This window comes from Conger conger, chromosome 2, assembly GCF_963514075.1.
Source record: "Conger conger chromosome 2, fConCon1.1, whole genome shotgun sequence".
Classification (NCBI taxonomy): domain Eukaryota; kingdom Metazoa; phylum Chordata; class Actinopteri; order Anguilliformes; family Congridae; genus Conger; species Conger conger.
Window position 1 is genome coordinate 24085390 of NC_083761.1, and position 51276 is coordinate 24136665.

Genomic DNA, 51276 nt, shown 5'->3' on the forward strand with positions numbered 1-51276 from the left:
CCCCAGACTTTTAATTGAAAATCTGTGGAGAGATTTCAAACGTGCCATACATGCAAGGAGGCTGAATAATATTTCTGGGCGAGAGGTGTTCTGCCAGGAAAAATCCAAAAGCGAGAATTGAAGACTCTTGGCTGACTGCAGGAAGTGTTTGCAAGCTGTTATAGTTGCCCGAGGAGGAGTTACAAAGTAACTTATACCTTTTTCCTTTTTTTAATTATTTTGAAACTGTAAGAAATATTTATTTTTTAATTTAAAAAAAATTAAGAAATGTGTTATGTTTAATTTTGTACCATTGAGGTCAGGTTCACTTCTGTGGCTTTTTGACCAGGGCAACCAAAATATACGTATACGACTGTACAATGTGTACACATCATATACATTTGAAGTAGTTGCCGAAGTCTTCACGACACCAATGTGCAGAAATAAAACAACAGAACTTTCAATACAAAAACACAAATTTTATTTTCCATTGTGTAGTGGAAATATTTGAACAGCACAACAGAAAAGATAGGAAAAAAAGAAAAGACTGTTCTAAAACGGAACAAAGATCTACAAATGTATTGTAGAATACCTACAATTCACCTGCCCCAGACTGGACTGAACCGGATAGGCCCGGGTTTGGACTGGACTGACATGTTTGTTGGGACTAGGAGGTGCAGATAAGCATTTTGAGTGTTTTGGAGATTAGGTTCTTGCTTTAAATGCTGCTTGTGGACCGGGACACAAGCTCGCTCACAAAGCTGTTGTTCCGGGCCAGAACCTCTGCCTTCAGTTTTCTGAGCTCCTCCTGGATGGCCTGGTCAGACATGTCTGCAGCAGGCAGGGCCTTCACCTTGGCCAGGAAACCTTCAATTATCTTTTCCCCCTCCTGGATAACCAAAAAAAAGAAGAATATCAACCGAGGTTAAGACAAAACTGTACACCTGTACTTGCATCGAAGGCAGAGCTGGGCAATTGCAGTCCTGGAGGGCCGATGCATATGCAGGGCTGTGTCTCAAATTGCAGTCTTGTGGACTAGTTAGTGTGTAAATCAAGTGTGAAAGTTAACGGTCATGTGATCAAGTGCATCCCAAACTTAAGTACAAAACTGGCAAGCACACATCGAATTCAGTGGAAGTTCTCTTGTTGTATTGGGAGGACCCAAATTTCAAGTCGGCTTTGGAGCACACTTTGTTCCCAGAAGAGCCGACAGCAAAGAAGAAATACAATTTTAAATATGTAACCAAATATGAAGGAATGTGAGCCGTCTAGCTAAAAATACAATGCAGCAGCTAATGAGCTAATCAGCCTGTGATTTTGCAGTTGTGTAAATATTGCACTGCGTGTTCTATTGCATATTAAATCAGATCCTATAGCCTAAAGTAACTCTGTAATGGAGTACTTGTTTTCAGTAAACTTTCTCACTCAGGTAGTTTTTTGGATGACTACTCTTACTCAAATAATTATTATTACTTTAAAGTAACAGTACGCTTACTTTAGAACAGTTTTTGGCTACTCTACCCACCTCTGGTAATTACTGTTATAAATGATTTCAGTTGCTTGACAGATGCCCTTACTATGAGAAACTTGGAACTACTGGACATTTCAGTGCAGAAAATCAAGGGTACAATGACCATCTCACATCCCAACCTGCAACTTCCACGGAGAGGGTCTGCCCCTGAACCAGGGCTGCATTCGATCAATGATAACCATCGAACGCAAGAATGGTCATCACCTGCATGTGGAGTACTGCCTTTGTTTCGGTCCTTTTTTCTTTAATTATACCGGACGCGGTAGTAAACATCCAAACTTCAGAGGGCGTGGGAAATGCATCCGGTTACAAAAATGTCACGGCTGTTATCTGTTGGGCGTTCACCAGACAGCCAATCAGCCGGAGGTCTTGCAGCTTCCATGTGCTTGGCTAAAACACATCGTATGATCGGCATGGAAGCTGTGTTACCTCACCGCCGCACGTCTTTCTCACCACGTCCAATAGTTAACAGCTGTGACGTTTTTCTCTGGAGCCATTTCATTCGGCTTCCAGGGTTTGGATGTTTACCACCGCATCAGGTATAAAGAAAAAAAAAACGATGAAAAGGAAGGCAATACACATGATGGTGACGATGATTACTGCATTTCATATTTATTGTACTGGTATATTTCCCAGCCCGGCACTGAACGTTATACTACTAACACACAACATTGATAACAGTATGTAACTGCATTGTACAATGCTAACGGGTACAAAGACAGGGTACAATGCTAACGGGTACAAAGACAGGGTACAATGCTAACGGGTACAAAGACAGACCTTGCCGCTACAAGCCCACCTTTTCACCGCTGCGCCCGCGCTACCTCCTACCTGTTTGTCTAAACGGCGCCTCTTGGCCTCGGGCCCTTCCTCTCCTTCCTCGCCCGCCCGGGTCACTTCCTGGAACTCCTCCAGCTCCAGGGCTTTCTCCCGTGCGCTGGCTATCACGTGCTTCGGGAAGCTTGCCAGTTCCGCCACGTGAATCCCGAAACTCTGGTCGCACACACCTGAGAGGAAAGGGGGGAGAGAGAGGCAGAGAATTGCAAAACATTACCTTCCTGAAATGTGGAATTTTTCAAATAGAAACTATTCCTCACACCTAAAAGTAATGACTGTGCTGCTCTGAAGCATGTGTGGTTGTCTATCCTTCAAGTGGTTGTCCTTAATTTTTCAAGTTTGGTGGATGTGGCAACCTCTGGTGGTGAATGGGGGCCACAAAAGTTTGTTTTCGCACTCAAATACCTTCCATTCGAAACAAGGAGCACGTCGTGTTCCACTAGTATGCGTATTTTGGAGAAAGATGACTGCCTAGAGACCACCAAAAATGTTGTCTGACAGTAATATTCAGCAACATTTAAGCCTAATCTTAAATATTTTCACTATTCAAGCTCCCAGGTCATGTCAACAGAACATCAGTTTAAATTGCATTCAAAGCAGCTGCAAAGCAGTCAAATCTGCTCTTTTGGAGCAGTAGAATCCATCAGTGGCATGACAGCATAAAACAACATTCCCATAGTTTATGTCTGTTTAGAACAAATATCAGATGGCCACTATGTCAGTCAGTATGATCATATCACTCTGCTCCGCTCTCTTCTCCAGCGGTTCCCCAAGCTGTGGGCCCCAGAATTGTCACCCCCTTTCTCTACTTTCTCTGCCCCGCCTCCTGGCCTTTTGCAGTTGTCTGTTGCCCCTTGTTTCTTGTTTCCCTTCATGTGGCCAGCAGGGGGAGCAGTGGAGACGATCAGTTGGCACACTGGACACACCTGTGTTTTAATATAAAATATCGACCGAGGCTGTGCCGGGGAGTCTGCTACCTCCGGACGACCACTTGGAGGAGGGCCAAGGCGCTTTTTCTGTCCATTCACATGTATACATATATACAGATACACACACACACGTTTATTTTTTTGTGGGTGTTCGTATTGAAGAACATATGAGATTTCCAAATATTCATTTTCTAAAAGATTACATGTTACAGAGACATTTGTATATTTAATTTAAAAAAAGTAACATATTACTGTCTGCAAGTGACTACTTATTACACTGCCTGTGTGTGTGTGCTATGCTACAGGCTGCCTGTGTGTGTGTGTGTGTGCGCTATGCTACAGGCTGCCTGGGTGTGTGTATGCGCTATGCTACAGGCTGCCTGGGTGTGTGTCTGCGCTATGCTACAGACTGCCTGTGTGTGTGTGCGCTATGCTACAGGCTGCCTGTGTGTGTGCTATGCTACAAGTGACATGGGGGCGACATGGCTCAGGCAGTAAGAGCAGTCGTCATATGAGATTTCCAAATATTCATTTTCTAAAAGATTACATGTTACAGAGACATTTGTATATTTAATTAAAAAAAAGTAACATATTACTGTCTGCTAGTGACTACTTATTACACTGCCTGTGTGTGTGCGCTATGCTACTGGCTGCCTGTGTGTGTGTGTGCGCTATGCTACAGGCTGCCTGTGTGTGCGTGCGCTATGCTACAGGCTGCCTGTGTGTGTACGCGCTATGCTACAGGCTGCCTGGGTGTGTGTGTGCGCGCTATGCTACAGACTGCCTGTGTGTGTGTGTGTGTGCGCTATGCTACAGGCTGCCTGGGTGTGTGCGCTATGCTACAGGCTGCCTGTGTGTGTGTATGCGCTATGCTACAGGCTGCCTGGGTGTGTGCGCTATGCTACAGGCTGCCTGTGTGTGTATGCGCTATGCTACAGGCTGCCTGGGTGTGTGTGTGCGCTATGCTACAGACTGCCTGTGTGTGTGTGTGTGTGCGCTATGCTACAGGCTGCCTGGGTGTGTGCGCTATGCTACAGGCTGCCTGTGTGTGTGTATGCGCTATGCTACAGGCTGCCTGGGTGTGTGTATGCGCTATGCTACAGGCTGCCTGGGTGTGTGTATGCGCTATGCTACAGGCTGCCTGGGTGTGTGTGTGCGCTATGCTACAGACTGCCTGTATGTGTGTGCGCTATGCTACAGGCTGCCTGTGTGTGTGCGCGCTATGCTACAGGCTGCCTGTGTGTGTGCGTGCTATGCTACAGGCTACCTGTGTGTGTGCGCTATGCTACAGGCTACCTGTGTGTGTGCGCTATGCTACAGGCTGCCTGTGTGTGTGTGTGTGTGTGTGCGCGCTATGCTACAGGCTGCCTGTGTGTGTGTGTGTGCGCTATGCTACAGGCTGCCTGTGTGTGTGTGTGTGTGTGTGCGCGCTATGCTACAGGCTGCCTGTGTGTGTGTGTGTGTGTGTGTGTGTGCGCGCTATGCTACAGGCTGCCTGTGTGTGTGTGCGCTATGCTACAGGCTGCCTGTGTGTGTGTATGCGCTATGCTACAGGCTGCCTGTGTGTGCGCTCTATGCTACAGGCTGCCTGGGTGTGTGCGCTATGCTACAGGCTGCCTGTGTGTGCGTGCGCTATGCTACAGGCTGCCTGTGTGTGTACGCGCTATGCTACAGGCTGCCTGGGTGTGTGTGTGCGCTATGCTACAGGCTGCCTGGGTGTGTGCGTGCGCTATGCTACAGGCTGCCTGGGTGTGTGCGCTATGCTACAGGCTGCCTGTGTGTGTGTATGCGCTATGCTACAGGCTGCCTGGGTGTGTTTATGTGCTATGCTACAGGCTGCCTGGGTGTGTGTGTGCGCTATGCTACAGGCTGCCTGGGTGTGTGTATGCGCTATGCTACAGGCTGCCTGTGTGTGTACGCGCTATGCTACAGGCTGCCTGGGTGTGTGTGTGCGCTATGCTACAGGCTGCCTGGGTGTGTGCGCTATGCTACAGGCTGCCTGTGTGTGTGTATGCGCTATGCTACAGGCTGCCTGGGTGTGTGTATGCGCTATGCTACAGGCTGCCTGGGTGTGTGTATGCGCTATGCTACAGGCTGCCTGGGTGTGTGTATGCGCTATGCTACAGGCTGCCTGGGTGTGTGTGTGCGCTATGCTACAGACTGCCTGTGTGTGTGTGTGTGCGCTATGCTACAGGCTGCCTGGGTGTGTGTATGCGCTATGCTACAGGCTGCCTGGGTGTGTGTGTGCGCTATGCTACAGACTGCCTGGGTGTGTGTATGCGCTATGCTACAGGCTGCCTGGGTGTGTGTATGCGCTATGCTACAGGCTGCCTGGGTGTGTGTATGCGCTATGCTACAGGCTGCCTGTGTGTGTGTATGCGCTATGCTACAGGCTGCCTGTGTGTGCGCTCTATGCTACAGGCTGCCTGGGTGTGTGCGCTATGCTACAGGCTGCCTGTGTGTGCGTGCGCTATGCTACAGGCTGCCTGTGTGTGTACGCGCTATGCTACAGGCTGCCTGGGTGTGTGTGTGCGCTATGCTACAGGCTGCCTGGGTGTGTGCGCTATGCTACAGGCTGCCTGTGTGTGTGTATGCGCTATGCTACAGGCTGCCTGGGTGTGTTTATGTGCTATGCTACAGGCTGCCTGGGTGTGTGTGTGCGCTATGCTACAGGCTGCCTGGGTGTGTGTATGCGCTATGCTACAGGCTGCCTGTGTGTGTACGCGCTATGCTACAGGCTGCCTGGGTGTGTGTGTGCGCTATGCTACAGGCTGCCTGGGTGTGTGCGCTATGCTACAGGCTGCCTGTGTGTGTGTATGCGCTATGCTACAGGCTGCCTGTGTGTGTGTATGCGCTATGCTACAGGCTGCCTGGGTGTGTGTATGCGCTATGCTACAGGCTGCCTGGGTGTGTGTATGCGCTATGCTACAGGCTGCCTGGGTGTGTGTATGCGCTATGCTACAGGCTGCCTGGGTGTGTGTATGCGCTATGCTACAGGCTGCCTGGGTGTGTGTGCGCTATGCTACAGACTGCCTGTGTGTGTGTGTGTGCGCTATGCTACAGGCTGCCTGGGTGTGTGCGCTATGCTACAGGCTGCCTGTGTGTGTGTATGCGCTATGCTACAGGCTGCCTGGGTGTGTGTATGCGCTATGCTACAGGCTGCCTGGGTGTGTGTATGCGCTATGCTACAGGCTGCCTGGGTGTGTGTGTGCGCTATGCTACAGACTGCCTGTATGTGTGTGCGCTATGCTACAGGCTGCCTGTGTGTGTGCGCGCTATGCTACAGGCTACCTGTGTGTGCGCTACGCTACAGGCTGCCTGTGTGTGTGTGTGTGTGCTATGCTACAGGCTGCCTGTGTGTGTGTGTGTGCGCGCTATGCTACAGGCTGCCTGTGTGTGTGTGTGCGCGCTATGCTACAGGCTGCCTGTGTGTGTGTGTGTGTGTGCGCGCTACGCTACAGGCTGCCTGTGTGTGTGTGTGTGTGCTATGCTACAGGCTGCCTGTGTGTGTGTGTGTGCGCGCTATGCTACAGGCTGCCTGTGTGTGTGTGTGTGCGCTATGCTACAGGCTGCCTGTGTGTGTGTGTGTGTGTGTGTGCGCGCTATGCTACAGGCTGCCTGTGTGTGTGTGTGTGTGTGTGTGCGCGCTATGCTACAGGCTGCCTGTGTGTGTGTACGCTATGCTACAGGCTGCCTGTGTGTGTGTATGCGCTATGCTACAGGCTGCCTGTGTGTGCGCTCTATGCTACAGGCTGCCTGGGTGTGTGCGCTATGCTACAGGCTGCCTGTGTGTGTGTGCGCTATGCTACAGGCTGCCTGTGTGTGTGTATGCGCTATGCTACAGGCTGCCTGTGTGTGCGCTCTATGCTACAGGCTGCCTGGGTGTGTGCGCTATGCTACAGGCTGCCTGTGTGTGTGCGCGCTATGCTACAGGCTGCCTGTGTGTGTGTGCGCTATGCTACAGGCTGCCTGTGTGTGTGTGCGCGCTATGCTACAGGCTGCCTGTGTGGGTGTGCGCTATGCTACAGGCTGCATGTGTGTGTGTGTGTGCGCTATGCTACAGGCTGCCTGTGTGTGTGCGCTATGCTACAGGCTGCCTGTGTGGGTGTGCGCTATGCTACAGGCTGCATGTGTGTGTGTGTGTGCGCTATGCTACAGGCTGCCTGTGTGTGTGCGCTATGCTACAGGCTGCCTGTGTGTGTGCGCTATGCTACAGGCTGCCTGTGTGTGTGTGTGTGTGTGCTATGCTACAGGTGACATGGGGGCGACATGGCTCAGGCAGTAAGAGCAGTCGTCTGGCAGCTGGAGGGGTTGCTGGTTCGATCCCCCGCCCGGGCTGTGTCAAAGTGTCCCTGAGCAAGACACCAAACCCCTAAATGCTCCTGATGAGCTCGTCGGCGCCTTGCATGGTAGCCAATCACCATTGGTGTGTGAGTGTGTGTGTATGAATGGGTGAATAAGAAGCATCAATTGTACAGCGCTTTGGATAAAAGCGCTATATAAATGCCAACCATTTACCATTTACAGGCTGCCTGTGTGTGTGCGCTATGCTACAGGCTGCCTCTGTGTGCGTGCCTGCGGTGAGTGAGAGCTTCAGTGTGCGTGTGCTTGCATAAGACAGAAAGTGTGTATATGCGTGAATAGGTAAGCGTCTCTCACCTTTCTTAACCCTGTAGAGCATGGTCAAAGTGCTGTCGGTGGTCAGCGCGGTGACGTGGAGGTTGCTGACGGTGGGGTTATGCTGTGCCAGGGCGGTCAGCTCGTGGAAGTGGGTGGCGAACAGACAGAAGCACTTGATGCGAGTGGCGATGAACTCGGAGATCGCCCACGCCAGGCCGAACCCGTCGTACGTGGAGGTGCCGCGCCCCAACTCGTCGATGATGATGAGGGAGTCTTCGGTGGCCGAGCTGGAAGCACAGAGGGCCAGACAGAGAGGGAGAGAAGGAAGGATGGATGGATCTTTTTTTGTGATAAAATGTTTGTTTTTATAGAATAGAAAACATAGATACGGACGGAAGGGCGACAAAAACACCACCGCGGCTGTGCTGGCCCGGTGCCGCTTCGCCCTTTGCCCCCTGACCCTTACCGGAGGATGGCGGCAGTCTCCAGCATCTCCGCCATGAACGTGGACACGCCCTTCATCTGGCTGTCGCCGGCGCCCACGCGAGCCAGCACCGAGTCGGCCACGCTGATCTCGGCCTCCTCGCAGGGCACGAAGCAGCCCATCTGGGCCATCAGCACGATCACCCCCACCTGCCGGATGTAGGTGGACTTACCGCCCATGTTGGGGCCTGCCCGGGGGGGGGGGGGGTGTCAAAGGTCACACCAGAGCATTGAGGCACAATAAAAATTATGTTGAAATGATAGTTATCAAATGGTAATAATAAAAATGTCTTGTGTGTCTCTGTGTGTGGGTGTGTGTGTGTGTGTGTGTGTGTGTGTGTGTGTGTGTGTGTGTGTGTGTGTGAGAGAGTGCGTGCGTGCGTGCATAGTTCTTGTTTAGTGTGTTTGTTGGGTTGTGTGAAAGTTTCCGTGTGTTTCTGGGTACATCTGTGGACGTATGCTATATAATGTAGATGTATGTCTGTTGGTTTTCATTTAATGTACTTTAATACTCATTGGAGTATTCTTGTTTTGGCTGAATCAGGGTAACAGCGTATTAACAGGGTAATTGGGAAGTTGTCAATCGAATCTGCACTTTTTATACTTGCTGACTCTCTTGGGAATATACCTCACCCTCTAGGGAATAACTGCAATTCGATCCCTGATCTTTGTACTTCTGCTTACATACAAGCTTGCTAAATGCTAATAAAGTAAAGCAACTATGCGTGGCAGTCAGACCTGGGTCAAATACATAATTCCATCCATCCATTATCTGAACCCGCTTATCCTGAACAGGGTCGCAAGGGACCCTGGACAGCCTATCCCAGCACCCTGGGGACCCTGGGGAGCCTATCCCAGCATACATCGGGCGAAAGGCAGGAATACACCCTGGACAGGTCGCCAGTCCATCGCAGGGCACACATACCATTCACTCACACACTCATACCTATGGGCAATTTAGACTCTTCAATCAGCCTAACCTGCATGTCTTTGGACTGTGGGAGGAAACCGGAGTACCCGGAGGAAACCCACACCGACACGGGGAGAACATGCAAACTCCACACAGAGAGGCCCCGGCCGACGGGGATTCGAACCCAGGACCTCCTTGCTGTGAGGTGGTAGTGCTACCCACTGCACCATCCGTGCCGCCCAAATACATAATTGTTTTATTGCATTTATTCAAATACTTTTCTGTGCTTGATTGATCTTGCCTGGAGCAATTGAGCCAACCAAGAAGATGTGAAGTCAGGGTTAGCATTTTCTGTGAGTATTTCACAGGTCCCAACACACCAGACAAGCACAGTAAAGTGTCGAAAAGCAATCGCATCCAAGACGATTTGGTATTTGACCCAGGTCTGGTCGCGGTGTCCCTCTCACCGGTGATGATGTGGAACATTTCCTCTCCTCGGGTGAAGGACACGTCGTTGGGGATGAAGGCCACGTCGTCCTGGGCCTCGATGCAGGGGTGCCTGGCTCCTTTCAGCCGCAGTCTCCCGGACCCCTTCTCTAGGACCCTGGGACGCACGTACGGCACGGGGGCAGAGTGGGACACCAGGGCCAGGCTCACCACCACATCCAGCTGGGCGATCACATCGTTCAGAGTCTGCAAGGGCTCCACGTAGCCTTGGAGGGTCAGAGGGGCATAGGAGGAGGGTATGGGGCGAGTCCGAAAGGGTGGATGTGACTTACTCATACAGTACGCCAGCACGCAAGTGTGCCGCGCGCTCAGGGCCGCGCTCAGGGCCGCGCTCAGGGCCGCGCTCAGGGCCGCGCTCAGGGCCGCGCTCAGGGCCGCGCTCAGGGCCGCGCTCAGGGCCGCGCTCAGGGCCGCGCACGCACACACAGGGCCGCGCACAGGGCCGCGCACAGGGCCGCGCACACACACACAGGGCCGCGCACACACACACACAGGGCCGCGCACACACACACACAGGGCCGCGCACACACACACAGGGCCGCGCACACACACACAGGGCCGCGCACACACACACACAGGGCCGCGCACACACAGGGCCGCGCACACACACACACAGGGCCGCGCACACACACACACAGGGCCGCGCACACACACACAGGGCCGCGCACACACACACACACACAGGGCCGCGCACACACACACACACACAGGGCCGCGCACACACACACACACACACAGGGCCGCGCACACACACACACACACAGGGCCGCGCACACACACACACACACACAGGGCCGCGCACACACACACACACAGGGCCGCGCACACGCGCACACACAGGGCCGCGCACACACAGGGCCGCGCACACACAGGGCCGCGCACACACAGGGCCGCGCACACACAGGGCCGCGCACACACAGGGCCGCGCACACACGGCCGCGCACACACAGGGCCGCGCACACACAGGGCCGCGCACACACAGGGCCGCGCACACACAGGGCCGCGCACACACACACACACACAGGGCCGCGCACACACACACACACACACAGGGCCGCGCACACACACACACACACAGGGCCGCGCACACACACACACACACACAGGGCCGCGCACACACACACACACAGGGCCGCGCACACAGGGCCGCGCACACACAGGGCCGCGCACACACAGGGCCGCGCACACACAGGGCCGCGCACACACAGGGCCGCGCACACACAGGGTCGCGCACACACAGGGCCGCGCACACAGCCTTTGGCATCAAATCGCGTCTTTGCAATCGTTTTATCAGGGTCCCCCCTTGTGGGACAAACGGTGAATAAAAAGAAAAATCACTGGGTCTTCCAATTGGCCAAGCATGACCACTCCCCTCACCGGAAGCGATGCTGAGGATCTCCTTGACGATGGCGTTCTGGGCCTCCTCGTACTCTTCCCTGCTCTTGGTGTACTCCTCATTCAGTGAGCTCAGCTTGCTGCCGGTCAGAAACACACACACACACACAGCTTCAGTTGATCCGACACCTCTGTATGCAAATAAGCTTGTCCGTGTGTGTGTGTGTGTGTGTATGTGTGTGTGTGTGTGTGTCTGTATGTGACCATGTGCTTGTGTTATAACATCACTATGCATCTCACAAAACAATTTCTAAAGCAATGGCACAGCTAGCTACAACAGTTTGCTAGCTTATAGCTATGTAGTAAAACATTGTAATAATAAAATGGTATGGACTAGTCGTCTTGCAGCTGGGTGCAGTTTTGATGCAGCGCCATAATATGAGAATGGATTGTTCTCAAACCTTATCTGTCAAATGATACATGTAAACTTTCTCCTCTCACTCACTGAACAGCTTGTCTGCCCGCCTGTGTCTGTGTGTCTGTGTGTCTGTGTGTCTGTGTGTCTGTGTGTCTGTGTGTCTGTGTGTCTGTGTGTCTGGCTGGCTGGCTGGCTGGCTGGCTGGCTGGCTGGCTGGCTGGCTGGCGGCACCTGTTGGTGAAGCGGACTCCGTTCTTCTGCACGTCCAGCGTGGTGAACTTCTTGTTGTTGCGCAGGCTCTTCTCCTCCTTGCAGGTGACTCTGAGGAAGTACCCCAGCTGGGCGTTTGACTCCAGCTTCACAGTCTTCCCCGCCTCCAGGCCTATACTCACAGACACAGGCACACACGTACATACAGAGGGCGAGGCGTACAGTAAGAGATGGAGACAGGCGGACAGACAGACGCAGAAGTAGGCAGAAACAGAAAGAGGCAGACAGAGTTGACGAGTTCAGTGAAAATGTTTATCATTGACTCCGTTTTAGGTTGCTCACAAAATATGAATTAAATATCAGCGAGTGCTGTAAACCAACCAGCTGTCCTAAAAGATAAAAAAATATATTGTACTGAGTACATTATCTATGCTTGTGTTAACACATTTTAGCACATTATCATTTACACACGTGGATATTTTCTGGAGCATCAGAGTTAGCGGAAAGCACAGGCAAAGAAAACGGCTGCAGTAACACAGTGGTTGGAGCCATCCCTGGCTTCACTAGATGCTTGTGTGCAATCTGAATAGAGAAAACCTGCCGGTGGATTACACTCACTACACAAATCAGACCATGGGATCTACAGCACTGAGGTCATAAGGCAGGCTTCTTAACAAGCATACCCACAGTGCCATTCAACCACATCTATTTCAACACATGAATTAAGAGCTGCGGCCAATTACGGGCAGGGTTGGGAACCCCAAGTTCCAACATCAAGGTTTTCCCACACTACTTGCCCAAAATTATAGTATAACTTATCTACATAGCTATGTTATGTTTTCCTCAAAGTTGGACATTTTTTTTTATTATCTACTGAGATTATTTTAATCTGTAGTCCCTGGGAAGGAGAAAACTGAAACTATAAATAAAGTTTATATATATAAACTATAAATAATGTCCCACCTAGCTAGTATAACATTATTGCATAGCCAAGTAGCCTATTAACATTATAAAAACATTAGCTCAGTTATTGGTGTGAGGCAATAAAGACAGTGACAAATGTGAATTGACTTTTGTGAAAGAGAAGGGACACGGAATGAGCAACACTGGCTGTGCTGTATGTCTGTTTATAGCTCTTTATTAGCTTTGTTTATCCTTAACAGCGAAGAGATGCTATAAGAACTAATGTGAGCTGCGGTCAAGGGTCTGTATGTACCAACTTTTGATTTGATGATCGGCCAGTGGTCTCGGTAACCAACGTGACCCAGCCTTGTAACCTTTTCTTCTCCTCATACACATCTCGGCTTCTGAGCGATGGTATACGGAATGGAGATTTGAAAAAAGTGTATTTATGAATTAGCCCGTCAATTGCTGCTTGCTGACTGGGCAAGAAGCAAATAGCAGATTTGTCTGTCCAACACCTGGTTTTATTTTTCAAGCCTTATTGTTGAGCCCTGGAAGACCTTCTCTACAGTACGTTAAGAAAAGATGCAGTGACTAGTGGAGTGACAGGGGCTTGGGCCAGAGGCCTACCCAGCTCTCTGGCAGCAGCGCTCAGGGCCCCCTGCATGCTCTTTTCCAGGTGGTCCATGGTCTCACGCAGTTCGCTCAGGGTGGGGTCGAACGATGGCTTCACCAGGAACTCGTGGTGCTCGATCTGCACTCAAGAGGGCGCCAGAGTCAAAGCTGAACACAAAGTGCACTACCAACCTATTAGATGTGGTGTATTGGTTAGCAGGTCAACAAAACTAACAAGTCGCAACATGACAATGCTCCAACAACCACACAACAAATACTATACCACAATACGGGACACAGAACATACTAATCAACTTCTATGTCATATGGTGTATCACAACATAACACTGAAAGGTCACAGAACAAAATGGAAGCACCCACACACTGCCAGGACACACCATAGCAGTGTGGCCTGGCCCAGCACAAATACCTGATTCATATCCAGTGTGGTCTCAATCATCTCCTGGTACTTGGCAAAGTCGGTGCCAAGGTCTTTGAGAGGGGAGCTGAACACTGCATTCAGCAGGACCAGGTGGTTTCCTGCAAAAGGACTACCGTTAATTATGGGTATTATGAAGGGTGGTGTGTATTTGATGTGATGTGTGTGAGACTTACATTACATTACATTACATTACATTAATGGCATTTGGCAGACGCTCTTATCCAGAGTGACGTACAACAAAGTGCATACCCATAACCAGGGATAAGTGCGCTGAAAGACCCTAGAGGGAAGTACAATTTCAACTGCTACCTGCACAACAAAGATAAGGACCAGGGGCCATTTGATATTTGATTTTTTTTTCTTTTTTTTTCTTCTTCTTCAAACCTCAACACGCAAATGTATGAACAAAAGATGTATGCCGATGTGGTGTATACATTTTGACTTTATGCATGTTCTTGTGTGTGTGAGGTGGGGGCATATGCTGTGTACGTCCACACAAGTCCTTATGTCCTCACGAGAGCGTGTGCATGTCCTCACGAGAGCGTGTGCATGTCCTCACGAGAGCGTGTGCATGTCCTCACGAGAGCGTGTGTATGTCCTCATGAGTGCGTGTGCATGTCCTCACGAGAGCGTGTGCATGTCCTCACGAGAGCGTGTGTATGTCCTTCTGAGTGCGTGTGCATGTCCTCACGAGAGCGTGTGCATGTCCTCACGAGAGCGTGTGTATGTCCTCACGAGAGCGCGTGTATGTCCACCTGAGAGCGTGTGCATGTCCTCACGAGAGCGTGTGCATGTCCTCACGAGAGCGTGTGCATGTCCTCATGAGAGCGTGTGCATGTCCTCACGAGAGCGTGTGCATGTCCTCATGAGTGCGTGTGCATGTCCTCACGAGAGCGTGTGCATGTCCTCACGAGAGCGTGTGTATGTCCTTCTGAGTGCGTGTGCATGTCCTCACGAGAGCGTGTGTATGTCCTTCTGAGTGCGTGTGCATGTCCTCACGAGAGCGCGTGTATGTCCACCTGAGAGCGTGTGCATGTCCTCACGAGAGCGTGTGCATGTCCTCATGAGAGCGTGTGCATGTCCTCATGAGAGCGTGTGCATGTCCTCATGAGAGCGTGTGCATGTCCTCATGAGAGCGTGTGCATGTCCTCACGAGAGCGTGTGCATGTCCTCACGAGAGCGTGTGTATGTCCTCATGAGAGCGTGTGCATGTCCTCACGAGAGCGTGTGCATGTCCTCACGAGAGCGTGTGCATGTCCTCATGAGAGCGTGTGCATGTCCTCGCGAGAGCGTGTGTATGTCCTCATGAGAGCGTGTGCATGTCCTCACGAGAGCGTGTGCATGTCCTCACGAGAGCGTGTGTATGTCCTCGCGAGAGCGTGTGTATGTCCTCACGAGAGCGTGTGTATGTCCTCACGAGAGCGTGTGCATGTCCTCGCGAGAGCGTGTGTATGTCCTTCTGAGTGCGTGTGCATGTCCTCACGAGAGTGTGTGCATGTCCTCATGAGAGTGTGTGCATGTCCTCACGAGAGCGTGTGTATGTCCTCATGAGAGCGTGTGCATGTCCTCGCGAGAGCGTGTGTATGTCCTTCTGAGTGCGTGTGCATGTCCTCACGAGAGCGTGTGTATGTCCTCGCGAGAGCGTGTGTATGTCCTCGCGAGAGCGTGTGCATGTCCTCGCGAGAGCGCGTGTCCCCACGAGTGCGCGTGTCCCCACAAGTGCGTGTGTCCCCACAAGTGCGTGTGTCCCCACAAGTGCGTGTGTCCCCACGAGTGTGTATGTCCTCACCGCTGTGTCTTTCCAGAGCCTGCACCAGGCCGGGCAGCTGGCCCACGGCCTGGTAGACCCGGTAGCAGTCCTGCAGAGTGGAGTTCTGTCGCTGGAACTTCTTGGCCAGGCGGTTGAGGTCCGGAAAACGCCGGAGCAGGTCTTCATGGCAGCTCTGCCTCAGCTCCGCGTCATCCACAAAGCTCTCCACCAGGTCCAACCTTAATAGCCAACATCATCATCGATTATTACTATTATTATTACCATCATGTCATTTGTATTTGTCGTAATGTTATGATTGTGATATTAATCATAACGTTAATAATCATAATTATTATTCATAATATCACTCTTATTTCCTGTTTGGTGGAAATATTTTATGAAACAACACCAGGCAGAAGCTCAGCAAAACCCAAATGATGATTGCGTTGAGGCCACACACAGCAGGCGACCCGATTTCAGGAGTGCAGGGTGAAACTGCTGAGGGCGGTGATACCGCATACCCTGATGAGGATCGCTGAGGGCGCTTTGTTTACCAATGCGGTCGGGCTCACGTGACCTAACCCTCCGGGAGCAGGCAGCCTACAAACTGGTTTTGCCGCCTTGGAATTACCATGGCTACTGTTGCTACGGGAACAGGTTACAGTTTAAGTCAAAACAACAGAGGCTCCGGGTTGATGACAATTGAGAGATCCTGAAAGCAGAGGCCGTAGATATGCGGTTACTGGTCTGGTCCGTCGACTGCACACGGAGCTGCTTCTAGAAAATGTCTCTATCCCTCTCATCACCGTGAAAATTAAGCAGGGTTGTGCTTTAAATACAGAAATACACAGGCTACCTTCAACCTAAGGAATACAGACTCACCTGTGAGGGATTCCTAGGGCTATCTGGGAAGGGGCCTAGTTCTGATGTCTACCTGCCCGAGCCTGCCGTGACCTCTATATTTAGACGAGACACATTCTTACGACTCACCCGTTCTGCGGTTAAAATTATATTTGGCTCTGTGGAACATTTATGCCATAAATTCACATATGCTTACAACTGAGGCACTGCTCTTGTACCATCAAGCTTTGGTATAAATATCCAGTGCTCTCTGACAAGTAAATTGAGTCTTACTGAATGAGGGAATCAACCTCAATAATACATAATTCATGATGGAGTCTAACAGGCCCTGGCAACAGGGGATTAAAGAGCCTGAGTGTGAGTGTGTGAGTGTGTGTGTGTGTGTGTGTGTGTGTGTGTGTGTGTGAGTGAGTGAGTGAGTGAGTGAGTGAGTGAGTGAGTGAGTGAGTGAGTGAGTGAGTGAGTGAGTGAGTGAGTGAGTGAGTGAGTGAGTGAGTGAGTGAGTGTGCGTGTGTATGTGTGTAATGCCTGTGTGTGGTGTCTGTCTGTGTGTTTGCGTGCGGTGCGTTGTAAGGAGACTGATTATCTAAGCTTTGCTTAAATCCTGCTACAATCGGTCACAACTGCACACAGCAGCCCCACCTATAATAAATATCCCACAATGCACCGGAGGAGAGCCCTGCTCATGAGACGCAACTGACAATGCACTGCATGCTGGGAAGGAAATCTGACCCAGGACTGACAATGCAAATAAACATTTCGAAACACATGCGGTTTAAACTGCAATACATCAATCCCTTTCTTCCCTTTTTCTTTCATTCATTCTCTCTCTTTCCGTCACTTTCTTTGCTGGCGGCATTTCTCACAAGTTCCATTTAGACTTTAATGTTTGACTTTAGGCGTTTAAGCCCCAAAAAGTCCCAACCATCTCTACACTAACATTTACACTGCAAGCAGCTCAGAGCTGAATTAGTGCTTGCGCTTAATCATTAATTGCACACCTCTAAAGGAATGAGAAACACGATAACCAGCAAGGGCTCGTGTCAAAATACGAGTCTAACAAATAAATGGTGTAATACAAATTATCAGTCGGGAATCGATGCCAATGCCTGAGGACTAAGAAAAGCTGGGGCAGAGATGATGCAACTCGGGTGAGATTAACAGCCGATTTAATTGTCCTTTCGTCACAGTTTGTGGCCCCTCCTCCAGACTACACATTCTTTAGTCAAGTCACACTGCCCAGAGGACGCTGGTGAGGCTTAAGGACAGGTTTAGTCACCTCTACAAGAACTCCAACAAGCTGAAACTAGTTTCTTCTACTGCCCTCACCCATGATTTGGACCCAGTGCAATCAAATTTAGATAATTCAGGATATAGTTATGACACGTGACGTCTCTCAGAATAAGTTCCCTACGTCAAGCCAGTAGTCATCAGTGCTCATCAATAGTCAAGAGGAAAATAATAATTAAAAAAACCCAAGCATCAGAGTATCCTTTGAAGACCTTTCCATTTTAGCTTAAACCAACACTGGCATGCATTCCCACACCAATGTCCTACCCCATTAACTAGGATTAAAGAAATGGAATGACTTCTCTTTCAAACCCATTCAAGTCCAGGTGCACATTAATTATGATATACGGAATAAGGAACACGCTGAAGGACAAAATATAAGTATATACTGTTTAAGTAAACATGATCTACAACAGTGGATTTCAAACTCAATTTTTTTACAGCTAATCCTTAAACCTATTTATACAATGCCAGTTGGGCTTGTTATCACAAAAAAGAATTTTAGTTTAAACAGTTAAAATACCTCAATTTAATCATTTGCAATAAAGCACAATGTGTTCATGGGACATTTATTCTTGACTTAACGTGGGTTAGGAGGGAAAACAATCGTTCAAAACCTGACACAGCACTACTGAACACCCGAAACTGAAATAGGGGTTGTGCTGCAAATCAGAGAGAGGATTCTGATTGGCTGCAGAGCCTTGTGGGGCTGGTGAAGACAGGTTTTTCCACTTCTAATCACCGAGGTGAGGGCTGGTTTCCCTACGGGATAAATACCTGACGCATCACCGGCCCGGCGTGCACACCTGGGAACGTAATCGCGATACCTCTGACCGCCGCGAGGAACGTGACACGCCCCGCCACGACTGTGACGTGTCATTGAGGTCATTACCCAGCAGTTTCGCAACAGCGATTCTGTGTGATCCACAGCTGCTGGCCCCGCCATCTTAAAAACATTACCTTGACGTCAGCGCGCCCACACCGGCGGGTTAATGCTGGAAATGGCTGCTCCAACAGGGCTAAATCCGGACCCGCACCCCACAACAGAGTGTGGGGGAAATATTTCTGTCAGGATCCTCCTCCTATTCTCCTCAGCGCATATGGAACCCCACCCCCGCTCCGAAATGGAAGCAGTTTACAACCGATCCCCGCCCCCCATACACCAACACAAACACACACAGCGGCCTACAGCATTACATCCCACCCTACCATTGAACCTTCACAAACAATAGAGCACATAAAAGTTAAGCCAAGCCCAGCCATATCAGATTCAGTTCCTTGCATAGGTTAATGAGGAACAAAAAAAAAAAAAAAAAAAAAAAAAGCTAAAAGCCTCAGGGGAATACCAAGCCCCCACAGTCCGCATACCTCCCCATCCCCCCTACCAACCCGCTTACCAAGGGCTGATGGCATTTCAAATGCAGAGCAGCCAAAAGTGGAGGCCTCTGTGCAAAAGTGTTCCATCTGATCTGGTGAGGCATCATCTATCAGTTAAGAAAGCAAGAGCAGTGCTGTCCTCAGGATCTGATTGGCCAGATGTCCCGAAACACAAGGCCACTCCGACTGACTGGCCGTTGTCAGGCAGACATGGAAATGGGAAGGGAAAAGCTTTCTGGGTGGCTGTCTCGGGTTACCGGCTCTGGCTGAGACCAAGAACGGCACTCCTTGTTTCAGACACGCCGTCTGTCCCTGAAAAGGCACGGTGAAACGCCGGTGACGGAAACGCGGGATGGAATTTGGGAGACTTCCTGCGTCTCATTTCACAATGGCTCTGACTGGTTGTGACACTCAGGTCCCCATGATTAGTTGCTGATCCCTCAGGGTCCCCATAACAATGACATTCCCCACCCCCGATGTAGCAACAAAGCTCGGATTGACAGTCGGAAGTGTGTCTGGCAGGCATACATCATCCGTCATTAAGAGGAATAAAATCATTATCTGTCTAGCATTTTTTAGCATTAGTCAGTTCCTGGAACCTGTAATTATGACAGCAATACTGATTTCAGAAAAGCTCGGATGGTGCTGGATTGAGGATAATGTCTGCACACTGCTAAATATTCCCAAAAAGAAAGCTTCATAAGATCACATGACACAAACAAGACCAGGCGAGTGTAGTTTAGCCAGACCCTGCTGTAGCTAAGGGGGAGTACGTGCGGCAGAAACTACGGTCCCCTCCAAAAGTATTGGAGCACCATGGTCAATTCCTTTGCTTTTGCTATACAATGAAGACAACTGAGTTTTGGGTCAAGAAGTGCATGAGATGACGGATCCAAATATCATCTTTTATTTCCCAGTATCTAGATTTGTTAAACAACTTAGAACATCAGCTTCTGTAACTAGTTCTGAATGTCTACTCAGAGTTTTAGCCTTGGGCTTTGCCTGTGTAGCCTGCAGATAAACCAACATGAAGAACAGAGAGCTGTCTTTGGGAGAAAATCAAGCCAGCAACAGACATTGCACAGGTCGACCAAGGGAAACAACAGCAGTTGCTGACAGAAACATTGTGAGAACTGTGAAGAAAAACCACAAAACATCAGTCAGTGACATCAGAAACAATCTCCACAGAGCAGGGGTGAAGGCATCTCAATCAACCGTTCAAAGAAGTCTTCGAGAGCAGCAATATAGAGGCTATACCACAAGATGCAAACCACTCAGCAGTAGTAAGAAACGGAAAGATAGATTACAATTTGTAAAGAAGTAGAGATGAGCCACAAAAGTTCTGGACCAAAGTTTTATGGACTGATGAGACCAAAATTAACCTCTACCAAAGTGTTGGAAAGGCCAAAGTGTGGAGAAATGCTTCTGGAGTGGGTCCACTAGTCTTTATTGATGATGAAACTCATGATGCCAGCAGCAAGATGAATTCAGAAGTCTACAAAAACATTTTGTCAGCCAACTTATGGAGAAAGGCGTCCAAACCATAACCTCACCCGGACCAGGTTAGCCGTACAATATACGTTGCCCCGGTGATATACGCCAATTTTAAAATCAGTCATCTTCGTAATACGGAAGACCCAGGGTTAGAGCTTAGGCTGGCTCCCACCCCCAGGCCATGGGACCACTGGAGCCCATTGCTATAGTGCAGGGGTCTCCAACCCTGGTCATGGAGAGCTACTGGGTCTGCTGGTTTTTGTTTTCACTTTAAAATCAGCACCTGTTGAGACCCAGGTAACCAGGTGAGGCGAGTTAATTAATCAATTAGACTAGTTGATTACACAAGTGCAGGGTAACAACGAAAACCAGCAGACCCTGTAGCTCTCCAGGACCAGGGCTGGAGACCGCTGCTATAGTGGGATGAGCTACCCGAAAGCCCCGGTGACACCAAAATTAAGATCCACCAACAAACAGGATTCAACTGAAGCGATGGCGGTTCAGAGGCTGAGCCTCTGCTCTGGCCTGTGATCGAGGCAGATCTCCAAGTGCAGTCAGTGCCCTGTCAGTCTTAACATGCTTACACGGGGATTTACCAATAGCCAACTGGCAATACACATTTAAAAAAAGATCAAAAACTAAATTGTATTTATGCTCTTGTTTTTTTGAGATGCAGCGAGAAGTCAAACGGACTCCCACCAGTGAAAAAAGGTTCTATGGCAAGCATTCTAAAGTCTAAACAATGTTAGAAAGGGTTTTCACTTTTAATGCATTTGTTTTTGTGGGTTTACCATGCACTTAGGGCTGGGTAATAAACCATATCAACAGCCATGCTGATTATTCAAAAAACATTTCCAAGTATAAAAAACATTCTGCCTCTGCATTCTTTCCTATTTTTTTTATTTGATCATATGATAGTAAACAGATACAGTAGTTACCATCCAAACTTCAGAAGCTACATTAAATGCTTCATAAAAAAAACATTGATAATTATGGCTAAGGTTTATCACCCAGCACTTCAAACACCAGATACTGGTAGTCATGGCCACTGGCACCATTTTAAAAATGGCTACAGCCCATTTCCAGAGTAGGTGTAAGGACGATTGGGTTTTAAAATGGCGCCACGCTCTCACCTCTCCTCGATCTTGTTGCGGTCCATCAGGGGCTGTTTGATCCACTGATTGACCAGCCGCTGGCCCTGCGGGGTCCTGCACTTATTCAGCAGGCCGGCAAGGGAGTGCGCCCCTGTCGTGTCATCAGGGGAACCCTGGGAACAGAGGGACACGCTGGCCAATAATGTACACAGCAAGCAACAGACTGACAGACTGAAAGAGATCGATCAAACAATCAATCGTTCTCGTAGGCCCACCTCAACGCTGATTGGCCAGAGGCTCTCAAACGAGCTCTTAAGCAGGACACAGCAGCCAAGACCCTAACCTTTTTCCTAGCCTTGTTTTAGATGCCATACACACACCACAAGCTCCTAGAAGAAAACCACACTGTCAAACAGAAAAGAAAAAGGCCATTTATGGAGAGCTCCTACAGGCATTAAGGCCCATTCAAATTCCGCACAGGATGTACAAGTTTGGAAGTACATTTCTGAGGAAGGAACACAATAGGCAAAAGTGCAACGTCATTTGGTCGGCAGAAAGCATTAGCTGAGGCGAGTTCCACAGCTCACAGTGAAGATGCGACTAGTCATTCAATCAGGTTACCCCTTCCAATTCCCCACGACCAACACAAATTTCATCCTCCTTTGGAAGTGACTCGGCCCCTGCACTGATGCAGTTGCACATACCTAATAGGAAACAGAAGAGGTTTGTACAGAAGACCGCAAATTCCTGGCTGAAGGGCGAGCGGCTCAGTGCCGTAACCTCTCACCTGGAAGAGGTTGAGGGCCTGGACAGCCGCGTTGTCCAGACGCATGTACTGGCTGAGGTCGAAGGTCGTCAGCTGGAAGGAGCCGAAGTTAGCTTCATCGGAGAGCAGCTCCAGGTACTTGATGACTGCCGCCAGGGAAGACATGGCAACCTAGCAAAGTTTTATACAAAATAAAACAATTACACTCAGGTGCAATGGTGTGAGCATATAGAACGGGCACTTATACAAGTATAAGCACAAATATACAGGGCAAAAAAGGAGGAAAATGGGTGAAAACCTTGTTCACCCAACACAACCGAGAATCCTGAGACGACCCCTCCCATCACTGCTAGCAGTATTAACTCCGCCCCTTCTTCATTGCTGGCAGTATTAACTCCGCCCCTTCTTCATTGCTGGCAGTATTAACTCCGCCCCTTCTTCACTGCTGGCAGTATTAATAATAATAATAATAATTATTATTATTATTATTATTTATTTAGCTGACGCTTTTATCCAAAGCGATTTACAGTTGATTAGATTAAGCAAGGGCCAATCCCCCCTGGGAGCAATGCAGGGTTAAGGACCTTGCATACGCCTACATCATTATTTATTCAGACTACACCCCCAACACCCACCAAAGAGGAGCAAATGTACCTCAAAGCCCGCTGCAAAACGTATCAGAGCGTTAGGAGGAAACATATCGCTCAACCCAGACACCGTAGCAAAACCTTTTCCGAACGTGCCCCAGAACGTGAACCACCAACCTGCCAGGTCCCAGTCATGTACCTTAGCTACTAGGCTACACGCTGCCCTCTCCCCTGTTGCTAACCTGCTTCTCCATCTCAGGCAGGGCAGCGCTGGACACCGTCTCCCCCTTCCTGGCCCTCAGCAGGCGGTTGAGGTCCTGCACCATATCCTTGTTGTTGAATTCCACCTTCTTCCTGTCTGACAGGAGAATGCCCCCACGCTGCACCACCTGTAACCCACGGCAACGCAGCTTCACACACAAGCTCTGACACACGCACACGCAGAGACCACCTAACACACACACACACACACACACACACACACACAAATACTTCCAGACAAACAAAGGTACCGCCAAACACACACACACACGCACACGCACGCACGCGCGCACACCTCCGAACACACGCACACAGATACTATCACACAAATGCATACAAACACAGCTTTAGGGGGATTGCATGTCAAATTCTCATGCAAATGTACCTCACTCCACAACAACAACTACGCAATCATTCAATAAATAATTTACAGTAATGGCATTTGGCAGACGCTCTTATCCAAATCTTATCTTATACAGTTGATTTTAGAGTAAGCAGGAGACAATCCTCCCCTGGAGCAATGCAGGGTTAAGGGCCTTGTTCAATGGCCCAACGGCTGTGCGGATCTTACTGTGGCTACACCGGGATTAGAACCTACAACCTTGTGTGTGCCAGTAATGTACCTTAACCACTATGCTGCAGGCCACCCTTTTAATTCAATTTAAAAGAAAACATTTTAGGTAGTTCTCAATGCACTGTGGTGGTCTCTAGAAGACGAGAACAGTACATTCTAAATGTAGCGAAATATAGAGATGACGCCTCGCACTGATGACGACAGTAAAGCTGGACTGACCACAGTCGCTGTCCCACAGGCAGGAAAAAGAGTGTCCCTGTATGTTTATATGTGTGTGTGTGTGTGTGTGTGTGTGTGTGTGTGTGTGTTTGTGCGTGTGTGTGCACTGCTATGTACCTGCCGGAGCTTGCCCATGTCCCCGGCACTGTCTCCCCCTGGCAGAACACACTCCTTGGGGCCGATCTGCACCAGCAGAGCCTCCAGGTTGGAGAACTGGTCATTGTCAGGAAACTCGCACACGCCCAGCTTCCGCAGGGTGGAGTCGACATAGCCAACGCCCACCACGCGCTGTCCGTCACCTGAACCCAGACGCACCCCGACCACGCCCGCTGCCACTGCCCCAGACCCCCCAGCACCTCCGAACAGGATCTCCTCAAACTGGGTGAGATTACCAGGAGAGGCCTGGGGGGGCAAGAGCATGAGAGAGAGAGAGAGAGAGAGAGAGAGAGAGAGAGAGAGAGAGAGAGAGAGAGAGAGAGAGAGAGAGAGAGAGAGAGAGAGAGAGAGAGAGAGAGAGAGAGAGAGAGAGAGAGAGAGAGAGAGAGAGAGAGAGAGATGAGAGAGAGAGAGAGAGAGAGAGAGAGAGAGAGAGAGAGAGAGAGACCTTTATTGTGACACTAACATATTGTAACTAAACATAACCGGCCATTAAATGCAGAACAACCAAAATCAGGGAAAAACAGAGAGAGAGGCATTGATGGAATGAGAGAAGAGTACAGAAGAGTGACAAGGAAAGAGCAAGGGGTTCATTGGGAACAGAGTGGAGTATGAAGAGAATGGAGAGCAAAGAAGGATAGGTAGTCAGAGGAGGGGGATAGGAAGCGAGAGATAAGGAGGGAGTTCGGGAGAAAATTGGGAAGAGGGATTGGAAGAGAACAGGTAGAGAAGAACCACAACATAAAACATGGCAGTGATTAATTAGGGTTTCTCAAACAACCCAAACAATACACAACCACACATTTCTGACCCCACCTGCCACACACCAACACAAAAACAACCGCCACCCCTCCCCCAAACATACCTCTGTACCCAAATAACAGCCCAACCACCGGCCCCCAGCGTACCTTGTACGTCAACTGCCAATCATGCTCCTTACTGGAGCCTTTGTTCTTGTAACTTCCCACTCTGTACTGCCGCACTAGTAGCAGGTCCCGCACGAACGACTCAAAGTTCATCTTACTGAGAACCACGCTCTCCAGCTTCCTGCTCCCTGTTCAGAAAGGGAGAGGGGGAGACAGCCGACTGGGTCTATTAAACATGCATGTATATACGTACACATAAGTCAGATATGTCTCTATACAAAAGCTTTAACTTCTAAACAACATAGAAGGATGTTAAGGCATCTTTCTGGCTTTCCATAAGACGGCTAAGATTACTAGCTAACGTTATCTTAAGCTAACAATTCACATCTACACCTTAGCTATGCTTACCAGTTCGCCTGTCTATATTCATGCAGCAGTACAATTTATTTATTTTGAATTAGGTTGTGCTAGTAGCCATGTGTAGCTACAAGTTAGCCAACTTACATAGCGACCTGGTAAATTTAGCCATACTTCACATAAATTACTGTTAATGTTAGGCTACTTCTGGGTTCTATTTTAACAAGCTAACAGGCTAGCTAGTTGGCAAACATAACTGGCCAGAAGGTCTTCAAGCTAGCATTGAGAAAACAATTTAAATGACTGCTTATTTGTAAAACACCCACACATCAAGCCGAAGTGTTGTCTAATCATATCGTGTTTAAAAAGCAGACACAAACGAAACTTGATAACTTGGCTAACTAGCTAACAACAATAATCGAGACTAACGGTAGATAACGTTAGCTAGCTACCTTACTGTTGACAAGAACTAAGTAGCTATCTAGAAGCAACTAATGGCGATACTTAGGTCAGACAAAACATAGTTTACCTGAACCGAGATTTTTAATGACTCCGTTAGTTTTGAAAACTTCTTTCGCTGCAAAAAGTGCATCTTTCCCGTGGACTGTATAGTATTCATTGCGATCGAATAGCCGCACAGTGGTGTCGGGTTTTTCGGGCATAGAGAAATACAAATTCAGAAATCCATGTTCTGATGCGCTGTCCATAGACAGGTTCTGCTTTGGTTGCACCGCCATGCTGGAATCTCCCGCCAAGGCACACGCATGGGGTCAAAGGGAAAGGGCTACGTTGCCCTTCTAAAATGACGACACGTTCGCGCTTCTTTATGTAATAGCTACATCGCTTAGTTATTTTATCAAATAACCATGTTTTTAGAAGTAACAAATACATTTAACAGTAGGCTTCTCTCGCAATGCATTTGTGGTAATTTCCTGATACAATTTCACAATAATAAAATTGGTCGTTTTGCCTTTGAGTCCTAATGTGGCAATTCCATGGACCACAGAACGAAAATAAAGTACAGGAATATAAAATGTTTTGTGGAGCAGTGTCAGTAGACATCACTGCATTAATCCTGCCGGAACTTAGAACACAAAAGTAGGACATGGATACTGGTTGGTCAATAAAATGAGTGATTTGCACACAAGCTGCTGAAGACATTCATTTTAATCTGGGGACTCCAAAAAATAAATTGTGCACTCTGTACATTAAGGTACCTTTGATAAAAGTCACTGCCAATTAATATGTAATATGCCTATTCAGCTTGACATGCCAATATCAGGGACCAAACTCAGGCAACACTTATTCAGAAACATTGGCATGCATTTATGTAAAAATATAAAACTATAAATATAAAACTGTCTGCATCTGCAATATCAACATACCACATAATGCTTATTTCAATACTGCAATATTAATTTCATGCAGGGGTGCAGTTACATTTGATAAGAGGTTTAAGCCTACACATATTCAAAACCCTTGCAAACGTCAGTCAAGAACCTGGTGTGTACCACAGTAATTTCCTCATCCCCCACCCCAGCCAAACTGGGATCAGCTCCGTGAACCAAGTTTAACCGGTCTACATCCAGACAGTGAAATACTTTTGAGCCCTGTTAAACCGGTATATTTAGGCAGTTTAAATAATGGCCATATGCAAATGTGTACAGAAACTGACATTATGACACGAACCACAAGATTTAAAATAAAAACCAGCATTAAAGTATTCTTTAGACATTTTATTACAAACCATTTAAAACAAATACAAAAGAATGTTTAGATGCCATTTTTCCAAAACTTCATACAAAAAGAAAATTAAAATCAACTATTTTAATGGCAAATGCATACAACTGACATCAGAACAATCTGGCTTTTAAAACTAGTGCAGCATATTACAAACCACTTCAAGATAAGAGGGAAAAAACGGAAAAAGAAAAACCCTTCAGAATAAACTTTTGGAATGCCACAGTACACTGGAAAAGTGCATGTTAGCCATGAGGGAAACTTGTCTTAGCATTTTCTTCAGAGAGATTTCTCCGCACACAATGGTGCAGGCAGCTTCCTGAATGAGTGACTGGGTGTGTGAATTCCAGAACAAGGGTTCTTCCTTCAGTTACGAGAGGGCCTGCTGAATCTCATCCAGCTCTCGGACCTGCAGGAACAAAGGTTTAAGAATTTAACAAAGCATTCAAATAAAATTAGAAAAAACCAGTGCAGTAGAGTAAGTTTTCCCACATGTTATCATTTGACATGTGCATGAGTACAGCCTAGCGAAATAAGTGCAACAGAAAAAACTGCATCACAACTTTTTGATTTGCCATCTCAGGTGGAGCAGTCATAATCGTGAGTATCGCTCGGAATCTTCACTGAAGTAGTTTCAGGCCTACATTTCCCATGGTGCATCTGAACTCACCTGTGTCTTCTCATATTTGGCATGCTCCCTCCTCCTGGCCAGGAACTAAAGGGATTAAAAAAAAAAAAAAAAAAAAAAAAAAAAAAGACTGGTTACAAAATGTCTAACCACCCATTCCCTGAACATTTATTAACTTTACAAATAATGAGAAATAATTCATGAAGTAACAAAGATCATAGCAAGACTGAGCAAGTACAAATTCTCAAGGCAAGGAAGCCTTGTCATTCTCCTTATAAGGGAACTGCCTAAACTCAAAGTTGTTCTGTCCCACAAAAGAGTAAGTTATTAAAAGCAAATAAGTTACTCACCAGAACCACCAGCCCTGCAACGACTGCAAGGACAACCACAACGATGACTGCAATTACACCGCCAGTCAGTCTCTTCATGGTGAATGTGGGGGCCTTCTCATCCACATAATAGACCAGAATTTTCTCAAGGTCCAGCTTCTGGCCACCAACATCAGGCTCAAATTTCATAGTATCTTTGAAGAGTGGCAGAACCTTGATCTAGAAAAGGGAGGAGGGAAGTGAAAGAATGAATTGATAAAACCAACATTCATGCCCAATAAAACGACAGTTCAAGATAAGTCCAAACCATCTCGGGACTTACATCCTTCTCCATGTAGTAGGCCATACGAGACAGGTCTGCCGTCCTGTCACCAATATCCTTCTTTACATCCACCACAATAAGACGAGCATCCTTGTCATACTACAAGAACAAACAACCAATTTTTATCTCAGCACTCACAACCTTGTGAAGATCCAAAACTGCAGCATACATTTATTTTAATTTTATTTTTTAAATCACCAAAATAATGTACACAGATATATTGCCTACCTGAATATCAGAAACAAACTTCTTGTCCAGCTGGTAGCGGTCCTCAATAGCATCAGCAATGGCACTGCAAAAGTTAGAGAAAAGAATGAACAAACCAATTTAATCCACAAGACTGACATTTTGTAGATGGATGAGCAACTCAACGAACAAGGCTTAAGAAAGCCACAATAAACTTTAGCCATGATCCACGACTACATGTTGCAAAAGTACAAGAACGGTACATACGCCTTCAGTTTGGCGGGATCCACAGGATCTTTCGTCTCCTTGTGTTTCAGTTCCAAACGCACCCAACTGCAGGAGAAAAGGGGCAAAAATAAATTAAACGCCTTCAAGTCAAAGTTCCCAATCACCCTTTCTCCTTCTACATTCAAGTTTTATTCACTCAAGTTCATATTTGAACAACATTTGAGCAAATGTAAATGCGCTCCTAGCACAAGGGACACGAGTAGAGAAGCAGTGCTCTTACCTCTGATCCTAGCTATAGCCTCACCCCCTGAAAATTGCAAAGAAATTCACTTACTGAGTCTCAACCAGCTCTTCGCACTTGAGGTCCTTGTCTGCCTTGTCTGTGCGTCGCACCCCCGCGCTGTTGACGCACCAGCACTCCTCTGTGCCGTTGCACTGCTTGGCCTTGAAAAGCCCGTTCGACTCGCACTCGGGGTCATAGATCCCATCGTTATCCACAAAGGCAGTCTCCATTGGCTTCCCACCAATCGTGCGGGTGGAGAGGCCCTTCCTGGCTCGGTACATCTCCGCCTTCATCAGGAAACACTTGGGGATCACTGGCAAAAAGAGAGGGCAGGGTACATAAGTGCACCAGACACGCTACTTGACCATTCCCAACTTGTCGGCTCCTACTGTAATGCAGACATTAGAGGTGGGAGAATGATACCAATTTGAACCTTTGTTTAACCATCCTTTGAGTCATTCTAATTAGTGAGGTTGCCACTGGCATAGTGATTAAAATCATCTTTCCATTGCTACCATGAATGGAGAGCCCTAAATGTATGCTTGAATAGAAGACGGAGATACAAATCTCCACTAATGTAGAACAGTCTAGTCCAGTGCAAAGTGTAAGTGAAAACTCTACTCATTTTACAACCACATATGCACCAAGACCTAGACCAGATATCCATTTGAATAATCAGTCAGCCTGCCACCAAATTAAGTTTCCCTTACAAAGACTTTACCCACTATGATATTTTACATTGACACTCAAATTTGAAATGCAGCCATTTAGGATTCATAAATAAAAGTATAACTTACGTGTGGTGCAGTTCAGAGCTTGTTTATCGCCATTTCCAACGATTAGGAAACATTCACAAGGGGTTCCGTCACACGTTGCCCACTTCATAGTCTCGCAACGACCTGTAGGAACAAGAAAATGTGGTCAGACCATTCAATGCAAGTGCAAATTGTGCATTATATTAATAATTGGGTCGTGTGGACCGTAGGCCTACGCGGCAAGGTGTTATTGTACGCCAAATCCCCAAGGACTTCAATGGCGTACTCGGGTGCAATTTGGGCGTTGGTCGTTTGTTGGATTAAGTCGGTAGATCAATATCGGGGACAATTTAAAAAGCCAATGTTTGCCGTAAAGATGAGGGGACAAAATTAAACATTCAAAGCTAAATTTTACGCCAGAAATTGTATACGTGTTACAATCTGCATCATTTCAAATGGATACATGTGATTTTTCAACATCCTAAATAACGTTGGCATAGCTATGCCTGTATTTGGGAATATTTACGATATCGCTTCTAATCAAAATACAAACGTAAAGATCAGAATAATGGGCTACTCACATTGAGCCGATGCACCCACTGCCAAAGCCACGACAAGTAGGCCTAGTAAAACAAAGCACTTCATTGTCAAACTTCGAAATTATAGTCCCAACCAAAATCCGAGATGGTCCTAGCGGCTGTCCGGAGCACAAAACTCGGAGAATCACACTTTCAGCAGACAATCAGTCTATTCTTCTCACAGGTGCCCGTCCTCTCGTCCAGCAGGTTTCGGTGAAACTGCTCTTCGATGCGTAGTTTCACGTTACACTCAAACCAGTGGAAATTATATCTTAATAAGATTTGAAGGCGCTAGTCCAGTATCAACAGTTTAGAAGCGGCACTTCTTTATATCGCTAAATTCGTATGTCTTCAGCACGGCACGACTGTTAACTGAAAATTTACATGGCCCTTCCACCTGTATATATCTACCTGCTGCGTGACGTCACCTGGACGAAACTTAAGGTGTGTCATCACCTCGCCGGAGGGGAAGAGCGACAGAGAGTTTCAAAACATGACCTTCCGAAAATCGGTATTTTTCCGATAGAAACTATTACTCACCGCGAGATCGTCTCAGGCATACCAAATATTTATGTCTGTATAGCCATACTGTAAACACAAGTTTGAACCTTTATAGCGGCTTTGTGATCTATTCGCGGGGAAATTAAGATACAAATAACACTGAATTTAATTTAGTTAGCGTGTCGCCATAGGTTACCCCAATTAAGTTATTGTCGTAAACTTTGCTGTACTGTATGTAAACCGATAGGCCTACTTCTGTTCAATGTTGTGAATGTGGCACCAAGAAGATAAATACCAATGCCTCTAATTTCAAAATCGGTGTTTAGCTATGTTCATATAAATCGAGACCAGAAAATGTACAGAGATTACAGGGTTCTATCTACCATTTCTACAGTTCTAAAATACTGAGCTTTAAAACCTATTGGTTTATTGGTTGTATTGCTTAGAACCTCCTAAAAATGGAATAAGGCTACACACAGATACTAAACCTTTTAAATTCTTAGCACCACACACAGAAGAATGAAAAATTACACTTGCCCTGTTTAACGTAATTTGGCCGCTGGGTAGTTGATATTTTAACTTCACCTGTCAAAGCTGGTGTTATTTCCATTTACATAAATACCCAGCCCATAGTGGCTCAGTCCTCTTAATTATAATAATCTATGGTTAATGGGGAATCACAGTAAAAGAGAAACATTTGAAAATTTGTATTAATACATTCAATTAGTAATATGATGTAAATTTATTTAACATAGTTCTCATAACATAATTTATAATGTTGGCCACAAATGGAGCAAAGCAATATTAAAAAGAAGTAATTGAATATTCAATACATATAAATGGAATTTGCAACAGTTACAGTTTGCAACTTTTCAAAGAGCACATCATTTGCAACAGTGGAAGGCAAATGTCTAGCTAACTAGTGATAAATACTAATGTGGGCTAGTATTACTATAATGAACAGCAAATAATAATTTCACTAAACTGTAGAACTGTTTTACATAAGAAAATCCAACTAAATACTGTCCTTGAATTCCCCCTCCAAATATTTAATGTACAGCTTAATACAAATACTGTATATACTGAAAAAGTAATACAAATACTGTATATACTGAAAAAGCTATCTTCCGGTGACAAGAAAATAAAATTAATTTAGCCCAAGAAGGTTCTAGCAGTATAACTGTCACAGACATGGTAAGCATCATGAAATGCCTGAATTAAAAAAAGACATTCCATGCTGAGATGAAATTTGGTCCAATTTTACACAATTGTGGGAAGCATCCCCCGTCTTACCCTATGTGTGTGTGTGTGTGTGTGTGTGTGTGTGTGTGTGTGTGTGTGTGTGTGTGTGTGTGTGTGTGTGTGTGTGTGTGTTGGCATGCATTTGCGTCCATTAACTGTTCAGTGCTCACTAAAGTAGATGACACACATATGCACAGTACGGTTTTTTAGTTTGTTTCTTTCTTCTGGATTCAGCCAAGGCTTCAAAGAAGGCTGGACTGTGTTTAATGGTTTCATGATCCCACCTTGTGCCAAGATTCATTAGGTAACAGGAATATGGGTGAGCGCCAACGACACCTGGTCATCTGGTGGCTGGTCAGCCAAAGAGGAGGATCACTGCATCTTTCATATTATCAGACCTAAATTGACCGTATTAAATCTTATCGATGCACTATTGTTTGCTTTTGTGATAAAGCATGTTGTTATGGCCTGCAATAAAACACTATAACAAGTTACGAGTAGTGGCTGTTGAATTGTGTGTGTTATCACTAAATGTTGTTGGTCTGTGTGTGAAATCTTTCTCAGGTCCATTTCACACAGAGTGTGTGTAATGCTATTTTGCCTATAGGGGAGCACTCACATTCACAGAATCGTGTACCTCAATGTACAGCAGTGCTGAAGTGCTAATAATTAGTTCAGGCATACACCAAGTGGCATTAGAATGTCCTATGAATATCAAACAACAGAAGAGCCTCATTTATACAGCCAAGTTTGTAGATTTGCATGATGTACACATGATTTCATATTCAGTTATTCATGTTCCACAGTGGAAAAGTGGTTAATTCATACTGCTGGTAAAGTGATCAACAAGAGGTCCCCTTTATTTTATATGGACTCATGAGCAGAGGCAGGATGTTGTGTAATAAGTTTATGGAATCTGTATGGAGGAGAGATATATGATAGTTATACTTATTGTGCTTACCCAATTAGGTCACAACAGCCTGAGTTGAGGGTGATTTGGTGACCACGTATAGAGAGCCATATTTAAAGAATTTGATAAAGTAAGGAAGAACAGAACCTTCACTGGGAATAGAACCTACCACTGGGACCAGTCCGCTGAGGTACCTGGCTTAATGTCTCCTACAAGGAATGACAATAAAGCGTAGGGAAAAGACAATAAAAAGTAAAACGGATAGAAGAAGAAATGGTAGGGACAACAGAATCAAATTGAAACCAGTTCATCCAGTCACAGGCAAATTGTTCCTTTGGTGCTCAATGATTCATGCTTGATGCTCAGTGACTCATGTTACTCTCAACATTGAAGTCCTGGTTTTATCTGAGCATTGGTATTGTTAGTACTTCTGCCCTGGCTGAGGTTACTGTTACTACTGAAGGCTTATAGGAAGTGCACATTGAACATTAGCTTTCTGTAAGCCTTGATTGAAGCTCTGAATGTTATCATGGATGGAGACTATTGCTACCATGCTTTGAAATATACTTAGAGGTGTGGAGACTGAATGATGTCCACATACATACACTAAAATTTACAGGAAACACAGAGTCAGTTTTTACTCCAGATTACCAAGCACCACAATGTACAAACCTACGTACTTGAGGATCCTGTAGCATCCAGCTAGATGTGAAGCCCCAGGTATAAAACATAATAAAATGTCTGAAACATCTCAGGGATTTGCTCATTTTGCCTATCTCCAGCCAGACAAGAGAAATACAGTAGTGGGATGCAAAAATGTTGTCACCCCTGGTTTAAATGTCTGTTACAATGAATCTGTATGTGATCGAAAGCAAATCTAAACTTTAAATGGAGTTAAGCAGAATGAAGATGATTCATTTCCACCACAAAGGAGAAGGCTTCAAAAACTCTTGCAATGTTTCAAACAACCTAATTCCACCTAACCTGTCCTCTGGGCTAGCACTCTTTCTGTTGGCTGACTCTTTTACCACTCCTATCTTCCAAGCAGGTTGGTTCCCTACATTCACCTCCCAGCTGTGTTTTCCGGAGTTAAATCCCTCAGAGCCCAAAACATCAGCACAGCTGTCAAATCTTTCAGGGTTGTTAGGAAGCTGCTGGTGAACTCCAGTGTCTCTCACACTGGTCAGATCATCAGACACAGACAGCCTGGGGGATGCAGTGTTAGGGTCCAGAGTCACAGCAGCTGAGGGGTCAAGAAAGAAGAAATATCAATTTCTTTATGTGGAATAATTGTAAATCTTAAAATTCTGATGTACAGTAATTCATTAAAAATAATGTATACTTAAAGCAAATGTGATTCAAACTGTGAAATACACAAATAGAACAAGTAAAGCTTTGTGGTGGCTCTGTATGGTAAGTTAAATGGGAAAACATAAATCATTTCTATGTATTGTTTTCACACCAGCAATTCAGTTGAAGATAGTTGGTAAAGTGTACTTGTCATTTTTCTTAGTTCTTGAGAAATAATCTTTATTGTAATAGAATTATCTCAATCATGTCTTATGTCTGCAGAATACTCATATCAGAATGTTTATAAAATAGTTTTGACCTCTGCAATATTATGGTGCAGAGCAGCCCATGACATGCCATCATTTTTGTTGTGTGTAGGCAAGTGAATTATTGAAGCATCTGTCATGTGACGTCTTCAGAGGTGAACACCTCAAGTAGCACCTGTCTTTCACTAACAATCTTGAATGGCGTAGAAGATAGCATGAGCCGAACCATGTCCGCCTTGGAATAAAAATACGATAAAATAAGTAGTTACTTGATTAATGATTGGAGTGCGGGATTCGTATGGAATTAGAAGGCCGATGCACATTTCTTTTGATGAACAAAGCACAAGGTAAAATTACCATGGCTCTGTATTCCAGCTTGAAAAAGTACCAATTATGAATATGAGCTTAAAGTGTAGACTGTCCATTTAAATTTAAATTTAATTCATTTAAATCCATATTGGGTGAACCGTCACTGGATATGGATGTAAATACCCCAAAAAACATATTCTCCCTGTCTTTATGCTATGTTAAGGAACACTACATTTGTAGAGCAAAATCTAAGCTACCTTGAATGTGGGACTAATTACTTTTTTCTATGCATAGACTGTAAAGATCCATTTGTTGGTGAAGTTTGTCTTCTTATGTACATACAGCTATTCTACAAGCTAAGCCACAATAGGATTGTCAAATTGTGAAAACATCTAACAGCTCTATTCAACTGACAGTTATGGGGAGACACCACATGTGAAAAGAGTGCAGAGTAGATCATTTTTAAGATTTCATGATATAAAGGTTTTACAAGTACTGTAGTTTCATAAATTTTCACAACTTAAATCGTGAATTTAATACCAGCTGGGTCTAGTATAAAGGCTGTAGGACTGACAATGACCATATCTGATTACAGAAGTGTAAGAAGGCTTTTTTTTAGCCTTGCGGTTTTATTGCAAAACCCAACCCCCTGTGATCTAGACAAGTCATCTCAAGGTGCGCCTCTCTCCTTAACGAGGGTCGATTTGTGCATTAACTTTATCTGACTCGAAAGAGCAAGCATAAACCGAGACAGGCTCCAGACTCTGTACTGAAATAATCTTCGCAACAAAAACCACACTATTTTCAACAAGATCAAAAAGATTATTAATATTAAGTATTAATTGTTGATTAAAAGCAACACTCTCAGTATAAATGAGTGTCTTTCACTAGCGTTGAAGAAGCTCACCTCCCCCCTGTCATAGTCCAGCTCCACTCTGATGCTCTTCAGTGTGAGGTCAGTGACTCCAGATGCATAGTGACCATCACTATTCCTCAGCTTCATGGGCCAGAATCTCTCCTTCCTACTGATGGACTCTTTCACTATTCCTATATCCCACTGAGAGAGAGAGAGAGAGAGAGAGAGAGAGGGGCATATGCAGTTTTGGGGACCAGTATTACAGGACCTATAATTAAGGAGAAATATATGTTTCAACATTGGATTTTTTCAGTTTATCATTGCATATATATGTGCAAAATGAGAGCTACAAAACGAGGTATCACTTTGTGAGACTGAGGAAATATTTCTGGAAATGCTATTTGAATGCATTTCATTTCTGCAAAACAGTTTTGAGAAAATTGGCTTTAAAGACTTTGTTGTGAATTTTGCCTTTGCTCATCTCAATGTTGCTGTGGATTTTGTCGTATCGGAATCCAGCATGAATCTGATCATACAACCTTTTTAGGCATGAGGCCCCATTGGTTTCTGAATTGATTGGCTAACATTAAGGCGAAAACAAAAAGCACACACCCTGTGGCTCTCCAGCTGTCTTAGCTGATGTCTTTCATTCTTTCACTTCTCCCCATTTACTAAAGTCAACTGCAACTGCAAGGCCATGTATTTAGACTTACACAGGCACCCATTAAAAGGAGCGCTCCTTTCAACTAGCTTTTTAATTTTGCCCTCTACCAGCCCAGCATCATTAGGGTATCATTTAGGGCTAAAATATGGTTTACATGAATGCTTTAAGCATGGCTGCAAGGTTTTGGAACATTTTTGAAAACAAATTATAGCAGGGCAACCCAATCCTTCCTCATGCACTCCGGAACCAAATCAAGTTCATCAACAACATTCATACAACGAGTTACAATTTCTTCTGTACGTAGCTTTAAATTATGAGCGTGGATCTTTTAGAAATGCAGGTAAATCAGACTGAAATGAATTGAAATGCAAGTAAATCAGACTGAAATGAATGACATGTTGACCTGGTGAATTAACTGCAAATGGCTATGTGACAATGCACTTAGGAAGGAAAATGTATGGCGCAAATGTGGTAGATTGGCGCCACCTGCTGGAAAAAGTACGGTCATCATTTCTTGCCCTCTGCTCCAAGCAAGAGTAGCTATTGGTGGTGTTGCTGGTCCTGTGGTTGACCCTTTGTGGGTAATTCTACAGTGAACTGGCTTGTACTATTTTATATCTTATGGACATTTCAGACATGGTAGTTGTGCAACCAATACAAATATTTAAATGTACAAAAATATATATTTATTCTAAGAAGGAAACATCTATTTTTTAATTGAAGCATTTTTAATAAAAGTCCAGCGTGTAATGGTCTAGTGGTATGCTAATGCTGGAGGACTGTACACACTCTAGGGACAGCAGGGTTGTAAGATCTGGCTGAGCAACCCACTGAATTTTGTCCGAGAAGCCAGTTCCACGAAAGAGAACACCGTCACAAAACAAAGGCTGCTTGCTGTGGACACAGAGCTTCTGTGGACACACTTGAATCATCACACAGCCAGTAATGACATAATTACAGTCCCAATGGTTATGCTGTTTTGCAGTATGGACAGGCCTTGATCAGGACGCATGTGAGGTACAGACTGACCATGTGCTAAAGTTTGTTTCTTTATCTTTATCTCTTTTCAGTCTCCCACAAGACCACTAGATGGTGATATTTAAAAGCTGAGCCAGGAAAGGCAGACAAGCAGTGTTGCCTTGGGTCTGTTCCTGAAAGCAGGATTGGCAAGATTTCCAGATCTATTAAGGAGAACTTTAGGAAACTCTTGAATTATTGGTTCCAAATATGAGGATCAGAGATGGCCCTTGTTGACATGGATCTTATGCTCTGAAATTATGAATTATTCCAGAATTGAGGAAATATTAATTCAGTAAATATCCATTTATCTGATCTGTGAAGATCGGGAAAATTTCATGTTCAATGCAGAGAAGTTTGATCAAACCAGTGAAGTAGCCAAACTGCTACTTCTACGCTCTAGAATTTATTCAAATATATTGCAGTTATATTGATTTACATTTTTAATGTAAAACATATTTGCTTTATGAAAATGAATAAATAAGTTAACACATCATTGCAAATTCAATGCACAAAATTCACACAGCCAATAAACTATTAAGAATGATATTTTATAGATTATGCCAATTCTGTTTCTGCTTGTGTTCTGATGTTCAATTGAGAGCAGTGCAGTGCAGCCAATGTGATCTTCCTAAACTTGGAGGGAGATAAGACTGGGTACTGTACTGCTTATCTTTTGCACCATTTCACTATACTGCTTGTTTCTTAAGTTTTATTTGTTCATTAAATAATTGCAAGAACATGATTTCACCATCTGCCCCAGATACTCACTGTACTGCACCATCCCCAGCATCTTCTCCCAGACTCTGAACTTCAGGTTGCCCAGGTGTTTGGCCACATCTATCAGTGCCGCTGAGAGCAGCTCTGGGTCCTGCAGTGTGCACTGGGCTCTGTAATGACAAGCAGGACTCAGTCAAGCTTTGGAGATTGAAGTGTCTTCAACAGACAACATGAAATGAGGTGAGAGTCTACATACCTTTCCTTGATGTTCTTGTAGTTCTGAAAAAAATAATAATAATAATTATGATAATTATGAGAGACAGGTAACAATTTGTTACAAACACACACAACAATGCGAATGAAACTGATGTAGATGTTAACTGTAAGCACACATGAATGAAGGTACTGCAATGTACAGATCATTGCCAAAATAAAGGAAACACTTGAGTAAATGAGGGACACAAAGTGTATAACAGGAGCTTCCACACAGGTGCGGTTCCTGAGTTACACAATGAACATCCCAGCATGCTCAAGCTAGTGTACTAAAATGCTGAGCAGGCCCAGTTGTCCATTATTTTGGCTACCATGGCAGGAAGTAACCTCAAAATCTGTAGTTAAGGTACAGAGAAATAACTATTATAGAGGAAAGAGTGGTCCAAGACAGGGCTGTGGAGTGCCTGCTCCTGGTGTAATTGTGATGTGATTTCTGGTAATTGGTTCCAGATGCCAGGCAAAACAGACAAGCAACTCTGAACCAATTGACTGCAAATCGAGTGTGTGAACAGGCAGTTTGATCAGTCTGTCTTAAACTTCATGTAAGGTCTGTATGTCGTCTGTGTTCAGTGTCTTTTCCGTTATTGAGGAAAGAATTGTCAAAGACAGATCTGTGGTGAAGAAGAAGCCTTCTGTAAATTAGTGAAATTTCATACTCTGCAGATGTTTTTCAATTGAAATTCTATTGAGTCACACTCAGTAAAAGTGTAATGCATGTACACTCAGTGAGCACTATATTACGTATTTCCTACTTATTTCTTAACTTTCTGCTGCTGCTGCAGCCTATCCACTTAAGAGGTTTGTCACATTGTCTGTTCAGAAATTCTCTTCTGCATTCCACTGTTGTAATGTGTGGTTATTTGCGTTACTGTCAGCTTCCTGTCAGCTTTGACCAATCTGGCCCTTCTCCCCTGACCTCTCTCATTAACAAAGCGCTTCTGCCTGCAGATGTCATGGTTTTCCCTGTCTACTTCTGGAAATTCCAGTATTTACCTCTCTAGACCACTAGAGGGGGTGCCGGCCAGGTTCAGCAGGAAAATTACCTCCCGCATGTGGAATGCGGTTGGTAGGTAGGTAGGTAGGTATGTAGGTAGCTAGGTGGCTAGGTAGGTAGGTAGGTAGGTAGGTAGAAAGATAGATAGATAGGTTTTGAAAGACTGAATTGTCTTAGAAATGAGAAATTAGTTAGAAATCTAGAGACCTATATTGTTGCTCCCAGTTTGGTTGGTTCCCGTGAACCTTCCATATTTTTTGGTGTTTAGGTTTGCCTCCATCGAGAGGAGCGAGTGGCATAGTTTGCTGCTGAAGTTAAGCCGTTCAAGACTGCCATTTGGAAATCTCGTTTTTTATTTCCTGACCGTTTCCTGAAAATCTAGTTTGTCAGATTTTCAGTTGGCGAATCGCCGGGGAGTTTGGTTCCCTTTTTCGATTATTATATTCCTTACTTATTTCAGTGATTATCCAACTTATCGTTGGTAACTTTGTGATCCCTTCCCGGTCGCTCTTGGTCTCCCGCCCCTGCTCCCTCACAGCAGAACTGGTGAATGTTTTTTGTTTTTCGCACCATTCTCTGCAAACTCTAGAGACTGTTGTGCGTGAAAATGCCAGGAGATGAGCAGTTCCTGAGATACTCAACCACCCTGTCTGGCACCAACAGTCATTCCACGGTCACATTTCTTGCAATCTTGCTTCTGACAACAGCATACTGCAATGTCTGTTTGTTGAGTTTTAATGACAGTAAATCAAGCTCCTACCTTTAAAAAGGAGGTGTCTTCTGTGTCCATGGCCTTCTCTATAACTGTCATTTTGTCTGTAAGGGTGGAGACGTGTCTTGTGATGTTTTCTATCTTCTCCTTAATAATCTGACTCTTCTCCTCCTCCTCCTTCTTCAGTGCAGATAGTCTGGCCTCCTCTTCCTCTCGCAGCAACTGGTGGAGCTTCTCAAACTCTGCCTTTATCTGTTTTTTTGTGTGCTGGGATTGACTCTGCAATTCAAACACTATGTTAATCCTGAATAGTCTATCTATGTTTTGTATTTATGTATGACAGCCAGTGTGTTTGTTATGCCTGTCACACGCAACATTTTGTGTAGCCTAAAAGTATCCTAAAAGTGATTTTACTCACCCGGATATGTTCTGCTGTTTTCTTGCATTCTTGTTCAGCCTCAGTAAAGCTCTTCAGTTTTTCTTTAATAAGATTAAGTTCAGGCTTGATTTCCTCCTGGAGTGAAGAAAACCCACTTACATAAATATAGAAATGACACAGTAATACTCCTGCTGCAGTACAGGTGAAGCTCAGTGTAACTTTTTAAGAGTGTGGGAAATGTGTTATTGTATTGTTGTACTTGGGGTATTCTTGCTGCCAACTGTGGTATGCTAGTTTGGAATGTATTCCTCAAGGGTTCCGATTGTATCTGTATGGTTACACTAAGACTCGTACTGTCCTCTCAGGTCCTCTTCGCACTTGTGCTTGTGTTTGATCTGCACTTCGGTGTACGTCACTCTGGAGAACAGCGTCTCCTGAATGCCTTGTAATGTAATGTAATGTATTGTACTATGGAAAATAGCCCTGTTAAAACACAAGTAAAATGCGAAGTGAAACTACTTCTTGCACATCATAACATGTTATGTTAATTCAAGCGGACAACTCATATTAGGAATATTAATTGAGGTTTAATGTAAACGCAAACTTTGGCGTCAAGTCCCTGCCTCTCATCACTCCTTGTTGTAAGCCAGCCATAACAACAGCAAACAACTGCCAACCCCCCTCCTGGGGAACCTGAGAAGAAGAGCCCACAGGTGGATGCTGAAGGCATGATTCAGCACTAAGCAGGATAATTAAAGGAAATGCAGCTAGCAAATTCGGCAGAGGCATGTCATATTATCTTCAGCAGCATAAGAGCGACAGCATGCTAAAACAAATAATGTAGCAGAAAGAGCCAGGCAGAGTGATGGCTGTAGCATGCAGAATGAGCCAGGCAGCAGGACAGCTCTTACATGATCTCCAGAGCAGGTCAATTCCAGCAAGGCAGCAACAGCTAGCAGCAGCACAGCATGGCAGAGGAGCAGCAGAATTAGAAAGGGCCTGAACAGGAAAGGTTGGTTGTTTATCTTGCCCCTGCCAGTAGACGTAAGGGTAACACTTGATTTGAACCCCTCGCCTTAAGTCTGGCATAACACTGGCATAGACATGACATAAGAGCTGTCAGAAGATCGCATAACAGAAGATGTCAGGATATGTCAAGTGACATAAAACTGTTGTACTTTCATTGGTAAACATTCATATTTGTCTAAACATTTACCGATAAAAGTATGACAGTTATATATAATTTGACATCAACTGACATCATTTGTTTTGCCATCTTGTGACAGCTGTTATGTCGTATGTATGACAGTGTCAGTTCTGGTGAAGGGCTCCAGTAAAGTGTTGCTGACGTAAGCATCATGTGAGTGGGCGGCGCTTCTCGAGTTGTCTGCCTGATCTAGCTCCACAGGCTTCACATCATGGGTTTTCAATACAATTAAACCAGTCAAGATTTTCAGGATATAGGATTACAAAATGCTTGCGACAAGGTCTCTAATTGTGGTAGATTTGATGTGTTAGTACTAATTTCACACATTATTGCTACAATTGCATTTTATATTTCAGTGTTTCCTGTTTCGAGTCATATTCACTATGACCGTTCCCCAAGCACAACTGTCACACTTAACTATGCCTACGTTTTACTCATAGTGTATTGTTTTGATGGTTGTAAACAAGACTTTCAGATACAGAGCTACCTCTTCCATTGAATGTATTTACGAGACCACATACCAGGGCTGACTGTCAGACCTGAATGTTTTACACAGAGATAATTTACTCATATTTAATTGTGCCTTGAGGAAATGAAATAGATGACATAAAATAGAATACCTTCAGATCCAGTACGGCTTCTTCCACTGGACAGACCGTGTGATTTCTGTGTCTTTTTGAAGTCTGACAGACGACACACAGAGGCTCTTTGTCATGTTCACAGAAGAAGAGAAGTTTCTCCCCATGAAGACTACAGTGAGTGTTACTCTTGTCGGCCATTTCACTCTCACTCTTCTGCTTTGAGAACGACTCCACAATGCTTCTTAAGGCCAGGTTTACGGGAGGCACTTCCACAGAGGACTTTCTCCTGCAGATGGGACACTCTCGAGAGCTCTTCTCTTCCCAGTACTGCCGCACACACACTCTACAGAAGCTGTGCATGCATTTCAGGACAACAGGCTCTTTAAAAATATCACAACATACAGAACAACAGAGATCATCCTCAGGAATCAAAACTTTAGCTGCCATTTCACTCACTTAGACACTCTCTCAATTTCACTTAGACTGTCTCTCTCAATCTGTTTCATTTCCACTTTTGCTGAATTTACTGTAGGACAGATCACATGTGGTTCAAAACCAGATCAAACCTGCTTTGGCTTGTTGTTCCCAGACATGGAAATATAGTGATTTGTTTGTCCTCACTTCCAGAGATGATAATGTACCTGAACTGTCTGCTCTGGAGGGATTCAGAAGGTACAGCAGCGCACAACAAGGGGAATTATATTAATATAGCACATGGCATGCATAACATTTCAAGCTGATGTCACAAAAAGGCACGAAAACGTTAAAAGAGAAAAATCTCCCTCTAAAAGCTGTGGCACCCCTGCTCCTGCATGTTGTGCCCGTGGGTGGAGAACCCTGGAGGGGCCCGTGCAGGTCAACCGCGCAGACGTCACGCATTGGCAGAGGTGTGCGAAGGAGTACATCTGCCTAGAGAGGTGATGGGGAGATCAGCACCTTGGAGAGAGATCCCTCTACCTGCGGTCCAGGACCCCAGACAGCGCACATGAGTGAGCAGAGTGGAAAATCACTGACTCAGCTGCAGCCTCTTTTCCTAATGAGCAGGGAATGGGATTTATGGCGCGGTTGAGGCTGCAGCCAGGTTCAGTCGGTGCCATTCCTGAGCGTGTGAGAGTGTGGAAGGCAGAGAGAGGAAGGACCTGCAACGCCCTGCCATACTGACCCTGAAGGAGACCCCACCTTTACGGATGGCAACACTGAAGACCTGGAAACGGACGCTGGTCACGTGAGCCAGATAAAATCCCTTCTTATTCACCCCCTGTCTTTGTGTTTCCCGCCAGCCCTGCCGCGGCCGAAGAGGGAAGGAGGGAGGAAGCCCTGGAAAATACCCCGGTCTGGGAAGAACCTTCGTTTATTTTTTGCCTAAACGGCCCCTTTAATTTCTCCAGTTTTCCCCTACCCTTGCCCCTGAGGGGGGGCGCTATCACCGATACCCCAACAAAAAAAAACACAGAAAAAATAAAAAGAAGTATTTTTTCTGATATCTGCTATCTCCTGTGTTGGTTTCTAGCTGTGCCCACCCCCTGCACCTCAGGATCCACCCCGAGGCACCACATATGGTGGAGAATGCATGACTGATGCAACGCTGTGGAAGCTGATCTGGGCCGAAGAACCAACACGGCTGAGAACTGAGAGGGAATGGAAGCCACACCCCCTGGGGAAGAGCGAAGAAGGAGACGACTGGCTGCCCCTACCCTCGCTGAGATGCAAGACGCGGAAGCAGAGGAGGGCTCCCGAGGGATGATGGAAGCGGTCATCACCAAGCTGGCGAGGTCCCAGCGGGCCCTGCAGGAAGCGGTGGTCGAACTCTGTCACCTATCTCCCCGTGACGGATCGAGACGAACCCCCCGAGAAGCGTTGACAAAGATGACAGCCGTGTTTGAGCGCTCCGCTCAACGCGAAGAATGGCCACAGGCAGACTGGGCGGCCATACTAGCCCCCTTCTTGACGGGGAAGGCCCAACAGGCCAATCGAGATATAGCCATGGCTGACGCCACCGACTACCTCAAGTTGAGGAGAGCCATCCTAGCCCGATATGGGTTCAGCCTACCCGCACGAGCCCAGAGATACCACGAATGGTCCTATGACGCCTCCCAGCCAGCCCGGTCCCAAATCGCCGCCCTGACCCACCTGACCAAGAGCTGGCTGGCCGAGGGAGAGGGGCCACCCCTGTTGGAGAGGTTGGTGTTGGACAGATGCACCTGCACTCTACCCAAGGAAGCCAAACGGTATGTAGCCCAGGTGGGACCCGCCTCCGTAGAACTACTAGTGGCCCTCCTCGAAAACCATCAGGTCACTCAGAAGATGCTCCAACCAGAACGCACCGAAACCCTGAGCCGCCCAGTTAGGTGCCCAGCACATGTGAAGCACCCCCCAGCCTGCCCTGACCCAAAGCGGCGGGGCAGACCTGACGCAGGGAGACCACGGCCTGAGTGGAGATGCTATAACTGTGGAGAGGAGGGGCATCTAGCCAGGAACTGCCCCGGGAGGGAGGTGTCCATGCCCACCGCCAGGGGTTCGAGCAGTAAGACCAGAGTTTGCGGGAGAAAAGAGGGGTGAAGAGGTGGCCGTGGCGTTTATCCATGGGGACACCAGAGAATACCCCATGGTGTGGGTCAACCTAATCACACCACGGGGGACGCACGCGGTAAGAGCGGGGGTTGTACCAAATTTACCCGTACCTGTACTAATGGGAAGAGACTGCCCATTATTGGGAGGAGGGGCCCCAGCCTCTGAGTGAGACGAGGCCACGACGGCCCCGACGGGCTGCCCGCCAGAACCCCCAAACCAGTCTGGGCCGCGACGTCTGGGGACAGTGAACAGACCCCCCTACCAGTCTGGGCCGCGACGTCTGGGGACAGTGAAGGAGAGGCCCTGCCACCAGGGAGGGAACGCCAACCCAGCGCCCTGGCCACCAGTGGAACCGTCACTGCGTCATAGAAAGAGCTTGGGGAGGCCCTGGCCCCGGAGAGAGAAGTCCGTCTAGCCTTCTCGGAGGGCCCCCAAGAGGTGTGCGAGGAGGCCCGCTTTGGCACTGCCCAACTACACAAGCCCAATTTTGCTCAAGCCTGGAGAGATGCCCGAGACATTAACGGGGTACCCCAAGGGCCGGGGGGTACACCATCTTATCCCTTCTAAAGGGTAAAACAAGACCTGCTCTATCGAGTCTGTAACCCACAGGGGGAGGAAGTTGAACAGCTGCTCGTCCCTCAACCGTTTGTGCCCCGAGTCCTCTACTTCGGTCATACTCACCTGCTGGGAACCCATCTGGGGATGGAGAAGACCTACGAGAGGATCCTGGCAAGGTTCTTATAGCCCTGGATGAAAAAGGCTGTGGAGGACTACTGCCGACACTGTGCCGTGTGCCAACTCCACAGCTCTAAGGTAACCCTTCGGAACCCACTAATACCCCTGCCGGTCATTGATGTTCCCTTCAGGAGGATTGCGATGGACATCGTGGGGCCCTTACCGAAGTCCAGCCGGGGACATCTGTACATCCTCGTGATCCTGGATTATGCAACCCGCTACCCAGAAGCCGTCCCGCTCAGGACCGCGACCAGAAAGGCGGTTGCCAGGGAGTTGTTCCTGCTTTTTAGCAGGGTCGGAATAGCGGAGGAACTCCTGACAGACCAAGGATCGTGCTTCATGTCAGGGGTCCTAAAGGAGATGTGCCGGCTGCTACAAGTAACCCAACTGCGAACCTCCGTCTACCACCCCCAAACCGACGGACTAGTGGAGAGATTCAATCAGACCCTCAAAGCCATGCTGAGGAAGATGATTGAAATGGACGGTAAGGACTGGGACCAGCTCTTACCCTATCTTCTCTTTTCAGTCCGAGAGGTGCCCCAGGGCACAACCGGCTTTGCCCCTTTTGAACTGCTATACGGTAGACGACCCCCTGGATTACTAGACCTGGCGAAGGAGGCTTGGGAACAGCAACCGTCCCGAACCCGCAGCCTGATCGAGCATGTGGAGCAAATGGACCGGCGGATGGCCCAGATCTGGCCCATGATGAGGGCCCACATGGAACGGGCACAACGGGAGCAAGCCAGGCTGTATAACCGGGGAGCACAGGTGAGAGAATTCGCCCCGGGAGACAAGGTGATGATTTTAGTCCCCACCAGTGAATGTAAATTTCTGGCCCGATGGCATGGGCCGTATAAGGTCGTGGAACGCACGGGACCTGTGAATGACCGGGTGAGACAGCCAGGACGACGACACCCCCTCTAAATCTACCACGTCAACCTGATGAAGAGGTGGCATGAGCCACCCCCAGCTCCAACCCCAGTCCTCTCTGCCCAGTGGGTGTCCCCACCCACCCCTGACGTGAGTATTGGAGAGCAGCTGAGCTCCTGCCAGCAGCAAGTGCTACGTGAGCTGGTGAATCGGAGCCGGGACATCTTCTCGACTATGCCCGGCCGCACCCACCTAATGGCCCATGACATCAGCACTGAACCTGGGAAGACCGTAAAATTACGACCCTACCGAATCCCAGAAGCTCGCCGACACGCCATACAGGAGGAGGTGAAGAGAATGCTCGACCTCGGGGTTATTGAGGAAAGCCGCAGTGCCTGGTCCAGTCCCGTGGTGCTAGTCCCCAAGCCGGATGGGACCTGGCAGTTCTGTAATAACTTCCACCGCCTGAACAACATCTCAGTCTGATATTTTTATTGTCACCTTTTCTGAATTGGATTGTCTCCTGCTTAGTCTAATCAACTGTATGTCGCTCTGGATAAGAGCGTCTGCCAAATGTTTACATTTACATTTACATTTTAGTCATTTGGCAGACGCTTTTAATCCAAAGCGACTTACAAGTGCATAGGTTCTACCACAAGTCAAAGCATCACAACCAGAACTAGGAAAATACACCTGGACTGCTGTTCTAAACATATAGTCGTCATCATAAGTGCAATTTTATTTTTTTTATTTTTTTATTTTTTTTGGGGGGGGTTAGACAGGGATAGGGGTATCAGAAGGGGGGGGCGGGGTAAGTCAGGAGGGAGGACTAAGGTAGAGTTTGAAGAGGAATGTAATGTAATAATGTAAAGTACTGTAATGTAATGTAATAATGTAGTCAGACCTCTGGCAGCAGCATTCTGCATAAGCTGTGGCCCTCTTTGTGATTTCTTGGGGAGTGCAACAGTAATAAAGGCATGTACAGTACTGCATCAGCTTTTCAGCTTTCAAGTCAGGTTTAGAAATGAAGGGCTCCATTTGAACAATATTAGCACATAACGCAAGTGCATTTAGGGCATGTCCAAGTTCACATTTGATTGTTAAACATCAGATGATTTTTGCACAAGGCATGGTGCAAATGCTGAATGAACCAATTAATAACAGGTCTGGCTTGGGCATAACATGCAATTAACCAGTGTGATCTCCTATTCTCTTTAAAAGGATGGATTTGCATCACGGTGGATTGATAATATTACATTCATGGCATTTGGCAGACGCTCTTATCCAGAGCGACATACAACAAAGTGCATACCCAGAACCAGGGATAAGTGCGCTGATAGACCCTAGAGGGAAGTACAATTTCAACTGCTACCTGTACAACAAAGATTGCGCTTGAAGGTGGGGAGAGATTCTGCAGTTCTGACCTCAACGGGGAGTTCATTCCACCACCGTGGAGCCAGAACAGACAGTAGTCGTGAGCGTGAGGTGGAGGTTCGGAAAGGGGGAGGTGCCAAGTGGCCTGTGGAGGCTGGCCGGGGTGTAGGGTCTGATGATTTTTTGTAGGTAAGCTGGGGAAGACCCCTTAACTGCTTGGAAGGCTAGCACCAATGTTTTGAATTTGATGCGAGCCATGACAGGCAGCCAGTGGAGTAAGTAAGCAGGGGGGTGACGGGTGAGTATTTGGGAAGGATTTAGCAAGACTGAAAAGACAGGAAACAGAAACAGGTCTGCTATTGTGAGAGTCCATTAAAATAAGAATAAATAGGAATAAATTGTGGAATGTGGATTTGATTTCATATCTTATTTTTAAATTGGGTTATTTTTCTTCATGAGACTTTTCGTACAAATCATTTTGTGCAGTTATGGATTGATCAGTGTGTCAAGCGTAGTTGTGCAGATTGTGACCAGAACATTTCCATCCAGTTGACTCTGATCAGAGAACAGTCAAACAGAATTGATTCAATGAAACAAAGGCAGGAGCTCAAACTGGGGGAGGCACAGAAACTGCAGAGCAGATTTGCTTCATCTGTGCTGTGGCTCACTCCCTTACAAGGACCACAGAGATGACAACTCAACGCCACTTTTTAAATGTAGGGTTATGCCCAGAGCTTATTTATGATGTCTACACTTTACATTACATTATCGGCATTTGGCAGACGCACTTATCCAGAGCGATGTACAGTTGATTAGACTAAACAGGAGACAATCCTCCCCAGGAGCAATGCTGGGTTGAGGGCCTTACTCAAGGGCCCAACGGCTGCGCGGATCTTATTGTGGCCACACCGGGATTAGAGCCTACAACCTTGTGTGTCCCAGTCATTTACCTTAACCACTACGCTACAGGCCACCCTATCAGTTGCATACTTTATCAGTCACATACGCATTTCACCTGAAACACAGCGGGCAGTTGGGTGGGAGGGGAGAATACGCATTCATACAAACCAGAACCAGGCTGATGAAACAAACCAAACTTTCACAAGGCATGGGGAAATCCAGAATGATGCAATTAAAACATGAAGTGTCCCAACATTCCATAGCGTCATACAGCATTTGTTTACATTAACTGAAAATGTTAAGCGTGTGTTCAGATGCCTGTGTTTTCATGAGTGTGTACAGCAGAGGACCTGCTGACTGAGCGAATGAACAGCAAATAACAATATGATAATGCAGGAAAATGTATGGTGCAAATATGGTACATTGGCGCCACCTGCTGGAAAAAGTGTGGTTGTCATTTCTCACTGCTCCAAGCAAGAGGAGCTGTTGTTGGTGGTGTTGCTGGCTCTGAATTTGACCCTTTGTTGGTAATTCTACAGTGAACTGGCTTGTACTATTTTATATTTTATGGACATTTTAGACATGGTAGTTCTGCAACCAGGCGGCACGGATGGTGCAATGGTGCAGTGGGTAGCACTGCCGCCTCACAGCAAGGAGGTCCTGGGTTCGAATCCCCGTCGGCCGGGGCCTCTCTGTGTGGAGTTTGCATGTTCTCCCCGTGTTTGTGTGGGTCTCCTCCGGGTACTCCGGTTTCCTCCCACAGTCCAAAGACATGCAAGTTAGGCTGATTGGAGAGTCTAAATTGCCCGTAGGTATGAGTGTGTGAGTGAATGGTGTGTGTGCCCTGTGATGGACTGGCGACCTGTCCAGGGTGTATTTCGCCCAATGTATGCTGGGATAGGCTCCAGCCCCCCTGTGACCCTGATCAGGATAAGCGGGTTCAGATAATGGATGGATGGATGGATAGTTCTGCAACCAATAAAAATATTTAAATGTACAAAAATATATATTTATTCTAAGTAGGAAACATCTACATCTTAATTGAAGGATTTTTAATAAAAGTCAAGCGTCTTTCAGAAGAGGATGTAGTGCAGCTGTTTTAATGCTGTAGGACTGTACACACTCTAGGGACAGCAGTGTTGTTAGATTTGGCTGAGCAACCCACTGAATTTTGTCCGAGAAGCCGTGAGTTTATTTCTTTATCTCTTTTCTGTCTCCAACCAGGCCACTAGATGGCGATATTTAACAGCAGATCCAGAAAAGGCAGACAAGCAGTGTTGCCTGGGGTCTGTTCCTGAAAGCAGGATTGACTAAATTTCCAGATCTATTAAGGTGAACTTTAGGAAACTCTAGGAAACTTTAGGAACTATCTGTTCCAAATATGAGGATCAGAGAAGACCCTTGTTGACATGGTGAATTATGCTCTGAAATTAGGAATTATTACTGAATTTAGGAAATATTAATTCATCTGTGAAGATTTCATGTTCATGAAAATGCACAGGAGTTTTCACCAAACCGGTGAAGTAGCCAAACTGCTACTTCTACTTGCTAGATATTATTGCATGTTGCCAAAAGTGACATATACAATTATAAGAGACTTAACTAAAAAACATTTACCTTCTTCTTTAAAACAATCAAGTTTTTTTTACTCAATCAAATTATTTTTTGTTATTTAAAATCTCGAACATGACTTGATGAAAAAGAACATCAAGAAATCAACCCAAATGTATACACTTCGCAGAAAACCCTGGCCTGAACCCACACAAGAGCAAGCAATGGAGGCAAGGAAAAACTCCCTGGATTGGACAGAAAGAGATGCTATGAGAGACACAATCAGAGAAAGCACTTTTTGTTTACGTAATTTGCGGTTGTCTGACAATTCGCGACAGGGTAATGCGCATTTCTAAACTTCACTTCTGCCTGTGGTGCAGATAACTGATTCTCAGGAGACTTCTGCCTGTGGTGCAGATAACTGATTCTCAGGAGACTTCTGCCTGTGGTGCAGATAACTGATTCTCAGGAGACTTCTGCCTGTGGTGCAGATAACTGATTCTCAGGAGACTTCTGCCCACTAGCAGGTCTCTCCAGGGTGGGAACCCAAAGCCCCTGCTCACATGTGCTCATGATACTCACACATTTCACACTTGTGCACTGCCTTATAAAACCAGCAAGACAGGAATGACACTGATCAGATATGAAAGCAAAAAAAAGAAATTTGATGTAATCACAAGAGCGCAACAGTTTGATGTACAAACATGAAATGAATGATTAATGAAGGGAGATAGTGGCTGTATGTACATAATGAAAAATGCATGTACCCTTCATTAACTCTCACCAAAATAATTAATCATAAAAAGAAAATGTAATTATGAATTGGATTTCCTCTGTAGTACCATTTCAGTGTGAATACATTTAGTCCTATTCAAAGTTTAGATCACAAAAATGTTTTGTTAACAAGGAAATATAGTGTCCATTACAGCATGAA

The 51276-nt window shown here is 46.3% G+C and overlaps 3 protein-coding genes across 5 annotated transcripts; all 3 read right to left on the reverse strand.

The window, feature by feature from the left end:
* Nucleotides 1-437: 437 nt before the first annotated feature.
* On the reverse strand, nt 438-26174 carry msh2 (mutS homolog 2 (E. coli)). Of its 3 annotated transcripts, none has more exons than XM_061232843.1 (16): nt 25901-26174; nt 25057-25202; nt 24110-24394; nt 23181-23327; nt 22373-22522; nt 21625-21758; nt 15509-15708; nt 13708-13817; nt 13293-13416; nt 11781-11931; nt 11174-11271; nt 9757-10002; nt 8363-8567; nt 7936-8183; nt 2342-2517; nt 438-868 (listed from the first exon to the last, which is right to left on the reverse strand). In XM_061232843.1, the coding sequence occupies exons 1-16, from the start codon at nt 26106-26108 to the stop codon at nt 698-700; spliced, it is 2799 nt and encodes a 932-aa protein (XP_061088827.1). In that variant the 5' UTR covers nt 26109-26174; the 3' UTR covers nt 438-697. The 3 variants fall into 3 exon arrangements, with proteins under 3 accessions (XP_061088827.1, XP_061088828.1, XP_061088829.1); XM_061232844.1 differs by lacking the exon at nt 25901-26174 and adding an exon at nt 25698-25816; XM_061232845.1 differs by lacking the exons at nt 21625-21758; nt 22373-22522; nt 23181-23327; ... (1 more) ...; nt 25057-25202; nt 25901-26174 and adding an exon at nt 19018-19090.
* A 918-nt stretch (nt 26175-27092) lies between these two features.
* Nucleotides 27093-30805, reverse strand: LOC133121878 (epithelial cell adhesion molecule-like). The gene is made up of 9 exons (XM_061231402.1): nt 30424-30805; nt 29885-29986; nt 29139-29400; nt 28844-28909; nt 28619-28682; nt 28391-28489; nt 28090-28287; nt 27782-27826; nt 27093-27520 (listed from the first exon to the last, which is right to left on the reverse strand). Exons 1-9 carry the CDS (start codon nt 30485-30487, stop codon nt 27482-27484), a joined length of 939 nt encoding a protein of 312 aa, XP_061087386.1. The 5' UTR covers nt 30488-30805; the 3' UTR covers nt 27093-27481.
* Nucleotides 30533-42788, reverse strand: LOC133121200 (E3 ubiquitin-protein ligase TRIM35-like). The gene is made up of 7 exons (XM_061230406.1): nt 42381-42788; nt 40593-40688; nt 40223-40453; nt 38452-38474; nt 38247-38365; nt 34058-34316; nt 30533-30539 (listed from the first exon to the last, which is right to left on the reverse strand). Exons 1-7 carry the CDS (start codon nt 42786-42788, stop codon nt 30533-30535), a joined length of 1143 nt encoding a protein of 380 aa, XP_061086390.1.
* Between the last annotated feature and the right edge of the window lie 8488 nt (nt 42789-51276).

Excerpts from the sequence above, each read along its gene's own strand:
- msh2 (XM_061232843.1), bottom strand. The coding sequence starts at position 26,108 with ATGGCGGTGCAACCAAAGCAGAACCTGTCTATGGACAGCGCATCAGAA. Across the intron at positions 21,759-22,372 it reads AGGCCCTCAACCTCTTCCAG|GGTTCCCCTGATGACACGAC; the intron begins GTGAGAGGTTAC and ends CTCTGTTCCCAG. Across the intron at positions 10,003-11,173 it reads GATCCTCAGCATCGCTTCCG|GCTACGTGGAGCCCTTGCAG; the intron begins GTGAGGGGAGTG and ends TGACCCTCCAAG.
- LOC133121878 (XM_061231402.1), bottom strand. The coding sequence starts at position 30,487 with ATGAAGTGCTTTGTTTTACTAGGCCTACTTGTCGTGGCTTTGGCAGTG. Across the intron at positions 29,987-30,423 it reads AGTGGGTGCATCGGCTCAAT|GTCGTTGCGAGACTATGAAG; the intron begins GTGAGTAGCCCA and ends TTGTTCCTACAG. Across the intron at positions 28,288-28,390 it reads CCTACTACATGGAGAAGGAT|ATCAAGGTTCTGCCACTCTT; the intron begins GTAAGTCCCGAG and ends TCCCTTTTCTAG.
- LOC133121200 (XM_061230406.1), bottom strand. The coding sequence starts at position 42,788 with ATGGCAGCTAAAGTTTTGATTCCTGAGGATGATCTCTGTTGTTCTGTA. Across the intron at positions 40,454-40,592 it reads AAACAGCAGAACATATCCGG|AGTCAATCCCAGCACACAAA; the intron begins GTGAGTAAAATC and ends TTTGAATTGCAG. Across the intron at positions 38,475-40,222 it reads AAGACACCTCCTTTTTAAAG|AACTACAAGAACATCAAGGA; the intron begins GTAGGAGCTTGA and ends TATTTTTTTCAG.